Raw genomic sequence first — 71,350 nt, forward strand, 5'->3', positions numbered from 1 at the left:
AAACTCCCCTTTCTTCACACAATGTCGGGTTGGTCCCCAGATTTTAATTATCATGTCATTTTATTTTAATTATTATGTACTTTGTAATTTTTAATTCAATAAAAAATATTATGTTGTGTGTTTTCTGAGCGTTGAAATAAATCCGCGTGAATTACTTAATTCTGAAATAGAAAAGCTGACGTGGCTATAGCCTGAGGCTGTAGCCTGCTGCAGCCTGTGCACTGGAGCAGCAGGGGCGAGAGTGGAGGCGAGAGCTGACGTGGCAGGGGCAAGAGGGAGGCGGTGCACTGGACTCAGCCTTAGCAGTGGCCAGTGAACACTGAGCAGAGCACACTGGCAATGATATGGCATCGATGTCGGCGCCTCGACGGCAATTGTAAAAAAAAAAATATTGATGCCGCGCCAACCCCTGGTCGTTGGTCAAAACCAAGCAACTGCTCACGCGCTTCGGCGCTTCCCGTGGGCAACGGCGGCGGAGGAGAATTCGAAGCAGCGCTCTTGGCAAGGCGATCCGCCGCCACCCATCTTTATCCAGCAAGTTTTAATAATTATTAGATTAGATATATAAAGGGTGTGTAATATTGAGATGCCAAAAAATTATTAATAAAATTAGCTAACTAACAAATAGCTATCTAACTATTAACTAATTTATTAAAAATATTTAATAGTGAACTATTAGCTAGAATGTTTAAATGTGTCAACTAATTTTAGTCCCTAACTATTATCCACTCATTATTAGATATCCAATAATAAAAATCAAATTTACCCGCATGCACGAGTCCGAGTCAGCCACAACTAGGACGGACTCCGGAGGGGACCGAGGCTTATAAATACAGCTCCCAGACAGACCCACCGATCCTCCCAAGGTCGCGTTCCATCGATTCTCCACGAGCGGATAGCGGCGTACAGATCTTTTCGTGCTCGTCTTCGCGTCGGTGTGGCTGGCCCGTGACTGTGAGAAGTCAAAATCTCACAGCATATTGATTGGGCTGATTCCGTGGGAGGGAATCGGGGATCTGGCATTCTCGCGCCCAAAAGGTCGCAGCTTTCTTTCGTGTCGCCAGCCGGTGCGCGGTCGACGCAGAGCGCGTGGAGGGTGTCCCGCTAGTAGCTCCTCGACGACGACGGTGACGGGAGGCCGGGGGTTGACCATGGTGGCGGCGGCGGACCTGGAGGCGGCGGAGCGGGTGGTGGCGGAGCTCCGCGAGGCGTGCGCGGCGCGGCTCGACGAGGTGGCGGCGGCGATGGAGGCGGAGATGCGCGCCGGACTGCGCGAGGAGGGCGGCAGCAAGATCAAGATGATCGTCTCCTTCGTCGACAACCTCCCCACGGGGTAATCTCTTCTAGCTGGTTTCATTTCATCATCCCCCCATATCGATAGAACGCGTGTCCGCCCGCGTGTTGGCGTGAACCTCGCGCGGCGGCACGTGGTGTCCAGCTGCCTGCCCTCCAGTCCTGGGAGCAGTTGGACTCGGAGTGCCAGCGCACAGTGCGCCCGTCCCTTTTGTTTCCGTTTGTTTTATTCCCCCACTTGATAATGGACAAAACATCCAACCTGAAATTTTGGCACGGTTTAGCCGCAAACAGGAAATTTATTTTTGGCAAATAAGCACGCGCAATTCATGATGTGCCATGCAGTGTTCTTTGCTGCTCAGCAGTTGAACAGCCACCAGTTGTGTGGTGCCAGCTGCCATCGAATACTAGCCTCGAGTGATCTGTTGCTCCGGCTGTCACAACTCACAACCGTGTGTGCTCTGCTGTCGTGAATCTCTCTGATCACACGTTTTTACTGTGCAAAAAAATTAAAAAAAAAACAGGAACGAAGAGGGCGTCTTCTACGCCTTGGACCTTGGCGGAACGAACTTCCGCGTGCTGCGCGTGCAGCTCGCCGGGAAAGACAGGCGTGTGGCCAAGCGAGACTCCAAGGAGGTGTCCATCCCTCCTCACCTCATGTCAGGCAACGCGTCGGTGAGTAGCGCGCATTTTCCATCTGTTGTGCTCATCCTCATATCCATGGTGTCGAGTGCTGAATCCTCCTTTCAGGAGCTGTTTGGCTTCATCGCCTCGGCGCTAGCCAAGTACGTCGCCGCGGCGGGCGAAGGGGACGGCAGGCAGAGAGAGCTCGGGTTCACCTTCTCTTTCCCCGTGCGCCAGACGTCGATCGCGTCAGGCACGCTCATCAAGTGGACCAAGGCGTTTTCGGTCGACGACGCTGTATGTAGAGTTGTAGTTGTAGACTATCCGTTGATCGTTCCATTTCGTGGCTGTGTGGACTCTAGACAGACGTATTTATAAATACCGTTTCTGAAACTATTCAGGTTGGTGAGGATGTCGTCGCCGAGCTGCAGACGGCCATGGAGAAGCAAGGCGTCGACATGCGTGTGGCGGCACTGGTTAGTCTATTGATCCGGCTGTAATAAGAATTCTCATACAAACAGCTAGCACGTACGGGTCGTTGACAATTTACCTTGTCATTCATATATATGCCTCAGATCAACGATACGGTCGGGACGCTGGCTGCGGGCCGGTACAACGATGAGGACGTCGTCGTCGGTGTGATACTAGGCACTGGCTCCAACGCCGCGTACGTCGAAGAGGCCAGTGCCATACCCAAGCTCAAGCTGGAGGGCGGCGAATTGCCCAAGTCAGGGAACATGGTGATAAACACAGAATGGGGTAACTTCTACTCGCCCTGCCTCCCCATCACGGAGTATGACCAGGCCTTGGATGAGGAGAGCTTAAACCCAGGGGAGCAGGTAGGGACGATGATTCTCTCTTGTTCATGCATGTTAATAATACTATAAAACCTTCGAGCTTACACGGTTTATATTAACCGCTGTTTTCAGATCTTCGAGAAGCTGGTTTCGGGCATGTATCTCGGCGAGATTGTGAGGCGGGTGCTGCTTAAAATCGCGTCGCAGTCTTCCATCTTGGGCGATGTCAGCCACACGAACCTCAAAACTCGCTTCAGTCTTAGGTATTTTTATGTCTCTCTTTTATTTCGAGAGTTGCCTGTTCCATATGGAAAAAAAAAACGAGAGTTAATGCTGATCAAACAGACGTTGCTGCTGCGTTTGGCATTCAGGACTCCGGACATCTCCGCGATGCACCATGACGGCACGCCTGACCTGAGAGTCGTGGCGGAGAAGCTGGCCGACAACCTCAGGGTCAGGGACACGTCCTTGGACACGAGGAAGATGGTGGTCGAGATCTGCGACATCGTCACCGGGAGGTCTGCCCGGCTGGCCGCGGCGGGGATCGTCGGGATTCTCAGGAAGATCGGTCGAGCGGCGCCAGGCGACGAGCGCCGGTCGGTCGTCGCCATCGACGGCGGCCTGTTCGAGCACTACGCCGAGTTCAGGAAGCGCCTGGAGGCCACGCTGGTGGAGCTGCTCGGGGAGGAGGCGTCTAGGCTGGTGGAGGTCAAGCTCACCAAGGACGGGTCTGGCCTCGGAGCCGCCCTCATTGCAGCTGCCCACTCGCAGTACTGAACGCCCAACGGCCGTGTGTGTCGGTGTGCAACTCGTGCTGAATTCCTGTACGTTTTCAAGAACAAGTTTGCTCGGAATCTGCCAACAAGCAAGTGCTCTAATGGAAAGTTGCTATGCGGAATCCTAGTGAGTTCAGGGTTTCCAATGTTTTTTTTTTTCTAGAGGGATGGGGGATGTGACTTCAGCTTTCCAGGCAGTTGAGACTTAATTGAGATGGAGCAGCTGTGCCTCTGGTTCATTTCCCGAAAGGCTCCAGGAGAGAGGCCCAGCGGTCCAAAACAAAATGATATAAGCTCCACTTTGTTTTAATTCGAGATTAGGCAAACTAAAGATATTCTCAGGGCAATAACAATTCAGACTCAATGAAGTCTCCATGTTAATCATCACTAGATGCGATAGAAAAAATAACTGAAGTTTTCAAAGCAGTCAGCGATGTCCCTACGACGCAATACAGTATGTAGGTCGCGCTGTCCTTCTGGCAATTATGGAAACGGACAAATAGAAATATAGAATTGTCACTAGATCAGATAATATCACTGTTTGGATTAACATCACACCTCACGGCCGATTGAGAAATAAGTACGTCCACCAGTCTGGCTGTCCTGCTGGCAATTATGCTAAACACCGAAGCATTTTACGCTTAATCTGGAGTATGTCCACGAGTGTACCACATGCATATATTTTTTTGTCACAGTGAGAAAGGAAGTCACTTGATTTATGGTGTATGTTACTACCATAAATAAAATCAAATTCCAGATCAATTCAACTAATTAAATTCTCTAATAAACTCTCGCAATCAAATCCTTGATTTATGGTGGATGCATGGACACGGGGGCTGTTGTTGGGAGTGTCAACATTTACACTATATATGATATTATTTACGCTCAAACGTAAGAATTTTTACACTCAAATCTGGGTTGCGTCAACACAGTGTCCCACATGCAAATTTTTTGTATGCACAACAATTTTCAGATCTGTCACAATTTTTGGATCTGAAATGCACCTAACATAAAAATCAAAACCCATATGCACGCATGGTGTGTGATGATTGTCCCTTCCATAAAAACAAGACCCTGCATGTGAGGTAACGGAAACAATATTTTATGTTGTGTCTTACACTATTTTACGCTCAAACGTGATGATTTTTACGCTCAAAACCTAGCATCGTGTGTATAACTGTCGTAAAAATAGATCAAAAACTAGCGTGGACACGTGATTTAGATGTAGGATGTGAAGTGGTGGAGTCGTACGGGCATAGGGGGAGAGAGTTGACTGGGGTTTCATGTAACTATTTGAAACCCTAAGCTCCAAATAACTAGGTCACACAAATATATATATATATATATATATATATATATATATATATATATATATATATATATATATATATATATATATATATATATATATATATATATATATATATATATATATATATGGCAAATCTATTCATCAACTAGAGTGATTGACCCAATGGTCCATCACCTGGACCCGACAGGTACGCTCGCCCCCGAGCTGAGCTGCCTCACCGCACACGATCGATGTCCATGCCCCCGCCCGCCCTCGAGCTGAGATGCCTCACTCGCGCGCGATCGATGCGCCTGCACGCTAGCCCCGAGCCGAGTCGCCTCACCCGCGCATGAAAAATGACTAAAAAACAAAGAATGACTTAATGTTGTCTAGGATCTAAAATTACTAAAAAATCAGAAATGACTGAAAAACACGGAGAGTGACTGAAAAACAAAAAATCACTTAATATTACTGGAATGACTTAATGTTGAATAGAATGTTAACGTTGTCTGAATGCCTGAATGCCTTTGTTTAGACTCTGAAATGACTTAATATTGTCTGGGCGCTAGACTAACTTAATATTGTTTAGAATGACTAAACCAATAACAAGAAATATTTAAAATGCATAAAAGTAAAATAATTTAATGTACACTGGAATGTTTGAAATAGAAGGAAAATAACTTAATGGGGGCGCACCTGAAGCCGAATCGTGGCGCAGAGCGAGCCGCGCGAGGGGGAGGAGCCCCCACGTGGCTAGGAAACGAGCCACATTTGGCAGCATCGGAATGTGATTTTGGAGGAAGAAATCTAATTTACCGCCCTCAATTATCACTGTCATTTGATTTTCCGCCCATTTGATTGTGTTCCATCTGATTAAAAAAGAGTTTTTTAACCCTGTAATTTAAACTATAAATATTTTTAAAAATATCTAAAGTAAATTAAATTTAAAATTATTCAAATGTATTTGTACATAAAAATAATGCAATTAAAAATCTAAAAACCTAGTTTAGCCTTGGAAAATTACAAAAAATATTTTAGCTTGAAAAAAATATGAAACTTCTTTAAGATTTTCTAAAGTCTCTATGCTATGGTGCCTAGTTTAAAAATATTTGAATCTTGATGGACTTATTTTGGTGCTTATTTGCTAGTAGAAACATGTCTATTATAATAGTTGGTATTAATCATCCGAACTACATAGAAGCATGAATGGAATATCATTAGGACTGTAACGGACATTGATCCTATGCCCAGCTGCATGCGTGCACCCTTTGTTTAATATATTTAATAAGTTTTTTACAAATTACTAAATTTAATTAATTTTTAGAGAAATGATTTATGGAGCATAATATGGCAGAAAAATCAAGATACTAGCACATAGATCATGATATTTATAAAAATAGAATCAAGTGACTTGTACAAGATATTTCAAGCTAGGCACCGTAAGATAGAGCATGATTTAGAAAAATCTAAAAGTAGTTTTATAATACTAGGAGCCAAACTCATTTTCAATTAACTTTCCGATATGAAATCATGTTTTGGAATATTTAATTATATTATTTTATCGCATAAAAATATATCTGATATCTTTTTTGAATTTTTAGATATTTTCTGTAAAAATATTTTAGCCTCAGTTACTTTATTAGAACTTTAAATTTAATTTGATTTGCCTATTCTAACATGATACTCCTTTTGTCTCGGAATATAAGGCGTAACCTATTTTTGTTCTTCTCCCATAATATAAAGCGTTCTTTATATATACACGTACATCGATGCAATGGTATGGAAAGAATTAAATGTATTTTTTGGTCTTTGAAATAGATGTAGTTATGTCTTATATAGTGGAACGGGGGAGTATTACATTAGCAAAACCATTATCAAAACCGTTTAACGTACAAAAGTGAATGCTTTTCTAACGTTTGAGGGAGGTTAAAAACTGAGGAAAATTGAACTGACTGTGATAGTTGAAGGAAAATTGAACCTTATCCCATTTTTGAGCGGTTGAGCGGAGCCCATGCCGGGGCAGTCCTGACCGGCCATATGGTCATCCACAGCAGTCGCTAGCACTAGCACTAGGAATTGTGCAAGGCCCAATCACGGGAGCTCGTGCGAGGTTTTTATTTGTTTCACGGGCCATTTGGATTGGTTAGTTACTTAACAGTGAGTAGAGGAGCAGGATAGGAGGTGAAGCAATCCAGAGACGAACACCGAAGCACTGCTGAAAAGAACTTCGGCGGGTAGAGAAACCTGATTAGTTCATAATGTCAACCTGGTTAATCCAATCTCTATTCAGAGTCTTTTTGGTCGCCTAGTCTTCGTTGCCTTTCTTATTTGGATTTTGTTGCTCGGATTCATTTTTTTCTTGTAAAAAATCGAAAAGGGGTTACAACTTTTCCAAAAAAAAAGAAAACTAAGACATCGCCAAAAGACTCTTGATTTTGTAACTCTCTATTTTACTCTTTATTTACTTTTTTCATAAAGATTGCATTCTATGTATAGCATCTCACTCCAACATACTATATATCTAGTTTAAAGTTTAGCTATTAAGGAAGCTAATTTGTAGAGTCGGATAGTTTGGCGAGTGAGATAGCTAGTATATTAAAGAGTTATTTTACCGTTGAATAGTCAAAATTTAGTTTAACGAGTCATTTAACTAGTTTGATAGACATGCTCTAAGACCCTTTTAGCAGAGCTCTGTCTCCTGGACTTATTTAAAAAAAGATAGAGCCGTTTGACAAACAACTTCTCTTATGTTTTTTTCAAATGATGTACGAGAAAAATATAGGAGCCTTCTTTCGAATGATGTATGAGAAAATATAGCAGAAACCTGTAGAAACCAATTTTTTGATGCTCCGGCTCCCACCAACAAGAAAACAGGTCAGCTAAAAGAGGATCGAACACGGTGAGCTAGAGTATCTAGTTATCCACAGAGTGTCCTCTGCTGCTGCTGGAGGCTCTAGATCTGCCGTTCTGATGGGCAGCTGAGTCATCCACCGCGACGGTGTTGGAAGACGTTGTGGATCGTGTGGCAAACACGCCGCGCCGCGCCGCTGCGCCACGCCCTGCGCCCACCAGCCCTTACGATGCCCTGGTGGGAATTACGATCAGCGCTGCGCCAAGGAGGAAATGGAGAGGTATGAATTTTTTTTTCTGAATTCTCAAAACTTGGTGCGCAGAAAGTATGGAACGCTGTGGATTCATATTGGCAAACTCCCACCACCGCCTTACGGGATATTGGTGACCCTGCTAAAGACCTTCGGGTCACAAGCTCCTTATCACGGTTCTGGGCAAATGGAGGAGATGACGATGAATGTGATATAGATCAGGATTCCGGTGTCTATCCCTCTGCACTCACGGACAACCGGCTGGCAAATAAGACGGCTTTTACTGTGGAACAGCTTGTCCAGAAAATCGAGGGACTACCTGATCAGAAGTTTCAGGAGCAGGCCACTGTAATTGACACATATAAAAAAGAGGTCAATAATTTTTTAGCTTTTGACCAGACGGTTCCTCCAAGTAGCAAGTTAAAGCCGTGGCATGGGCCATTACCTCCAAAAAGAATCTCTCCGTCACTAACGCTAGCAGACTGTCCTGTTTTGACAGATCTGAGGCATAAGAAAAAGGGACATCGGAGACTCAGAGATCTTGGAGGCGCCTTATGCCGGAGCTGGGGAAGAAATGGGGAGTTTCAAATTTTAAATCGAGATCCACGTTTTCCGGGTCGTGTGTCCGATGCAGTCCAACGAAAAGGTGTGGTAACAGATAATGGACCTTTGTTGGGCTCAAACGACACAAGCCCAACGACACAAGCCCAAGGATTCATTTCATACCAAAGCAGGCTTTGGGGAGGCTTATGTCCCGTCGAGGCCGGTTAGCCAGGTCTGAACTTGATTGTGCTGAAGCATCGTTGTTCCCTGTGACTTGCATTGCCATAAGAAACCAGAACTTCTCGACCCCCACGCCGCCGCCAACCTCGATCACCCACAACGCCACAACATTTGCTGACATTGTGAGGTTTGGGAGGACTAGGATGGATGGGGAAGGTCAATGCAGAGGAGGTTTTAGGGCACCTGGAGTCATTGGCAGATCTGGAGGTGGCTTTGGTTTCGGCAATCGCGTGGAGGGGTTCACCTCGGGAGGCTTTGGGCAGGCGTACGGTCCAAATGGTGCGGGGCGAATTTCTGGCCAACACCTAGGTCCTCAGTTCGGATTTGGTGTCGTTGGACACAACAACAGGGTGCCGCAAAACTCCAAGCAAACAATAGTTTTTGGACATGGACAGCAGCAACCTGCCTCGTTCTCAGTTGGAGGAGCTCAACATGGTACACAACAGGTTGGTGTTGGGGGACAGAAACATGATTCTCATAATCAGCGCTACAAGGATAATTCTGGGTCTGGTCGACAGGTAGAAAGAGGTTTTTGGCCAAAGCAGCATGCTAACAGGGGCCGGCCCCCATTCTCCAAAGGTCCAAGTTTCAACCATATTGCAGCTAGTGGTTCTGAAGGTCTTCAAAAGGGGTTGGGCAGACATTTACAACATAATAGTGATGGAGTTTCAAGTGGCATTGGGGACAACATGATTTTGATGGATAAAACTGCCTCTAAACGTTCCTTTTAGGAAGTTGAAGAAAACAGGCCACCCTCTAAAAAGGTTGAAGTATTAGTTGAGACCAAGAAAGAGGCGAGTAAACCACAAGGGGAATTGTTTGAAGTGGCAGAAGTGTCAGCAAAAGGGAGGGGTAAGTGGTGTTTTCGATGCAGGACAAAGGGCCATGTGTCAGTAGAATGCACTACAATCTTGTTTTGCCAATTGTGTGAAAGTGATGACCATGTCGCTGCTATATGCCCAATAAAGAAAAAACCTCGTCCGATGGCTTACTCGGTGGGTTATGCGATGGATGGTTTGGGCTTCTACCATATCCCACATGGCCCTATTTCCATGTCAAAAAAGGATAATACTTTGGCTTTGATCACAGTTATGGGAGGCGAGCTTAAGGAAGCTGAACTTGTTGCTCATATGGAGAGGTTAATTCCAGGAAAACACGGTTGGGATGTTCAGTTGCATGCCCCAAATACTTGGGTGGCTAATTTCCCATCTAAAGCTGAATTGAAGCAAACTGTAACATTTGGGTCTGCTGATCTTAAGAATGGATTACTTCTGAAATTCGAAGAGTTTGAGGAGGAAGAGTATTGTGGAGAAGAGCTACCAAGGGTGTGGATGCGTGTATTAAACCTCCCAAAAGGGTTAAGAACATATGAGGTTCTATGGGCGATTGGGACGATGTTTGGTGCCACAACTAAGGTGGATATGATTACTACAAGGAAAAATACCTTTGGAAGATTTGAGGTTGCAGTTCTCAATGCTAGCATTGTGCCCAATCAAATGGAGGTTGTTATTGGAACTCGTTGGTTTGAGTTGGTTTTTGAGATAGAAGGAGAAATTGGTGAAGCTATGGAACCAATTACTCATAGGGAGAATGGTAATGAGGGGGATCATGGGAATGCCGATAGAAGGGACACCACTATGGAGGAGAATAACTCCAAAGCAAAAGACACAAATGGCAATTCTTGGGCTGCACCTTCCTTTGCTAGCAACAGAAGGGACGTAGGAAAGGGTGTCCAGATGGACGATGGTGCTCTGGATGATTTTGATGAGGATGACCTGCTCGAGGATGAGGTGATGGAACAATCTCCTGCTGTTTCACCAAAATATGCAGTCCTTAGTGCTGTTCTTGATGCAGGCTTAGGTGAGCAGGCCAAACAGCCATCTGGACAGCATGACTGTGAGATGCAGGAGGGCTGTAATTCAAAGCCTGGGTTGGTGGAGCATAGCAAAGTGCCTAGGGACGATTGCAGCAAAATGAAAGAAGCTACTGCGACTTTGGGACACCAATTGAAGTGTGATGGTCAGCAGTCTGACGCCAGCTTTAGCTCTGAAGTTGCTCTTCCAGTGATACCCAAGCCGGTAAAAGTCCTCAATAAAATTTCTGCAGCCTTGCCAAAAAGGAGAAGCAAGAGGCGGGAAGTAGAAGTAGATGAGGACATGCTGGAACGTGCGAAAAGAGTGGTGGCGAAGAAAAATCTTGATGGACCGGAAGGTAACAGTTTTAAGAATTTAGTTCTTTCCTTTACTGATGAGCTTGTTATTAATAATTTAAGATCTCTAGGAATTTCTTTGGGTGCTTCTGAAAATTCAGTTCAGGATTCGGTAGATCATCTTAAGATATTAGAAAAGGAGAGAATTAAAGAGTCGACTGTTAAAATCGGTCAGGATAACCATGTAGAGTTAGGAGAATCAGATGTAGAAGATGATGATATATATACTCTTGGTGACCTTTCAGGTGACCTGTCGGAGGAGATCATGGAATATCTTACTGATTCTAACAGGTTGTTAAGCAATTTTAAGAAAGTGAAATCTAAAAAAGGCAAAAAACATTGTGTTAACTCGAAAGTAAAGACAAAAATCTCTAATAAATGAAAGGAATCTTCTGGAATAGCAGAGGTCTTCGGGACTTGGCTAAACCGAGGTTTTTATTTGATGCATCTAATGACCATAATTTAGACTTTATTGCTCTTCTTGAAACTCACAGAAAGGGCTACTCTTAAGCTGAGTTAAGTACCTTTTGTGGGAGCAGAGAGTTTTCTTGGCAATGGTGCCCTTCTAGAGGTCGATCTGGAGGTATTCTACTAGGTGTCAACTTAGAAACATTTGACATGGTTAAATCATGTAAGGGCGAGTTTTTTTTTCTAAAAATACATTTAAAAAATAGGAGTGATGGCTTTCAATGGGTTTTAATGGTTGTATATGGTGCAGCGCAACCTGAACATAAAGTCCGTTTTCTTACAGAGTTAGTCAATGTCATCAGTACAGAGACAATGCCGATTTTGGTAGGAGGAGATTTTAATATTATAAGAAACCCGGCGGAAAAAAGTAGTGACCGTTTTGATAACAGGTGGCCGAACTTGTTTAATGCCTGCATAGAATCTCTTAATCTTCGGGAACTGGAGCTCTCTGGCCGTAAATTTACCTGGGCTAGCTCTGGGCCGAACCCGACATATGAGAAGCTTGACAGGATTTTGGTGAGCACTGAGTGGGAACGAAAATTCCCTTTATCGGTGGTTGAGGCCCTATCGAGAGATATTTCAGATCACACACCTTTATTGTTTCAAAGTGAAAATGCCTCCTATAGAGAAAATAACCAAATGTTCAGATTTGAGTTCTCCTGGTTGTACATGGAAGGTTTTCATGAATTGGTAGCAAAGGTGTGGAACAAGGAAAATAGGGGAAGCTCTTCCCTAGTTAGATGCCAAAATAAACTTAGAGCTCTGCGGCGTTACCTAAGAGGTTGGTCAAAAAATGTGCTTGGGAATACTAGAAAAAGAAAGCGGTTCTTGCTTACTTCCTTAGAATCTTTGGATAAAAAAAGGGAGGAGGGGATTCTCTCCCCACAAGAGCAGGAACATAAGTATTGTCTTTCTGCCGAATTAACAAAGTTGCTTAGAGAGGAAGAGATATACTGGATTCAACGATCGAAAGCAACTACGTTATTAAAAGGCGACAATAATACTAATTTTTTTCACCTTCTAGCAAGTGGTAGAAATCGTAAGACGAAAATAACACAATTGGAACAGGAGGAAGGGATAATCATTGGCCAAAATAATCTTAAAAAATATATAACAGATTATTACAAAAAGTTATTTGGATCGCCAAATTTAAATCATTTCTCGTTAGATGAAGATACGCGTGATGACATCCCGCAAGTATCGAATATCGAGAATGAGTTGTTGATAGAGAGTTTCTCAGAAGCTGAGATAAAAAAAGTGGTTTTCCAATTGGAACACAATAAGGCGCCAGGTCCAGATGGTTTTCCTGCTGAGTTTTACCAAAACTTTTGGGAGGTTATAAAAAAGGACTTACTGGCACTTTTTGAGGATTTCCACAATGGGATTTTACCACTCCATAGTCTCAACTTTGGAGTAGTTACTCTGGTGCCGAAAAAAGAGGCTATAAAAGTGGAAAATTTTAGACCGATTTGTCTTTTAAATGTAAGTTTTAAGATTTTTACTAAAGTTCTTACAAATAGAATATCAATCGTCGCCAAAAAGATAATCCAACCTACTCAAACAGCCTTCATCCCTGGTAGATATCTCTTGGAAGGAGTGGTTATCCTTCATGAGACCATTCATGAGATGCACAAAAGAAAGAAAAATGGTGTAATCCTTAAGCTAGATTTCGAAAAGGCGTACGATAAAATAAAATGGCCATTTATACAACAAGTGTTACGGATGAAAGGTTTTTCTCAAACCTGGTGTAAGTGGATGCAACAGGTGGTGGAAAAAGGAAGTGTTTCAATAAAAGTTAACGATGATTATGGCCATTATTTTCAGACCAAAAAAGGAGTTCGACAGGGAGACCCTTTGTCACCTATTCTTTTTAATATAGTGGTCGACATGCTTGCCATTCTCATAAATCGAGTCAAGGACTTGGGGCAAGTCGTTGGTGTTATACCACACCTGGTAGATGGAGGACTTTCAATACTCAAATACGCAGATGATACGATTATCTTCATGGAAGATGATTTAGAAAAGGCTAACAACATGAAGCTAGTGCTATGTGCATTTGAGCAACTTTCAGGCCTAAAAATCAACTTCCATAAAAGCGAACTGAAAGTAGCCTAGAGGGGGGGGGGTGAATACGCTACACCTGAAAATTTTCACTAAAAACTTCGAAATAGGTTAAATTAAAGTTGCACAGGTGCAAACCGGTTCAGTCGATTTTAATCACAACTGAACAAGTTTGAACCCGCTCAACTTAAATTTGATAATCTATTGAACAAGTGCGAAGTAGTGAATAATATAGCTAAAGATTTGCCCTACACAAAACTACTTAAATGAATAATATGAACCAACCACCGAATATAAAGCACTTGACAAGAACACACAAGAACGCGCGATATAACCCGAGGTTCGGCAACCACCACAAAGGTGTCCTACTCCTCGTTGAGGAACCCACAAAGGGCCGGGTCTTTTCCAACCCTAATCCTCCACAAGCCGACCACAAAGGTCAGGGCAATCTCTTCTCAAATCTGCTCAAGGAGCGGGTGATACAAACTTCTTGGGGTCGTCCACAAATTTGGAGACTCCCAATCAACCTCTAACCGTCAAGGAACACGAGGTTCCAAGAGTAACAAATCCGCACACGGTTAAGTTTGCAACGAGCTCAAGAACAAGAGAATGGGAGAATCGAGATGAAATCGACAGCGAGTTCGATCGAGTTCACCTCACACCAAGGGTCCTTCAAATGATTGAAGGAGATGCGATTGCGGGTGTGAAAGGTGAAGTGAATGCTCTTGTTTGAAGGTTGGTCAGCCAGGAATTCGTGGGAGAGGTAAGAGTTAATGAGAGAGAGAGTGTGAGGGGGTATATAAAGGACCCCCCAAAAGCTGGCAGCCGTTGGGAGGAAATGGGCAAAAACCGGTTGAACCGGTTTTCAAACCGGTTGAACCGGTTTCTACCAGGGGAATCCCGGTCCACTGGGCTACTCAGCCGGACACTCGACCGGTTTCAAAACCGTCTGAGTAGGGACAAAAATCGGCTCAACCGGTTTCTGGAAAATATCTGCTGCGACTTTTTCTGACAGCTCTGACTGTCAGATAGGTCAGAGCAGAGGTGACAGGTGAACAGTACCAAAACCGGTTGAACCGGTTTCAGGACCGGTTGAACCGGTTTTGGGGGCTGAAACCAAACTTTGAGAATTTTGAAGAGAACAAAAGGGGAGTCTTGATGAGAAGTAAAATTTGTTTTTCTCAAGGGCTTTCATGATCTGGAAAAATGATCTCCAAGGAGTTTTCAAAAGATTTTGAACTTGGCTCGTTTCACAACTTACTTAACCGTCGCGGATCCCTCTTAATTGTACGGCGATTCCTATGACTCAAGAATTATAAATTTAGCACCGCCGTTGTTTCTTAGCACTCGGAGCACGCCATTTGATGTGGAATTTTAAATCCGCTGTGCTTTATACTTTTATGCTCGTAAGATCTGTGCTTCACCTGTCTGTAGAAGTACTGTGTACATACTAGGAGCAAACTTGTTAGAATCTTAGTTTGTTTTGTCATTAATCACCAAAACCCTCAATTAGAGTTGATTGCACTTACAATCTCCCCCTTTTTGGTGATTGATGCCAAAACAAACTAGAATGGAAATAAGAATTAAAAGTTACAAGTACTTGCGATATAAAACCTTTTGTGTATGTGTAGCTCCCCCTAAATATGTGCATGAGTTTTGCGATATTAACATTGACTTGATATGTCAATTTGCAACATATTTAGAGAGAGAACAATCAACACCATACACAAAAATGATGAGGTATGAAACATAATTGAATAGAAAGAGTAAAAGCACAATAAGGCTCATTATTGCATAGCATAAGATATGAGAAAAAAAGTTCTACAGCTATTACAATAATGAGAGCTCGTCTCATCACATCATAAAAGTGTTTATGGCATTCAAGCCATGCATGCATCAAATAGTTATTACAGACCAAGTGTTCATTACAAAAATAAAGGGGTACTGCATAATAAACTTTCTCCCCCTTTTTGGCATAAGAACCAAAAAGAGAGAGAGAATCGCCAGTCCAAGGATCACCAGTGAGGAGGAGGATGATGAGGAGCGAAGAAGTGGTGCGCCAGGTCAGAGGCAAAGTGTTCCTCTCCAGACTGGGCCGGAGGAGGAACACTGCCCGAAGGGTCCTGGGGCGGAGGATAAGAGGACGATTGTCCCGGATCCCCGTGATACGAGGGCGGGACAAACTGCTCCGGATCATCAAAGTAAGTCTCTTCTTCTTCGACGTCATCAGCTGTTGAAAAAGGCACCCCATATGCCTGCTGGTACCACTCGTTGACATCTGGAGGAGGAGGGTGGAGAGGTACATCAGGAGAGCGGGGGGCGAAGGGAGTACCCAAAGCAGAAGCTTGACGACGTAGGTTGTCGTCGGTCTCCCGCTGACGTCGAGCCACCTCATGGACGTCTGCAGCAATATTTCGGCACATGGAGAAGAAAGCCGCAAACCCGTGGGCCAAGCGAGCACCCATCCCACGGCCACGACCTCGACCACGACCACGACCACGTGGTGTGGGAGATCCGCGGCCAGGGGAAGGGCGCGAGGCACCAGCAGCAGCAGCAGCACCAGCACCAGCACCAGCAGACGGACCCGCAGATGTATGACCACGAGAACTGGAGGGGGCTTTCCTAAGGCGCCCAGCTGGATTGTTTGGATCAATCCAGAAAGGGGTGTATGACAGATGTCGGGTACCTTTGTCAAATCTGAACTGAGTCACGACCTCAATCATCTTCATAATGAATGGAGCATGAAGACACCCCTTCAAAGGAAAGCAGGCGGCATGAATAATTTCCTGCCATATCATGTCAAAGACATTAATCCTTTCTGAGCTGTTAGGTTTCATAAAAGAGAGCAAAACCTTGCTCTCCCCAAGAATGTTCATCTGATTTCCCCCTTTTGGAATGAGGGTCATCCTGCAGAGGGAGTTGATATAACGATAAAACTTATGAATGTTGGTCAACTCCCAATACTTTCCAGATTCAGACAGATGAAGATCCTTGGCTTCATCTCTTGTGGGCTGCCGGAAATCATGAATCTTGATCTTGTCTCCAGATATATCATCGTCAGAAAAGCCAAGAATGTGAGCAAATCGACGATAGCTCACCTTGTACCAACTACCTTCAATGAAGAAGTTCAGATAGGGGTAGTTGTAGTGACTCTCCTCGTCAGCAAGCTTTATCTAGAGAGTGGAGTAGAATTGAGCAATTACTTCATCATTCCAATCATATTGGAATGTCATGATGTCCTTCATTTGTTTCCTTTCACAGGCCCTCAGTGCCTGTGACATTTCTGGGTCCCCAATGGCTTCGCAACCTTCCCAGTTAATATATCGTTGATGCAGGATAGGTTGATGCTTCTTGGGGAGAATGACGGAGTTATAGAAATCCACGTGGTGAAGAGTCCAAAAGCGATTTCCATCGATCCTGGCATCGCGAATACGCAATACAGGATTTTGGAAACGAAGATCCTGGAGAAGAGCAGAGCCTCCACTAGCAGTGAAGTCAGTGACTGGCTCATTGCCAGCACGCCGAGCCTCTGCCCGGTGGAGGACCAAGCCGCGAATCACAGGAGCGTGGGCCGGGGGAAGATCAACTTCATCGTCCTTCCCGCCATCATCATCACTTGCAGGCTCCCACGCCTGCGGATTCGTCGCAGGTCGAGACCGACCGGAAGGATTCCGGGAAGTCCGACCGCGAGCACTTTGAGACCCGGAGGCCTCAGCACCCGGCATGACATTGCCGCTTCCGCGCCCTCGCTTGGATCGAGAGCGAGGTGGGGTATCTCCGTGGATTTCCTGGTCATCCGAGGAGTCGGATTCGACCACCGACGGGTTCCTTCGACGCACCATTCTAAGAAATAAGAAATAAGAAATAGAACCTATGATGAGCAAGGATCAAACACGTTTGAGAAGAAACGCATAAGATATTGAGCATGCACTTCAACCGTTCATATGAGCGGTTCAACTACAACGAACAATATCAAATCGCTAATCTCAAACAATGTTTGTGACAAAATGAAGATAATCTAAGTGTTGCAATCACTTAAACTAAAATGTACCCAACGAATGATACATATGATAATCAAGAACGCGTAGGATCGAGTACAAGGAAATAACATAGAGCAACACCTCGATCCGAAGATTGGGTCAAGATCTCCCAACAAGATGGAGGAAGATGGTGGAAACACGCCGGGAAGAACGGATCTCCAACCACTCTTCCAAAAGAGTGAGGGCTCGAGAGAGTTTGGAGTGGAGTGAGAAGGAGTGAGAGAGGAATGAGAGCAGCGGCGGCTGGAAAATGAGTCTGAGTAGGGAAGAGGAGAGAGGGAGAGACATAAAAAGGGGAGGAGTCGGCCGCCAGAAAACCGAAAACCGGTTCAACCGGTTCCAAAACCGGTTCAACCGGTTTCGGGTCAAACGGCGCAGTAAAAGCGCGCAGAAAACAGTGTTGACTGCGCGAAAATCCTGGCAGTCTGACAGCACAGACTGCAAAACTGACAGCGCAGACTGCGCAGCTGTCAGCGCAGACTGCGCGCAGACTGACGGCGCGACGGCCAAAACCGGTTCAACCGGTTTTTATACCGGTTCAACCGGTTTCCACCAGGGAGAAACCGGTTGAGTGGTCTACTCAGCCGGTTTACTCAACCAGATTTCAAATATTGCCCGAAAGGGTTGTAATAGCACTTAGCAAATATGACATGAGATATTTTAAAGGTAAAAATGATATTTCTTATTTCATATTGCTCAAACAATCAATTTTCAACCATCAAATTTGATCAAAATTTTAGTTATTAAGTCACGTTTCGAGAATCCAAGATATTTAGCTCACTCCTAAGAAAACAAAACCTAGTCTCATCAAGGGGTTTTGTGAAGATATCGGCTAGTTGATTTTCGGTGCTCACATGAAATAGTTCGATATCTCCTTTGGCTTCATGGTCTCTCAAGAAATGGTGTCTGATGTCAATATGTTTAGTTCTAGAGTGTTGCACCGGATTGTTTGCAAGTTTTATGGCACTCTCATTGTCACACAGAAGTGGAATTTTGTTAAACTCACAACCAAAATCTCTAAGGGTTTGCTTCATCCATAACAACTGTGCACAACATGCCCCAGCTGCTATGTATTCAGCTTCTGCAGTGGAAAGTGCAACACAATTTTGTTTCTTGGAACTCCATGACACTAAGGACCGCCCAAGGAATTGGTAAGTCCCAGTAGTGCTTTTTCGATCTACTTTGCAACCGGCATAATCTGAGTCAGAGTAGCCAAGCAAATCGAAAAGGGAGCCTTTAGGATACCATAATCCTAGGTTTTGGGTGTGAACTAAGTATCTTAGAATTCTCTTAACGGCTACAAGATGACAATCTTTAGGATTTGCTTGAAAACGTGCACACATGCAAACACTCAACATTATATCAGGCCTAGATGCACATAAGTAAAGCAGTGATCCTATCATTGATCTATATAATTTTTGATCTACAGGTTTACCTTCTTCATTTAGATCGAGATGTCCATTTGATGACATTGGAGTCTTGGCGTGCTTTGCTTTTTCCATGCCAAACTTCTTGAGCATATCTTGAGTATATTTAGTTTGGCATAGAAAGGTACCTTCCTTGAGTTGTTTGACTTGAAATCCCAGGAAGTATTTAAGCTCGCCCATCATAGACATCTCAAACCTGTTCGTCATTACTTTGCTAAACTCCTCACAAAATTTTTCATTAGTACTACCAAATATAATGTCATCAACATATATTTGGCACACAAATAATTCATTATCAACTTTTCGAGTAAATAAAGTAGAGTCAGCTTTTCCTATTGTAAACCCATTTTTAATTAAAAAATCTTTAAGACAGTCATACCAAGCTCTAGGGGCTTGTTTAAGCCCGTAGAGTGCCTTGTGAAGAAGATAAACATGATTTGGCTTCTTTGGGTCTTCAAAGCCCGGTGGTTGCTCCACATATACTCTTTCTTGTAGTGGTCCATTTAGAAAAGCGCTCTTGACATCCATTTGATATAGCTTGAAATCATGGTTAGTAGCATAGGCAATTAATATTCTAATTGATTCTAACCTTGCTACCGGCGCATATGTTTCACCAAAATCAAGTCCCTCCACTTGAGTATAGCCTTGGGCAACCAACCGTGCCTTGTTTCTTGTAACCACGCCATTTTCATCTTTCTTGTTCCTAAAGACCCATTTAGTCCCAATCACATTTTGTTTGGGTCTTTGGACTAAGGACCAGACTTCATTCCTAGTGAAGTTGTTCAACTCCTCTTGCATGGCAATTATCCAATCCGGATCACCCAATGCTTCTTCAACCTTAAGTGGCTCAAGAGAGGAAACAAACGAGTAAAATTCACAAAAATTAGCTAAACGAGATCGAGTTGTTACCCCTCTCCTGATGCTACCCAGGATGTTGTCCACTGGATGATCCCTTTGAATTGTTTGATGGACTCTTGGATGAGGCACTGATGGATGTCTTTGTATTTGCTCCTCCTCATCAATTGTTTGATCAAGAGGCACTTCACCATCAATACTTCCTTGTTCATCTTCCGTTACTGTTGGCATCCTTTGATGATTTTCTTGGAGGCTTGGATGACTTGAGGTTGATGGGTTTGCTTGGGTGGAGACTTTGTCACTCACCACCCGTGCACCCACATCAACTACCTCATTGGTCATCCATAAGGTTCCTTCTTCATCATCCCTTTCTTGAGGTCTCACCTCACCTATTGCAAGTTTCTTTATGGCCTCACAAGGTAGTTCTTCATTTCCTGCAGTGTCATTAGAACCATGCCCTTGCAAGCCATTAGACTCTTCAAATGTCACATCTATCGCTATTTCAACAAGACCGGTGGTATTGTTGAAAACACGATATCCATGCGCATTTGATGCATAACCAAGCAAGAAGCCCTCGTCCACTCTAGGAGCAAACTTTGAGCTCTTGACTTTCTTGTTAAGAATAAAACATTTACAACCAAATACTCTAAAATAATCAACTTTAGGTTTGTTACCAGTGAGAAGCTCATAAGCAGCCTTTTTGTAGATCTTATGAAGATAGAGACGGTTGATTGCATGACAGGCGGTGTTGACCGCCTCTGCCCAGAAGTTGTCAGGTGTCTTGTATTCATCCAACATGGTTCTTGCAGCTTCAATTAAAGTTCGGTTCTTTCTTTCCACAACACCATTTTGTTGTGGAGTGTAAGGCACCGAGAACTCATGTTTGATTCCCTCTTCTCCTAAGAATTCTTCGACACCTGTGTTCTTGAATTCCGTCCCATTATCGCTTCTCACTTTCTTGATTTTGAGCTCAAATTCATTTTGAGCTCTCCTTATGAATTTCTTCAAAATTTCTTGAGTTTCACCTTTGTCACTTAAAAAGAAAACCCAGGTGAATCGAGAAAAATCATCAACAATAACTAAACCATACTTACTTCCACCAATGCTAATGTAGGCCACAGGTCCGAAGAGGTCCATGTGAAGAAGCTCCAATGGCCTCTTTGTTGTGACCACATTCTTTGATTGATGTGGGACTCCATGTTGCTTTCCTGCTTGGCATGCGCCACAAACCCTATCTTTCTCAAATACAACATTTGTTAGTCCAATGATGTGATTATCCTTTTGAAGTTTGGCCAAGTTCCTCATACCAACATGGGCTAGCCGGCGATGCCATAGCCAACCCTTGTCGGATTTTGCCACTAAACAAGTCTCAGGCGTCACTTTACTTGTTGTGAAATCAACAAGATAAAGCTTGCCCTTCAAGCGACCGGTAAAGGCAACTGAGGAGTCCCCCCTTCTAAGGATCTTCACATCCACATCCGAAAATAGGCAATTATAACCCATTCCACAAAGTTGTGAAACGGACAACAAATTATAGCTTAAAGAATCTACTAATAAAACATTTGAAAGTGATTGTTGGTCAGAGATAGGAATTTTACCAATACCAATCACCTTACTCTTGCCACTATCTCCAAACACAATTTCTTGTGCTTCTTGAGTTAGTTGCAATGTATGAAACATGTCTTTCTCCCCGGTCATGTGATTTGTACATCCACTGTCAAGCACCCAACTTGACCCACCAGAGGAGTAGACCTTGTCTCCCTTTGCCATGAGGCAAGTTGGAGTGTAGGAGTCATCTTGAAGGTTGGTGAAGAGTTGCGCGCTTGATGTAGATTGGATGGCCACATTTGCCACCACTTCCTCTTCCTCGGAGCTAGAACTCTCTTCATCGGAGTTCCATTCTTCACCAATATGAGCTTGACCATACTTCTTCTTCTTGAAGTATCCCTTGGTCTTGCCTCCCTTTTTAAACTTGTCCTTCTTGTATTCCTTCTTGGCTTCTTGTTCCTTCTTGTTAGGACAATCCGCTATGAAATGACCGGTTTGGCCACATTCATAGCATGCCCTCTTCTTTCCCTTCCGTTGAAACTTGTCATTCTTCCTTACAAATTTCTTGAATGTTTTGATGAACATAACTGTGTCTTCATCACTTGAGCTATCTTCATCACTTGAGGTCTCAACCACTTTCTTTGCTTTGTGGTCTTTGTTCTTCTTGAGGTTGTCTTGTTCATTTGTGATCAAGGCATGAGAGTCTCTTGTCTTGATGGGGGCTTCTTCGGACTCGTGTTGTTGAATTTTTGCAAATAATTGATGAGGAGTCATATCCTCATAGTCATCACGATCCCTTATCATCCTTGCAAGACTTTTATCCTTCTCTTTATAAGCTCTCATGAACAATCTTGTGACCTTGGAGTCACTCCAATCTTCACTCCCAAGAACTCTTATTTTGTTGACCAATACCATCAGCCGATCAAAGAGTGATTGGAGCGACTCACCCTTTGTCCAATCATATCTTGCAAGCTCACTTTCCAAAGCTTCAACTCTATGTCTTTTAGCTTTGGGATCTCCTTCATGTGACATTTTAAGAATATTCCAAATGTCACGGGCATCTTCTCTTCCTTGAACTTTCCGGTATTCTTCCGGACAAAGACTTCCTTTAATTATGCTCACTGCTTGAGCATTTCGATGAACCTCTTGCATCATTTCCGGAGTCATCTCTTCTCCTTGGGCGGGCTTATACATACCTACATTAACAATCTCCCAAAGACTAGGATGCACACCGATTAAATGCGACTTCATCTTGTCGGCCCACTCATCATAGTTCAACTCACTAAGAGTTGGTAACTTTCCGAGTGGGGCGGAAGAGAAGTTGGGAATATAATTTCTAGAGTAATCGAATTGAACTTTGCTAAAGTCATTACCTTTGCTTTTGGTAGATGATCCTTCGGTGTTGAGACTTACCTTGCTCAATACCTTAGACACCAAAAGATCCACTAGATCGTCATTATAATCAAATGTTCCCTTACCTTTATCTTCTTCGGCCTTTCTTCTTGATTCTTCTTCTTCGGCCTTTTTCTTAGCCTCTTCCTCTTTCATTTTGAGGAACATTCTCTCGGCAATCTTCATGGCGAGGTCGAGGACCTTGGGGTCCACTTCCTCTCCGGAAGATGTGATGGGGATTTCCTCGAGGAGAGGATCCACATGGTCCCGTTGTGTAGACATGATCGTTTCCTCACGCGGTTAAGCGTAAAACGAGGCACGAAGCTTTGATACCAATTGAAAGTAGCCTAGAGGGGGGGGGTGAATAGGCTACACCTGAAAATTTTCACTAAAAACTTCGAAATAGGTTAAATTAAAGTTGCACAGGTGCAAACCGGTTCAGTCGATTTTAATCACAACTGAACAAGTTTGAACCCGCTCAACTTAAATTTGATAATCTATTGAACAAGTGCGAAGTAGTGAATAATATAGCTAAAGATTTGCCCTACACAAAACTACTTAAATGAATAATATGAACCAACCACCGAATATAAAGCACTTGACAAGAACACACAAGAACGCGCGATATAACCCGAGGTTCGGCAACCACCACAAAGGTGTCCTACTCCTCGTTGAGGAACCCACAAAGGGCTGGGTCTTTTCCAACCCTAATCCTCCACAAGCCGACCACAAAGGTCAGGGCAATCTCTTCTCAAATCTGCTCAAGGAGCGGGTGATACAAACTTCTTGGGGTCGTCCACAAATTTGGAGACTCCCAAGCAACCTCTAACCGTCAAGGAACACGAGGTTCCAAGAGTAACAAATCCGCACACGGTTAAGTTTGCAACGAGCTCAAGAACAAGAGAATGGGAGAATCGAGATGAAATCGACAGCGAGTTCGATCGAGTTCACCTCACACCAAGGGTCCTTCAAATGATTGAAGGAGATGCGATTGCGGGTGTGAAAGGTGAAGTGAATGCTCTTGTTTGAAGGTTGGTCGGCCAGGAATTCGTGGGAGAGGTAAGAGTTAATGAGAGAGAGTGTGTGAGGGGGTATATAAAGGACCCCCCAAAAGCTGGCAGCCGTTGGGAGGAAATGGGCAAAAACCGGTTGAACCGGTTTTCAAACCGGTTGAACCGGTTTCTACCAGGGGAATCCCGGTCCAGTGGGCTACTCAGCCGGACACTCGACCGGTTTCAAAACCGGCTGAGTAGGGACAAAAATCGGCTCAACCGGTTTCTGGAAAATATCTGCTGCGACTTTTTCTGACAGCTCTGACTGTCAGATAGGTCAGAGCAGAGGTGACAGGTGAACAGTACCAAAACCGGTTGAACCGGTTTCAGGACCGGTTGAACCGGTTTTGGGGGCTGAAACCAAACTTTGAGAATTTTGAAGAGAACAAAAGGGGAGTCTTGATGAGAAGTAAAATTTGTTTTTCTCAAGGGCTTTCATGATCTGGAAAAATGATCTCCAAGGAGTTTTCAAAAGATTTTGAACTTGGCTCGTTTCACAACTTACTTAACCGTCGCGGATCCCTCTTAATTGTACGGCGATTCCTATGACTCAAGAATTATAAATTTAGCACCGCCGTTGTTTCTTAGCACTCGGAGCACGCCATTTGATGTGGAATTTTAAATCCGCTGTGCTTTATACTTTTATGCTCGTAAGATCTGTGCTTCACCTGTCTGTAGAAGTACTGTGTACATACTAGGAGCAAACTTGTTAGAATCTTAGTTTGTTTTGTCATTAATCACCAAAACCCTCAATTAGGGTTGATTGCACTTACACGAACTTTTCTGCTATGGTGCTGCCAAAGGGTTAGAATTAGAATACTCTGACATTTTTGGGTGTGGCGTGGGGAGCTTTCCATTCAAATATCTAGGTATTCCGATGCACCACAGAAAATTGAGTAATACAGAATGGAGGGTAGTCGAAGAAAGGTTTCAGAAAAAACTAAGTGGATGGAAAGGTAAACTTCTCTCAGTCGGCGGTCGCCTGGTGCTTATTAACTCGATACTTAGTAGCTTAGCTATGTTCATGTTCTCTTTTTTCGAAGTTCCACGGGAAGTCCTAAAACGTTTGGACCAGTTTAGGTCTCGTTTCTTCTGGGAAGGTGGGGGACTCAAAAAGAAATATAGGCTAACTAAATGGAGTGTTTTGTGCACACCCAAGGATTTAGGGGGTCTTGGCATCCTAGATCTGAGGTTACAAAATAGATGTCTTCTAAGTAAATGGCTTTTTAGACTCATTAACGAACAAGGCATCTGGCAAAGTCTCCTTCGAAATAAGTACCTAAAAAATAAAACAATAACCCAAGTAGAACACAGGCCCGATGATTCTCACTTTTGGTCCGGACTTATGGCGGTAAAACAGGACTTTATGAGAATGGGTCATTTTGTGTTAGGGGATGGTACACAGATTCAGTTCTGGGAAGATAAATGGTTGGGGTCTGTCCCTTTGAAAGACCAATTTCTAGATCTGTACAACATTGTGAGAAAGAAAAAGGCAACAGTAGCTAATGTTCTTCAACATAATCAACTTAATGTGGCTTTTCGTCGGTCACTTAATGTAAATAATCTAGCTGCTTTGAATAAGGTAGTAGCTAGAGTATTTACTATTAGTCTAGCTGATCGAAGAGACACGTTTGTTTGGGATCTTCTCCAGCAAGGTCAGTTTACGGTCAGCTCTATGTATAGGGCTTTAGTCGCCCCGAACATTGTTTCGAGAAACCACCCCATCTGGGATTTAAAGCTACCTTTGTAGATTAAAATTTTTATGTGGTACTTAGTTAAAGGCATAGTTCTAACAAAGGATAATTTAGCAAAAAAACAGTGGAAAGGAAGTGTTAAATGTTGTGGATGTAACTTAGATGAATCCGTTCAACACCTTTTCTTTGACTGTCATATGGCTAGATGTGTTTGGAGAGGTGTACAAATTTCATTTAACATTACTCCACCTTCGTGCATCCAACATATGTTTGGCACTTGGCTAAAAGGTTTAAATTCTAGACTTAAGAGCCTGATTTGGGTTGGAGCATGTGCCCTCTGTTGGGCTATATGGTTAAGTCGTAATGATGTGGTTTTTGATAATGCACAAGTTTCCACTCCCTTGCAGGTCACTTAGAGGGACACATTGGACAAGGTTCTGGACACTGTTGCAGAAGGAGGAGGACAGACCTCAAGTAAAATGGGCGTCGTGTGCTTGAAACAACAATGATGGAGATCTTTTCAAATAATGGATGGTCTTTTTTTCATAGATTGAGAGCATAGTTTGAGAGCTTAAATTTATGAAACCTTTGTAGAATGTAAGATTTCGTTCCAATGTGGAACCCCATGTTTGTGAGTTTGACAGCCGAATGTATCAACCGATACCGAAGCTGGAATATTAATAATATTCTCTTTTCTAAAAAAAATTTGGGTAGGGCTTTAGCTGAGCCAGAGCGATGCAAGCAGTAGCACAATGCCATGGCCCATGGGCCCTGGCGAGCCCATGTAAGTATGAACTATACACTCCAGCGCCAAGACACCTTGGGGCTGTTTGGTTCAGCTTTTTTCTGACCAGCTTTTCTGAAAATCTAGCTGTGGAGAGAATCTGGCTGTGGGAAGAATCTGAGTATCATTACAATTATATGTGGAGGAAGATCAAATTGTTCATAGGGCTCAGGATCTAGAAAGTGACGGATTCCTACTATTACAACGACTCAACCGATTATGTGTTTATGTTGATTTTAAATGGTTTTTGCCCTAACGAATTTTATAGAAGTTGGCTGAAAAGCTGAGCGTTTGGCAGTCCGCAGCAGCTTTTGGTGGCCAGAAGCTGGCAAAAGCCGAAACAAACAGGCACCTTGTTAGACTTTCAGATAAGTTGAGACACGTGATTCTAACAACACCACTCATCTCCTCTAGATTCCTGCTTCCCTACTTGATCACATACATGATGGTAATGGTAACAAAAATCCACGAAAAACCGCTTCAATTTTACATTGGTGGCCCTCCGAAAAGGCCGCAAAATGTTCAGAGTTGAGACTCCAGGGTACGCCAGCGCAGCACTAAGCTGCAGCTCTCTTCCTGGTCGCTGCCCTTAGCTGCAAAAGCAAGAGAAAAAAAATTACAAAACATCTCCAGGCTACAATATCACAAGAGCAAAAAGATTTCAGCGCAGCGTCCACTGACCGACGAGGGGTTGAGATCGGAGCTCCGCAGCACGCGCAGACGCCTGGCGGTGGCGGCGAACATCCTGAAAAAAAGGAAAAAAAAACGCAAGAAAGCTTGGTCCGTCAGCAGACAGAGCAAGCGCGCGAAAACGAGAAGCGATCTGGTGAGGTGCTGCAGAGGGGGCGAACTCACTGCCACGGCACGTCCCCGACCAGCATCTGGTCTCCCTCGTCGTCCTCGTACACCAGCGTGTACTCGCCGCCACCGTTCAGGATCCCCGCGACCGCCTGCCGCTCGCCGCCTGGTCCCGACGTTTGAGCTGGCGGCAAAGGCAGACAGAGGTCGATCGTCAGACGTCAGTTCATACAAAACTCGCGTGGTTGCGTGGTGATGCGCGCGCGCGCACGCACGCACCGGAGAGGAGGCCGCGGAAGAGGTGGTCGACGGCGGCGGTTAGCGTGTCGTAGCCGGCGTGGCCGCCCAGGTCGAGCTTCCGGCCGATGGGCACGCCGTCCATGTTGACCTTGACGAACAGGCCCTTGTTGCCGCCCTCGACGGCCTTGCCGCCGGCGCCGACGCTCGCGGACTCGTTTCCTCTGTGGCTTGGTGGCGGATCGCGGGACGGCTTGGAGGACGCCGAGGCGAGGTTCCGCCGGAACGCGCGCACTGGCGGCCATCCCACGACCGGAGCAGCTGCCGCCGGCCTGAGGAGTTGAATTTGAGGTAGTTCATAGTTCAGATGATGAGGCGCCGTTACGACAGTAACTCTGTTCTGGGTTTCGTTTCAGAAAAAGAAAGGAGGAGCAACCAAAGGCACAGGCGGCGAGAAAGAATGAAAGGTTCATCGGTTACCTGGCCTTGAAGCCATTGCTTCCCTTTGCTCGCCCAGCAGCAGCAGCAGCAGCAGAGCCGCCGTCTGCTTTGTCCTCGAAACCTGAAACCACCAGGCGAACACAGAACACAACGATGGGTTAATTGAAGCCAAGCCATGGAACTAGCTCGTATGTGATGAGGCACATGAAGGACGCGGCGGCACCTGCTGCAGCTTGGGTTGGCGATCCGGAGAAGTAGCCCGGGAGGCTAAGGCTGAGCTCAAGGCCGCTCCCCTCCTCGTCGTCGCCGAAGCGGCCATTCCAAGCCATCTCCGATTCCGATTCTCACACTGCCGAATGTTCTCTGCCTCCCCCTCTCTCACACACAGCCTCGCCCTCTTGCTGTCTCCTACGCAGTGTACTCCTATCTATCTATATACCCTGTGCACGCAGTCGCAGCACTGCTACCACTCTGAAACGGGGCGCAGTGCGGTGAGCCACTCAGAGAGACACAGGCTGGCCGGCGGCCGCTGTCATAATTGAAGTTATAAGACTATCTCGAACACCCGTTTCACTTTCTATCTCAACTTCTATTTCAAACCCTAATTTATAAACAGTGCAAGACATTCTTATACACGTCTTCATCTACAGTTAAAGCTTCTCAAATTTAATTAGAATTTTAAAAACTTTTTATAATATTTATATTTTTTTGAAAATTATTATAGAAGCAAATGCAAAACTCTATCTTTCGGTACTAATTATTTTTTTTTAAACGAAGAACCTCCATTTCTATTATTTGCATAACAGAAATACAACCGTACGTTTCGGTCGCAAAAGCAATCAAGCACCGACATACAAGGAAAGTAAACATAATCGACCTGATTCAGGTCATCGACAGCTACCAAACATTATCTACCAACATGACATCAAGTAGTAGGACATCACCCAAAGAAAGTAGTCAAATTATTGCAACAAAATGCGACACAGCGCACAGCCAGAAATCAACATAACAAAGACCGTCCAGCCAATGGAGGCTCCTGTCACCAAACGACCAATCAGCAGTCATCGACCGACGATCACTCCATTTCCAGTGTCTGGTCACCAGCTTCATTGCTCCCTTGCAGCTCTCTTCCTGCATTCCTAGCATTCGCAGCCTTCAGAAGAAGTTTTGCCCCCATCATGTAGTACATTCTGCAACTCCTTTTTTGCTCAGGCCCCATTTCAAGGAGACACAGTCTCCTGATTCTTGAAACTCAAAAGCCTGGAATTTCTCCATAATTTTATCCCAATTACTTCTGTTTTCGTCATTCAACCATCTTCTAAAGTCAACTGGCCATCCCTCTCCCTAACAGTCTGAACGAGAAGATATTTACCATTACACACATCATACAGGTCTGGTTCAGACATAGCCAGGGGAATTTCGTCGATCCAAGGGTCCTCCCAAAATTTGGTTTTATTACCCGATCGAATAATAACCTGTCTCCCAATGGTATAGTACGTTCTGATGTTCAACAGGTCACGCCAAACATGAGAATCAAAATACTTGGGGCCAACATTCAAAATACTGTCTCCATGAATATACTTTATGTTCATAATCTCTTGCCAGGTTCCTTTTTCATATTCAAGTTTCCACCACCATTTGCACATTAGACAAATATTCATTACTGTCAAATCTTTAATTGTAAGCCCACCTTTTTTCGTGTTAGCACAAACTCTATCCCACTTAATAAGGTGGTATTTTTTCCTGTCTCCCTCATCTTGCCAAAGAATTTTTTTCTCTTAATGTCCAATTTTTTGACAGTGGTGTTCAGTGGCGGAGGAGCTATTTTGGCTTAGTGTGGCATCGGTTATACCTTACTTTTAAAAGCTCTCATATCTTTTACTATAACAACAAAACAAGACGTGGTGTGGTGGATGTGTTGTCTTTATTCTAGCAGCAGGTCTTGAGTTTGATTCATAATTCTTACAGATTTTATTTTTTGAGCTATACCGTATTTTTTTTCTTTGTCTTTGGTGCTAGGAAGAAGATACATCCACTAAAATTAAGGATTTTAGAGAAATTACGTGGGATGCGCTAGTTGGCCGGACGGGTGACATGAAGCGGCTGCTGCAACTGCAACGAGAAAGCGGAGAGAGAGCACAGAGCACGCAGCAGAGCTCCACTCGAGCACCTGCAGCAGCCGCAGCCGGTCGGCGGTCGCTACGCCCGAGGAGCAGGCGGGGCAGGAGCGCAGAGACCGGTGGAAAGGTCAAGGGAGGGGAAAGCTGCGCGGCTGCGCCGATCTCGCGCGAGATGGGATGGGACAAGGTTTGGAGAGAGAGAGAGGAGCGACAGCGATAAAAAGGCGAGAGATTCGCGGGCGCAGCATTTGCTTGTGCTGTTTGCTGCTGTACAGTCAAGTCTCAATCCACACACTCTCTCTCTCCTGTTTTTTTCCCCGTTCACTGCAGCAAAGTACAGGATTGGGATCCTCTGAATTTGTGGATGGGAATGCAGTGCCGGAACGGGGAGGGACAGTCAGACAGAGGCCGGTAACCGGAAAGCTCCAGCCCCCATCATGCTCGAGCAGTCAAATCTCCCCAAGTGCACCAGTACCTTGCCGTTTTGCACTTACAACCAAAGTATAGCTGTTTCCTCCGTCCAAAGCTATAACAATCCCTTCACTATCATAAAAAAAATATTTCTTCTAATACTATCAGTTTTAATTTTTAGTACCTTAAATGCTATGCCGTCCATTACCAGTTAAAAAGCTATTGGTTGGTGCTAAAGAAGACTAAAATACTCTAGTATCTTGTATATGAACCCCCTCCGTACCCTTTCATAAACTTATTTTTGAGAACTTTAGAATATAAATATAACTGTGTAACAGTTTTTATAAAATGTTGTTGTCATATTACTGTTACGTTTTATATTGATGTTATGGAGTTTTCAAAGCTAAGCTGCTGAAAGGGCATGGAAGGGGTTCATTGACACAAGGGGTATATTAGTCTTCTCCAACGCCAACTAGTAGCTCTTTGACCGGTTATGAATGGTAATCTATTACTACTCTATAAGGCTCTATTGTAGACGTCCACATCCCCGTGTGGTGCACGGTTCTGCCCTCTCTCCCCTCCGCGATCTTCCCCAGTCCCCAAGCGCGCAGATCCCGTATCCGCGCCGCGATTGTCCCTCCTCCCCGACGCCGCGATGCCCGCGCCCCCTCCCCCTCCCCCCAGCGTGATGCCCGCAGCTCCCGGTGCCATGGTGCCCTCGCCTCCGCCCCCGTCCACAACCGCGCCCCACCTGCCCTCGCCCACGCTCTCCAGCGATCTCTTCTGCCGCGTCTTCACCACCCTCGCTCGTGATCTCCGCCGTCGTCCGCACTTGGTTCAGGTCAGATCTGCGTTTGGCGGCCCGTCCTCATCCGCGCGGCCCCGCCCACGATCTCCACCGCCGTCCGCATTTGGGTCAGGTCAGATCTGCGTTTGGTGGCCCGTCCCCGTCCTCATCCTCTTTCGCGCGCCCACGCCCACGCCCTCACGTTCTCCGCGCTAGTCACCCGCTTCAACCCCAGGGTCGCGAGAAGGAGGATGCCCCGGGAGCTGCAACTGCTCCACGCCCGCCCGTCCTCATCTGCGCACGCGACGTTAACCGGCGGGTCCCCTTTGCAACAGCCTTCTCGCGTTGGAAGCAGGACCTCTACGGCGGGCCCAAGGCCTCGCAGGCTTGCCTGACGCATGTGTTGTCGCTTCAACCCAGAGGCCGCCGCCGCCGGAGATGAGGGAGGAGGCGCTGGAGCGGCTGTGCGAGGTGGTGTGGGACAGCCCTGGGAGGCGAGAAACACCTCTACACGTCCGTAGCCAGAGATGATGGAGGAGGCGCTGGAGCTCCTGCGCGTGGTGGTGCGGGACACGTCGAGCTCCTTCGCAATGGAGGTTTAATGTTTTCTGCAGGTTCGTGACTGTCCTTACTAATGGGCAATACATGTTAAATGTGACCACTACATCAGTATATAGCAAGGCTCTTCGAGAAGCTACATGCTTCCTTATTGATAGGAATGTCTGTTATGTACAGTTTCGTCAGAGGTTTGATGATATTGATAGGAATGACTGATATGCAGACAGGAACACTGTATTTTCGATGTAAGATAGCATTACTCTTTAAACATTTTCGATGTAAGCTAGCATTACACTGTATTTTCTGTTTCATGGTTGTTTATTCTTTTGATCAGGAAGGAGAGAGAGGGAGAATCAGTTAGAAGAAAGAAGAGTACGAAAGCTGAGTAATTTACCTCAACTTTACTGTCCATATTATTAAGATCTTTTGATAATCGTCCCACTTACTCCTAGGATGCACAGACTTAATGGATCCTGGACTGACATATTTATCACGGGTTTTGGGTTGTCTTCCTTCCCAGTTATGTTTTACCAGTGGAGACACAGAGATTGGAGGACAGAAGAGCCCCTATTGTTGTTCCGTTGTCCCTCCCTCCTTTGCCCAAACCCTAAGACTGATTTTTTATTCGTACCTACTGGTTTGGATGCAGCATATGCAGGATGAGGATGTCGGGCGGCCGTATAGGAAGTTCCTCTGAGCAGCGTCACAATCTGCAGGAGGATTCCATTCGGGTTTGCACCAGTTTTGTTTGTCTGAATCTGATGGAGCATTTTGGAATGTTGAACTGTTGTGTCAGATCCAAATGAATAAGGTGTAATGACTCGTATTTTCAATTACTAAAATTCAACATGTTTGAATTGATTTGGTTACTTTTTATGATAAAATAGCAGCATTGTCATGCACTACTGTTTATGACTTTATGCATGCGCTGTGGACTCTAGGATATTCATGGAGGGGGAAGTCAATTATTCAGTTTACTCTTGGATTGGGGTGTGCGGGTTGCTTTGTGAGGTTACAGTATGGTGGTATTCTACAGATGTGGGTTGCACGATTTTGCAGGAGAGAGGTTGTTGAAAAGATATAGTTAGGATTCGGTTTGGTGGTTTGGGTTTGGTAGATTTTTTGGGCGAATTTTCTTCAACTATTAGCAAAATATGATCATTCTTTTTTTTACTTGTCCTTGATGTACCAAGGCTATCGATCTTGGTGTACACAGGATTGTGTTGCTTCCGGTTCTCCTCCCAGTTGCTGCAATTGGTGGTGCCCTAGCTACCTCCCTACCAACAAATCTGCCCAATCGGCTCAAAACTTTTCGTCATATTTTTTAGAAGTGTTTAATCATTTATCTAATGGTTTGTCTTAGTTTATGCTCAAACATCAACATTAGTATTCTAGCCTTTCGAGATGGCACTTTCACCAAACCGCATTTGGAAGCATTTTGTTCAATTCAATCCACAACTTGATCTCCATATAATTACTAGGTTAACAATCACATCTCTACAGTAGACCTTTGTAACAGTTAATAGCTCACCATGTTAGTCGACTGCCATTAGAAGCTAATAATTATTACCTTGTCATGGGATACCACATACTTGCTGAGGAAAGCCAATTTATTTAGTGCACTGAACCTCCCAGGCAACCATGAGGACGAACCTGTCTTCTGGTTTGGTCAGTGTTCTGTAATAACCAATAGATCCACCTGAAAGGAATGATTCGTCACTGAATTCATGCATCAGAATTTTGTTATGGATGTCTCTATCCAGCCACTTCAACTAATTGGTATTAGTTTAGATGTATTCATGGATCATAATGTTCAAAGCATTACTATAAAGGTATCCACACAATACCATTGGTATTAGTTCTGGACGTCAAAAACATATCAAGCTGCGACAGATCTGCTATATATCCATCTGAAGTCTCTTCTTGGTCACAAAACATATGTCATCCTTTTCAGGGTGGCGAAAAATATCTTACTTCTTCAATGTCTCGTTCGAAATCAAGGATCGCTCAATTAAGTTTGATGAAACAGGTGCTCACTTAACATAATGTCACTGTGAGTTGTTAATGGAATCTTCATGGTGCTCACATCTGTCATCCTTTTTGGGGTGGAGAAAAATATCTTGCTTCTTCAATGTCTCGTTCAAAATTAAGGATCGCTCCATTGAGTTTGGTGAAAACCACGATGTCAACCATGCTGAATTTCTTGTTCAAGCGTCAATGATGTATGCTTTTTCTATGCAATTGTGAGTCATTTTTCTGTCACTTTCACCTGCTCTTTTACTTCTATTCATGTTTTTTATCAGGCATTATTAACTCCATTTTTAACTTTTTGTATTCAAAGAGGTGGGTGATTCTCAGACGGTTGTGGCTACTGCGATCAACGAGAGAAAAAAAAATCAAAAACATAGCAGAAATGGTGCTATAATTCCATGAACTGCAGAAATGGTGCATAATTCCTAGAAGAATATTTGACATGCAGCAATAGCCAGTGTCATCTTCTTCAAGGAGTTTTCAGTTCTTCTCTAGGTAAACTTTCTAGCAGTGACATTAACTATCAAATTTATGATGTTCATAATTTATTTTACCCATCTCTTTCTACTTTATAGAATGGCTGGTTTCCAAAAAAACTTCATGGCTCTTCTCAGGTTATAGTACACATTTAACCTGTAGAATTCCTTTATTATTTTCATTCTACACCCAAAGAAACATGCAGTGACTTTTGATGTCTGCCTATGCCTGTCGTGCTATGGAGTTAATGTGTTTAAAAAATGTCTGCAAAAGCATGTGATGCAACAAATCGGTTCATGAGTTCATTGTATTATTTATTAAAAAAACTATTGGCTTCATGTAACATTTCACAGATTCCAGAGGTGGGAAAGCTTGTAAGAATAAGAAAAGGAATAAAAGAAGGAAAGATCAAGCTAAGAATCCCACAAAAGCATACTCCGAACCTGTAAATAAGGTGAGAGTTCAGCTTAAACTATTTTTTTGCTTTCTAAGGGTAACTTTATAGAGAATGCTGTGTTTCTTATATATTTTTTCTGGTGAGTTCACGAGGGAGCTTCCTATGTGTAGTGGTTCCGTGCAAAACTGATAGTGGTAACATTTCTAGGCATCCTTGCCAAAGCCCAAATTTGCAAGATGATTTTGATCACCCCTTGGACAATGCTGACCTTGATGATGGAGCTGATCCTGCAGTTCTATATTTGCAAATTATGTCATGGCTATGCCATTGACGTTTCGGAATCGCAAATATTGTTTGCTAACATGTTAACTGAACTTGCAGAACCACATATACTTTTGTTCTTATATCATTGTCGTACTGCTCGTGAGATGTATATACTTTACTAGACAGGTGGGTAACACCAGGAGTGTTACAGGTACTCTGTGAAGTCGGCATATTAGCTGTTGTATAGAAGAAAACACAATCCTAAGCTTAATCTGGTCGCCTGAGCGAGTATGGGACTGGCTTGCTGATGCATGTGTGCTTATAACATGAACTGATTATCTTGTGCGATATATGAGGTCTCTGGATGCCTGGAATAAACAGACTTGGTTTCCATGCTACAAGTATGCGACAAGCAACTTCTTGGGCACGAGATACATCATATGACTTGTGGCAACTCCTACACCCTGTCAAACAACGAAAAGATGATTTAGAGGGCCAAAATGGGTGCCTCCTGACTCAGGATGGACGCAAGTATAAATACTGATGCTGCTTATTATGCCGACAGTAATGGTAGGGCGTCGTTATTTTTTGAAGGGAGTGATGTTGCAAGTGTCAATTCTTATGCTGCTTGTATATACTTTATTCAATCGATGTGATGATTTCAGAGATACCAGAATTGTATGTAATTGTAGACCTTAATTGTGGACACTGAGCTGCCCAGCCATTATACTTAGCCCTGGATCTTTTTTGCGTTTGATTTTTTTAATTATCCTGTCTCCATGTAGAGTTGCTGTGAGCATTGAGGTCAGACGGGCGTGTCCCACGCGCATGCCGCGCTCGGACGCCCGCGAATCACGCGCTATCACGGGAACGCGTCCTCCTCCTTTGGCAAGTCTAGATTATTAGGCATGTATCCAGATTAGATGCAATCAATCTCTCCTGTAATCTCTCTGTTTCACGTGAATTTAACGTATGTAGAAAATTTCAGAAATACCAAATGCAGAAACATAGCAGCACCAACGATCTGTTTCCATGCCCTTTGTACTCGATCTGTTTCCCTGCCAGTAGCTAACATATGTAGGAAACATAGCAGCCGCCAGGTTTGTTTCCTCTCCTGATCTCCTTCCCTTGCACGTGAATTACTCCCATCTTCTCCATATTTGTTTTCCCAATAGACGGACTCGTTTCTTACTGGCAGCAGGGATCTCTTTCCCTGACGCCCTCGCCCCTCTCTGCTCTATAAATTGCAGGTTCACGACCTTCTTCCTCCACCACAACAGAGCCATATATCCTGCTCGCTTCTCCTTTTGCATCGCTTGCTTTGTGTTGTGTCGTCCGCACGTGTGTCGCGCAACCGACGCCGAAAGTCTCACCGAGCTCGCTATTCGTGTGCGCCTTATGTTCACGGTTCCGAAAAGTCGTTGACGCTGTCCGAGTTCGTCGTCAGCGACGCAAAATCAGGAGACACTTCATAAAGAACTTAAATTGACTCAAGAAGTCAGCGACGCCTTATGTTCACGACTCCGAAAAGTCATCCAGTGTTAAATTGACTCTGTTTGTCGTTCAGTATCTATGTTTTATACTAATTTTTAACTTCCGTAGCAACGCACGGGCGTGTACCTAGTTTCATTTAAGAGACTAAAAATTAAAGCCGATGACATTGAAGGGAACATATATTTTTCAATGGTATTGAAAAGATTGTTTTAGTTTTAAATGGTATTGAAGGGATTTTCTCTACGCTTTACGCCCTCCATCTCCCATCCTCTCCAAATCGTTGATTTGTTTATCTTAGTTTTCTTTTTTATCAAAATTTTGTGTTTATAACTTTAAAGAGATTATTATCATGTTTAAAAATCTAAGATCGATACCGTGACAAAATTACATGAGGGCTATAGACTATCGCACAAAGGTATCACATCACTAGTAGCACATATAATGTTATGACCTTGATGAGACAATATCTCGATATTTAGTACCACAGATTTTGGCAGATTTGTTCGGTTGCCCTGCAGCCGTAGCTGCTGTTCGGACTAATGCAACTGCAATCCATAGAGACAAAATACTGTAGAAGTCGCAGTCACAGCCGGATTAAAACCACCACAAGATGTAGCGAACAAGCTTGATACACCCAATTTTCATACCAAGGCGGATACCATTTACTTCTCATCTCTCTCCCTCTACTTAATCCTTTCAATCTTATATAACCTGTGAGTTCCATCTTGGAAGCTTGAATTTGATTTATAGATCTTGGAGAATAAGTTATCCCCCTCGCCTCTTTAATTTATACGTGTTGACTTAGTTTATATCATGTGAATTTTGTAATTCTAGTTTTCCAGGTAAATATTTGATTGAATAAATTTTGATTTTGTTGTATAAGCAAAGTTATTTAGGTAAATGGTTGCATTTTTAAACATGTGCTTAGGTTCCGCCTTGGAATTATTGGGTAAATATTGATGTATTATATGGTCAGATTATAATGTTAATTGTTATCTTCAAATTTAACTTAGGTTAAATTTTGTTGTTACCTTCATTATGTTGTTTGTAACTTTTAGGGTTTAGGTTTAGTTTTAATTAGTTATTTAGTATGGGTTATATGTCTATATTGATTTAAAATATTTAATTTGTTGCATAAGACAAAGAGACTTGTTTTTTAGAATCCTACATTTTAATAGATGTAGGATATGTGGTGAGAGGAGAAATGACCAAAGCAAGGTTTTTGCAAAAATTTACATATGGATGCATCTTGCAAGGATGCACATGTCCTAGCTCAGCTAACAACACAAAGGAGAAGTTGTAACAGGGAGAGAGGAACACTAGTGACTAAATGTATCAATGTTGACAAAAATACTATGTGATCATTTCTTATTGCCAAAGTTCTACCATCTATAAAAGCAAATTGGCCGAAAATTATATGAAACTAATTTTCACTCCTCGCCCAGTGAGCATGATAGTGCAAGCTAAGTTAGGCAGCAAGCTTTTGTTTCATGGCACTAGGTAGGTGTCTAGGCAACTAGCTTATGTATCATGGCTTTTGGTTACAGGAAATGATCATGCAAATGTAAGCTTGGTGACTGTCGGTACCCTGGATCAGAGGTACCCCTTACTATAGCATGAAGACACGGTGCCCATGCGACAGTCTCTAGTCGCGTGGTGAACAACACCCGACTCCACCACGTGGATGGCTCTACGGTCGCCATGTGGCCAGAGAAAACAATACACTCCAAGATGCTAACAGTGGGTCCGGACCCCCATGGGAGAGTACCGGACCCCTGTACATTGTAGACCGGACCTCCGGAACAAGGTCCAGGCCCCCTGTGAGTGCAACCCGGGCCTCCGGGTCGGGTCCCGGGACTCTGGGGCGGAGAATGCCCAGGCCTTGCTCAGGCAGGGGTCCGGTGCCAACATGTGTCCAGGCCCAGCCTGGTGCGGGCCTGTCCACATAACGCTACTGCTCCCTGCCCAGGTGGAGACCCGATGCTGCCACGTGGCCTACCGCGCGTGACGTAAGCCAGCGGGCGGAGCTTGACGTAAGGCCTCTAGGCCACGCTGCCTCTGTATTTATTGCGGAGAAGACGCGCCGCCTGTCTATCCCGCTGACAGGCGATGTGCCCCTTCATCATTTAATGTGTCCTATCCACTCAGCTGGCAGGCGGCGTCCAAGCCATCCTGCAGGCGGCGTGCCTGTCCATTCCACTGCTAAACAGTACGCCCGTGGAGCGAAGTGCACTGTGTGCATCCATCATCACTCGTACGTTGCCAGGGAAGCTTCCCCTGCACGCCAGTACTACGCAGATCGCGGATATCATGGTGCGAGGAAGATTGCACTGGCAACGAGCATTAGTCACTCCAAGTATTATATCCGTTATGTCCCTGGGCCCACATGTCAGGGCCTAGCACCCTTGTATGTGCCCCCCTTGGACTATAAAAGGGAGGACACATTGCGTTACAAGGGAGACTTAGACCCACTTAGACTCCTAGACTCAAGTACATTCAAGCTCTCTAGCTCAATACAACACATAGTGGAGTAGGGTATTACGCTCCGGCATCCCGAACCACTCTAAACCCTTGTGTGTTCTTGTGTGTTCATCCCCCAATCTCGTAACAGGCAAAACGCTTAGGCCCCTCCTCATCTTAGGATTTAGGGCGGGTGCATTCCGCCACCCGGCTGGAGATTTCCTCTCCGACATTTGGCACACCAGGTAGGGGACTTGGCTCTAGGTTTTTGCTTGTTTTCCCGCTCGACACCTGGTGCAGCGGCTGCTGTGCATTCTGCACGGCAGCACACTCCCACGCAAACATCCAGGGCGTCTAGGGCTGCGCCTGGGGCGCTGTCAGCAGCCAGGGAATTGTTGTGCCACCCTCCTAGCTCCACGGCCTCTCTAGGAGCCATGAAGCAGTGGCAGGACAGCGTTGACCGTCTGCTCGGCATGGCGCACTCTAGCTCAACCAGACCCAGCCTCGGTCACCCCGGTGTCAACATGAGGCGTCAGCATCTGTGCGCTCACCCTCAGTGCGGGCAGCACCGACTGAGGACCTGCGGGCGGAGCTCAACCGTCGGCGTGCGGCGGAGGACGCTCCAGTCTCTCGGGAGAGGTCTAATGACCTGCGGGTAGAACTCAACCGCAGGCGTGCGGGCGATGATGCCCGCGTCTCTCTAGAGAGGGCACGAGAGCGCCGACAGAACATCGAGGGTCATAACCTCGATCAAGACTTTGCTGCGGTAACACCGCAAACGTCAGTGGGCGCCCAGATCCGGGCGGGTGTCCCATTGGCCGGCGTGGGCTGCGCCGCTCTCGCGGATCATCTCTACGTGGCGTCCTGGCTATCCAAGTTCCGACCACACCTGCCAGAGAAGTATGACGGTACGTCAAATCCGTCTGAATTTCTGTAGGTGTACGTCACCGCAATCACAGCAGCAGGTGGAAACACTGTTGTGATGGCGACATATTTTCATGTCGCCTTGTCTGGGCCCGCCTGGACTTGGCTCATGAACCTTGCCCAGGATCGATATACTCCTGGGAAGAGCTCTGCGCGTGGTTCACAGCGAACTTCGCCAGCGCTTACCAACAACACGACGTGGAGGCCCACCTCCACGCAGTGAGGCAGGAACCCGGAGAAACTCTCCGGACGTTTATCTCCCGCTTCACCAAGGTGTGAGGTACTATTCCTCGCATCTCTGATGCTTCTATCATCATAGCCTTCCGCTAGGGGGTGCGTGATGAAATGATGTTGGAGAAGTTGGCTACGCATGATGTAGAAACTGTCTCCACTCTCTTTGCTCTGGCCGACAAGTGCGTCAGGGCCGCCGAGGGCCGTGCGTGGCACTCGGCGCCATAGGCCGGGGCTGCCCAGACAGGTGGCTCCGGTACCGTCGCCCAGGACGGTAAGAGGAAGAAGAAGAACCGCGGTCACGAGAAGTCGCATTCTGCCGCTCTGGTCGTTGCAGCTGTGACTGGGGCCAAGGCGACCGTAACAAACGCCCACGGCCGCAGAGGGGTAACAGCGGCTCATGCCCTGTGCACCCCAACGGTCGCCACAGCGCCGCAGAGTGTCGCGAGATCATCGACCTCGCGAAACGCGTCAACACGCGGCGTGAGCAGTCTTCCGGGGATGGCACCCCACCTCGTCGCCGACCTGGCAAGGAAAGGGTCGACGACGACGAGGTGGCCGCGACTGAACCGGACCTCGGGTATCACTCACTCGAGGGGGTCCTGAAGGATGTTTTCCCCGGAGGCTCCAACTCCGGTGACAACAAGTAGGCGGGCCACCAAGGGGCCCCGTACTCCCTGATCTACGGGGCTGAAGCCTATCTTCCCCCGGAAACCCTTCTGGACTCCCCACGGGTCCAGTCTTTTGATGAGCCTATGTAGGGGCGGTTACAGCGCAAGGACGTGGACTCCATCGGCGAATTCAGATGTCAAGCGGCAACCCGAAATGCACTTTGTAACCAGGTGCCCATGCACTACGGCCAACAGTTCGTGCATAGTAGGGAGCCCAGGGTCAGGACCTAGTCCTGCGGCAAGTACCGAACCAAGAAGGGGTCCGTAATCTCTCCCCCAGCTGGGAGGAACCCTTCAAGGTGACGGAAATATGCCAGCCCGGGGAGTGCCCACCTTGCTATAACTAAAGGAGTATCTCTTCCTAGCCCCAGGAGCATCTCTATAAGTTCAATCCATAGGAGCAAGTCTGAGGGGTTAAGTTTTTCTTCTTTTGTAATTAGGTTTCGCATATGTGTACACCAGCCCAGTGAGGTCCGCCCTCATAAACCCGGCCTATTGGTTTACACACATGCATGTCAAGTTATAAAGAGGAGATTTACCCCCTCCAATGTGCTTCTATGATAACTTTATCCTCCTGCTCCACGGATTTATCCTGCAGTTTTCGGATAATACTATTTATCTAACCCACCCGAGTGGTTCCCATCTATCCTGACATGACGACATCCGAATTGAGTAGCCAGGCTTACAGCATAGGACCCCTCTACGAAAGCAGAGGGGGCCGACAGCCTGGGGGCTGGTTCTAAAGAACGGAAGCTCGTTCCATGGGGTGGTCCAGAGCAGTGTAGCCGCTTAGCCTAGTCCCATACCGTAAGCCTACACAGTCCACCACTCTATGACGAGTACCCTAGTATTTGGAGCTATAGTCATGTGGGTCCGACAACCTGGGGTCCGGCTCCAGAGAATGGACATTTGTCTCCTAGGGTGGTCCGGAGCCGTGTAGCCGCTTAGCCTGGTCCCGTACCGTAAGCCTGCACGCTCCACCACTCTACGACGGGTGTCCTAGTGTCTAGAACCGTGGCCCAGGGGGTCTGGACACACAACTTGGCTTCCCAGACTAAATCCTGCAAGTCCCGAGCATGTATCAAAGGATGGCTAATGTCAGACGAGGGATCGTATGAGTGTGCTACTAATGCCCCCTAGCCGAAGCTGTGTGCAGGTCTAGGTCCCGGTCGGGGCTACCCCCTGGGGGTCGTTGCCAACTCTTACAAGTACGCTGGTATCCAACCTCGACACATCGAGCGTGCATCCCAGGGGGGCCAAGTACCAGGGAGGAGTCGGCAACACCACACGCAATAGGGACAAATAGTATGCAGATAAGTGCTAATACTGCTTGATAAATAGTACTCAAAAAGTACCTTATAAAAGAAAAGTTATTACATCCGCCTTCAAGCGGAGCCCTAGCTCCATCTCTACAGGTGTAAACTACTCGACGCCAGCGGGGTCGCGCTGGAAGCTCGCGGCCACCGTCCTCGTGGAATCCTCCCGGGCGGCTTGCCAGCAATGGTGGCCACCTCAACGCGGGCGCCAGGGCGAAGAGGCCCTCGCCCCCGTCTTTCTATGGGGGTGACGATGAGGCCATTAAAGCCAAAGAGTTGAATGCACGACGACAGATGGCGCTTGTGGCCTGGCCGGCGCCACGTAGCCGAAGTTCGCCTCCTTCACAATGATGACGAATGTCCTTTCCTCCGAATGCTGGAGGAAGAGGCGGGTCACCAGCTCATGCGGAAGGCAGAACCGCAGCTCAGCTCGCTCTCCACCCCTGCAAGGCTGATGAACATCCTTGAAGCTGAGGACAGGGGAGGCCGCAGCCCAGCTCGCTTCCCACCACCACGAGGCTGATGATCATCCTTCAAGCTGAGCGTTGGTGGGAGACCGCAACCCGACTCGCTTCCCACCACCGCGAGGCTGATGAACATCCTTGAAACTGAGCACCGGCGGAAGAGCGCCAACCCCCATGAGGTCGCGCTCCTCCAGCAACAGCAAGAAGAAGGCGAGATCGGCAGCGCCATCGCGCAAGAAACGAAGAGCGCGAGCTCCCCGGCGGCGAGATCACCGAGGGGGAAGGCGCTGGCGTGGAACCTTCCACCGAACGCCAGGGCGCTCCATCTAGCGGAGCAAAGCAGAGACCTTGAAGGCGAAGGGGCGCAGAGAGCTCGGAGGCGAAAGGGCACAGCGAGTGGGAGAAAAGCGAAGGCACGGCTGCTACTCGAGGGATGACTCCCTTTTTAAAGATAGACTCCCCCGCTCCCGCCCCGAAGCGCCACCGAAAGTCTCCCCCGATGCACACCGGTGTACCCAACCTATGTCGCGAGGGCCCGGCCCCACAAGTCATACGGCTGGTGCGCTTGTCTCCTGGTGCACAGAAGGCGAACCGCCACGCGAGGAGCGAATCGCCGCGCCTCCTCATCCCCGCCGAAGGTAGTGGTTCAGCCCTTGACACAGCGGCCCGGGCCCACGAGTCATTCTCCTTGGGCATCGGTCTCCGTGTGCTAAGAAGGCGAACCGTCACGCAAGGAGCGAATCACCGCGTCTCTTCATCCCCGTCGAGAGCAGCGGTCCAGTCTCTGGCACGGGGCCCGGGCCCACGAGTCATACTCTTCGAGCGTAGGCCTCCGTGTACGGAGAAAGCAAACCGCCGCGTAAGGAGCACGCTAAAAGGGAATTAGGCTTACACCTAGTCCCTAATTAATTTTGGTGGTTGAATTGCCCAACACAAATAATTGGACTAACTAGTTTGCTCTAGTGTATAAGTTATACAGGTGCGAAAGGTTCACACTTAGCCAATAAAAAGACCAAGTATTGGGTTCAACAAAAGAGCAAAGGGACAACCGAAGGCACCTCTGGTCTGGCGCACCGGACTGTCCGGTGCACCAGAGGACTCCAACTCAAACTCGTCACCTTCGGGAAATTCCAGAGGCGACTCCGCTATAATTCACCGGACTGTCCGGTGTACACCGGACAGTGTCCGGTGCTCCAAGGAAGAGCGGCCTCAGGAACTCACCAGCTTCGGGAATTCGCTTCGGCTGCTCCGCTATAATTCACCGGACATGTCCGGTGTACACCGGACTGTCCGGTGTAACTGCGAGGCAACGACTACTTCTGGCGCCAACGGCTACCTGCTGTGCATTTAATGCGCGCCAGCGCGCGTAGAGGGCAGGCACGCCCATGCTGGCGCACCGGACACCCTACAGTACATGTCCGGTGCGCCACCGGGCATCCAGGCCGGCCCAGAAGACAGAGCTCCAACGGTCGGAACCCAACGGCTTTGGTGACGTGGCTGGCGCACCGGACTGTCCGGTGTGCACCGGACTGTCCGGTGCACCATTCGACAGACAGCCTCCACCAAACGGCTAGTTTGGTGGTTGGGGCTATAAATACCCCCAACCACCCCACATTCAAGTCATCCAAGTTTTCCACTTCTCAACTACTTACAAGAGCTCTAGCATTCAATTCTAGACACACCAAAGTGATCAAATCCTCTCCAAACTCCACACAACGCCCAAGTGATTAGTGAGAGAGATTTGCTTGTGTTCTTTCGAGCTCTTGCGCTTGGATTGCTTTCTTTCTTATTTGATTCTTCATTGCGATCAAACTCACTTGTAATTGAGGCAAGAGACACCAATCTTGTGGTGGTCCTTGTGGGAACTTTGTGTTCCAAGTGATTGAGAAGAAAACCTCACTCGGTCCGAGGGACCGTTTGAGAGAGGGTAAGGGTTGAAAGAGACCCGGCCTTTGTGGCCTCCTCAACGGGGAGTAGGTTTGAGAGAACCGAACCTCAGTAAAACAAATCCGCGTGTCTCACTTCATTATTCACCTGCGATCTGTTTTGCACCCTCTCTCGCGGACTCTATTATATTTCTAACGCTAACCCGACTTGTAGTTGTGATTATTTTTGAGAATTTTAGTTTCGCCCTATTCACCCCCCTCTAGGCGACTTTCAAACGCCACCGTCTGTGGTAGTGCACCTCTTCACCTCCACCGAAACCAACAGCCCAGTCTCTGACGTGGGGGCCCGGGCCCACGAGTCATCCTCCTTGGGCGCTAGTTTCTGGGTGCAGAGAAGTCGAACTGCCGCTCGCGCCAGTACCGTGCCTCCACGGGGCTGCCGCAGAAGACAAAGAAGGTGAATTTTCAAAACCAAATGCAGCGGTATCGAGGCACCCCGCACATGGCCCAGTAAAGCCATCAAGTGCAGAGACCACGGGTCAGTCAAGTCGCGGGAACAGGCACGATAGTTTATGTGACCGATGGCAGGCTGACAGCGCGAGCGCACCGAGTTAATACGGCGCGCGCAGAGGTGGCGCCCCAGGCACCGGTCATGCCAAGTTAACGCAAGGAACAAGCTTTGGCCCCACCTGCAGGCTCGTATCCTCCCCTGAGGCAGGCCCGGGGGCCACTGTCGGTACCCTGGATCAGGGGTACCCCTTACTATAGCATGAAGATATGGTGCCCACGCGACTGTCTCTAGTCGCGTGGTGAACAACACCCAACTCCACCACGTGGATGGCTCCAGGGTCGCCATGTGGCAAGAGAAAACAATACACTCCAAGATGCTAACAATGGGTCCGGACCCCCATGGGAGAGTACCAGACCCCTGTACATGTAGACCAGACCTCCGGAACAAGGTCCAGGCCCCCCATGAGTGCAACCCGGGCCTTCGGGTCGGGTCCCGGACCCCTCTACATGGGGTCCGGACTACCCACAATCGGGTCTCGGGACTCTAGGGTGGAGAATGCCCAGGCCTTGCTCAGGCCGGGGTCCGGTGCCAACATGTGTCTAGGCCCAGCCTAGTGAGGGCCTATCTACATAACGCTACTGCTCCCTGCCCAGGCGGAGACCCGATGCTGCCACATGGCCTACCGCGCGTGACGTAAGCCAGCGGGCGGAGCCTAACGTAAGGCCTCTAGGCCATGCTGCCTCTGCATTTATTGCGGAGAAGACGCGCCGCCTGTCTATCCCGCTGACAGGCGATGTGCCCCTTCAGCATTTAATGTGTCCTGTCCACTCAGCTGGCAGGCGGTGTCTAGGCCATCCTGCAGGCGGCGTGCCTGTCCATTCCACTGCTAAACAGTACGCCCGTGGAGCGAAGTGCACTGTGCGCATCCATCATCACTCGTACGTTGCCACGGAAGCTTCCCCTACATGCTAGTACTACACAGATCGCGAATATCAGGGTGCGAGGAAGATTGCACTAGCAACGAGCTTTAGTCGCTCCAAGTATTATATCCGTTATGTCCCTGGGCCCACATGTCGGGGCCCAACACCCTTGTGCTTGCCCCCCTTGGACTATAAAAGGGAGGACACACTACGTTACAAGGGAGACTTAGACCCACTTAGACTCCTAGACTCACAAGTTCATTCAAGCTCTCTAGCTCAATACAACACACGGTGGAGTAGGGTATTACGCTCCAGCGGCCCAAACCACTCTAAACGCTTGCGTGTTCTTGTGTGTTCATCCCCCAATCTCGTAACAGGCAAAACACTTAGGCCCCTTCTCATCTTAGGATTTAGGGTGGGTGCATTCCGCCACCCGGCCGGAGATTTCCTCTCCGACAGTGACGCAACAAGGTTATGTGTCATGTGTTTTGGGTACTCGACTAAACTTTTGTTTCACTATTCTATCAAACCTATGTATATCATGTTCAAGTATTTGTATATTTCGATTCTGGTAATGTGAATCTATCAAACAATCCTATATAGTACTCTAGATCTTTGCTTGTCTTATCCTCAATCGCAACATCAGATTTTATAGCAGTGGGTGTTACCTTATGCCACAACTCAACAACACTCTCGTCCTCAATCTCAGCATTAGAATCTACAAATGCTTGCAAGAGCACAAATAACTATGCTTAGAATCATATATTATATCCGCACAACACAAAACCAACATGGGAGGGACACTTAGATACCTGCACATTGATGTCATGAGGGGTGATTCCTCTCAAAATCGTGCAGATGGACCTAGGGGCTACGTCATGCGCTCCCACCTCCCACATTGATAGTCTGGCGGGCGATTCCAAGCTCCAAATCACTTAGATGGAGGCGTGGGTTGTGCCAACCGCTCCCTACTCCTATATCGCCGATCTTTGGTCTGATTGTGAGTGTGGACACTTCCTGGCTTCCCACCATTTGTTTGGGTGCTACACCAGCAGCTCTCTGCTCCGATCTTGTCATCCGTAGCGGCGTGATATGGAAGACCCAGACACATGTCGGTTCCAAATATGTTGTCAATAAGAGTTGGAGGAGGGGATGCTGCTAGATCTAGGCATGGTGGGAGATGATCGATGAGGGGAGTTGGAATCTGGGCATGGGTGGAGAGGATAAATGAGGGGAGCTAGATTTGTGGTTGAGAAGGAACCTGTAGTTTCTTTCCCCTTCTCACGGCCATGGTGGAAGGAAGGAGGTTGAGAAGATATTTTTGGGGCCAACACACCAGAACAACGATCTTCATGGGACAAAATCCAAGGCCCAGGACAATCGTCTTTTATGGGACTAAGGGAGTATCAATCTTCTATTACATCGACCTTTATGATTATATTATTGTTTTGTTTACTTGAATACAACGCTTATAAATACTACATCACCACCCTATGAGGGAAACATAGGGATGATGTCAACAAGTTGAGTCAATCATGACTTTTAATGTTCCAAGCAGACACCTAACACACTAGTTTGTGGATATTATGTGTGCGAGGTGCTTCACTATATTGACAGATATATTTCAAATCGTGTCTCATCATTCGAGCAAATACATTAATTGATGTGACTAACATTCAAACTATAGTTATTATATTATCATTGCATCAACACTGCAACGTCAAACAAATGTTGTCAATTTATAGGAAAATGGAAGACACCTGAGTCAAGACAATGGTATTAGATTTCTGTCACTTCATACGAAGTGAAGTGACACACATAAATGGGCTTTTCTTAGACATGCCAGACTATTGAAAAAACATTTAGAACTCACTAACTTTGAGAGACATCACATATGACATTTTTGAAACGTTTGAACCAAATTTGTAAATATTAATGAATGAATGACAATACCGTTGTTGTGTATTTGTATATGGATGGATGACATGTATACGGATGAATGATATATTTGGGTTGTATTATGAAAACATTGTTTTGTGAATATGTGTGATTGACACTTTGTATATTGCATCATAATATATTTTGGTTGTGAATGATTTGCATCAAAACCGAATGAAATTTGTGAATTTTGCTATGTGGTTTGTTTTGGCGGCAAAATTGGAATTTAGATTACATTTGAATCTTGTACAACAAATTGTAGGCGGCCAACATAATAAGGCATGTGGCAATAAAAGAGAATGATATAAGTTAATTGCTTGCAAAAGCTATCTTTGCAGGTGGTTGGCTTAACTCATCCACTTGTAAAAATTAATCTTTTCAAGCAGCTAACTTAAGGCAACCACATTTGAAACAAATTATCTTTACAATTGATCGTCTTAAGACAACCACTTGTAATTACTAATCATTGCAAACAATTCTATGTGCTCCGAATGCAAAGATGGTGATTTTTACAACGCCACTTGGATAGATCTCTTTAGGGCCGCTTGTAAAAGCGATTTCTATAGTACTTAGGGATAGCAACGTGGCGGATCAGGGCTAGGGGAGTGCTCCCCATCCCCACCTTGGCTCCAAAATGCTTAACGAGGAGGTTTTACTCCTCGTCCCTATTCCTGTCGGGGACCCGATCCCCACGGGGAACCCAAGGGGATCAGTTGTTGAATATGAATGGTATGATATAAACAAATAAATCATGCTTGTCACGTGCGCGAGCGACAATCGAGTGAAAGAAATTAGGATTGTGATTAGCGAGTAAGGATTTTGCATCTTTATATGATACGATTTGTTGGATTCGACCTTCATATGTCGCGTGAGGGAGGGTCTGTCTTCTAATTTCGGTCTCTATCAGATTCCCTTGGGGGAAATTTATCCCTACCCCGCCCCATTAAGTTTTGTGTCCCTGTCCCGCCATTCCCATGGGGGGAAATTTTAGCCCCACCCCCACCCCATTCGGGTGCCCATGAGGACCCGCCCCCAGAGGAAAAATTGTCTTCTTAATAATAGCGCGACAAGATATAGCTTTGTATTTTTTTATATACAAAAGTGCATTAAAAACAGAGAGATGTTATAATGTCACGTGCAATCCCATTTGGAAACACACATATGGGAGCTTATACCTAATTAGTAGATGTAATTATGTATGTGATTGGTTGTTACTCATCACATTAAAGCTAAGTGATCTCCAGTTACAAGATATGTTGCCTAATATTTGGTATACTTTCTGAAATTAAAAAGAAGAAGACCCGCTATCTAGTTGTACGTGTTAACATTGCTACATTATGGTTGATGAACCGCTGGTAGAAGCTGTAGAACACTTGATTTCAATCCCCTAAGATATTAAATATCAAGGTAACACTGTTATATCGAGCTTTTTCTTCACCCTATCATTCATTCATTCTCAAAGAGAAGCTAGATTTATAGGGTGAAGTCGAAGGTAAAAACAGATAAATGAAGTTTTTAAGTTTAGAGTGGAAATGATGCAAGATGAAGACTCAATGGAAGTTGCACGATTTAAATACAGTAAACATAGTTATGTAAGACTCTCCCCTTTCTTTTATTAACTTAAGAATTTGTACAAGTACCTTGAGTTTCGTAAGATTACAATAGTGGAAGAGAAGGAAATACAGCTTCGTATGAAGATCGATGCACCCTGCTCTGATCGAGAGAGAGAGAAATTTCCTTACCCTAATGTATGTCATTGTTCATCTATTTATAGGTGTGGAGTACAACTTTAGTGAATTTACAATCATACCCTAGAATCTATACATTTAAACCAACATACTTGCCGAGGACAAAGTTGTCTTTCCTTCTTATATCCTATTGACTCAGCTTCCAAGGCTTTTTATGGTTTTATTCAGCTTCATCAAGTTTCTTCATCATGTATGCGCACATGGTGACTACTCTAAGCTTCCTTCTTCCGTTCATGTACATCGGTAGTTTAGGTCGAAACTACCTTCGACATTAATCCTAGGTAGAAAAGAGTAATTGAATTAGTGTTTTTAAAACCTTCGGCAGAAGAAGCCTCCCAACAGGAGCAATAAGCCACTAGTAACATTTTCTTGAAGCAATGATAATGGATGGAGTCACTTCAGCACACGATCGAGGTCGAGGCAAAAGAATAACGTGACATGTGGGAGGGAGGCATGTGGGGTTGAGAGCAGGGCGAAAGCATTGATGAGATAAGAAGATAAGCGCGCCACTAACACATGCTTTTGGGCTTTACCACTTGTTTAATCTCTCTGCAACCTAAGTGAAAACATGTCTGTTTGCTAGCTGCAAACTGGAATAAATAATAATGCTGCAAATTGAAAATGGGACTGAAGATATCGTCATGCTAGTGCTAGGCTGCTAGGACTTTTGTTCATGGGCGGCTAGACTAGAGTTCGAGAGTGGTGACTGCTGAGTGTCAACAAGAGCACTGAGCCGAGAAAGGGCATCATGAAGGGGCCATTTGTGGAATTGTCACGTGTGACGAATTGTGTGTGGGTCGTAGAAATACTCAAAACTAAAAGTACTCCTCGTTTGGTAGATGGTAGCTGAGTCAGGGGATGGAGGAAGCACATAAAAAAAAACTACTAAAATTTCCAAGGGCTCTCGTGAATCAGATCCAAATTCCCAGCATGCCTGTATTTCCGAATTGTCTACAAATTTCATAGCCAAAATAAATGAGCAGGAAGAAAAAAAGGATGATCTAGCAAGGAGAATAGCGAGCGCTGAGATTCAAACGGTTGTTAGCAGAAACATTTGAAAACCATCATCCCTTCCCATCCTAAAAATAATACTATCTCCGTTCCTTTTTATTTGTTGAGTTTTTAGTATAAAAATAAACTAACGAAAACGACAAATATTTAAGAACCGGAAAGTTCAATTCTTGCTCAATTAGTAGCCAAATAATATTGAATTTAATTAAACATATACATAAAAATACTAACAATTACTGTATCAAATACTAAGTTTATTATATTGATTATAATTTTTTTATCAATATCTATTAGGAGTCACAAACATTAATCATATTTTTTAAAAGAAAGAAGTTTTTCTTTACTAGTTACAGTAGAGATGAAGATACTGAGGCGGGACACGTAACTTACTATTGAAATAATAATATCTATCTCCATATCTCTAATATATAAAACACTAATTTTCATGGTTCCACAATCATCGTGCATCATCTTTTCGAATCTTGGTTGTTGGCTCCACATTCACACCTGTTTAACCAACAAATCACACACAATATAAGTATGTATGTATGTATGTATGTATGTATGTATGTATGTATGTATGTATGTATGTATGTATGTATGTATGTATGTATGTATGTATGTATGTATTTTTATTAAAACAAAGTCTATTGATATATAGAAATTATGTAATGCACGATCATTTGACTATCCAAAACGTATGAGTACCTAGGTTAAATCGATGGTTTAGGGGGTGTTTGGTATTTATGACTAAAGTTTAGTTCGTGTCAACTAAGAGTATTAAATATGGGCTTGATTTAAATATTCGATGTGATATAGACTAAACTTTAGTTGAGTGAAACCAAAGATCCCTTAAGTCTGAGAAGATATATATTGTTAACGCTAGGGAAAACCGATGTTGAAACCAGAGCTGAATCATCGGGTCATGTACGTTAGGCTGTCTCCAACATATTAGCAATCTTATCACATATTTTATTTACTATTTCAAACTTCACTCTATAAATAATACAACCTACAATACAAAATATTGTTTTGCATAACCATATATACGATCTTATAGAGAACCTTACAAAGAATGATGCTCAGTTGTAATAAAATTTATCCTGTGTCAAATCATATGTTTAAATGTCTATTACGGGTCTTAAGTATAGTCTAATATAAAACTAACTAGGTATGTGTCCGTGCGTTACCACGAGACGGGGGAGCGGCACCTAAGCTACAAATATATTTTTTGTTTATTTTTAAACAGTAAGCTATGTGTGGTCTGGTGGTTAGCTCCAAATTTTTAGAACAGAGGGGTGTGTGTTTGAGTGCTCGTTCTATACTATTTTTTGCAGGCGCTGGGCGTGGGGAGGGTGGAGCCGTGGTAGTACTGGTGGCCACATAAGGTTCTTAATATAGTAATATAGATTACACAGCAAGATAAATTTTTTAAAGACAAATTAACCTACGATTATCAAATATTTACTGTAGCATCATATGAGCGAATTATAAGCTAATTAGGCTTAGGTGGTGTTTGAATGCAATAGAGCTAATAGTTAGTAGCTAAAATTATTTGAAACATCCAAACACCCTAGCTAATAATTCAATTATTATCTATTTTTAATAAATTAGTTAAGAGTTAGGTAGTTATTTATTAGCTAGCTAATTCCACTAACATTTTTTAGCCAACTAACTATTAGTTCTAGTGTATTGAAACACGCCCTTAGTAAACCTGTCTTGTCATTTAGTTTTCATCTATGCGACTAATTCTATAATTAAATTATTCGATCTAGGACTAAAGTTTAGCGCAGGAACCAAACGCCCCCGGCGTGCTAATCCGAGCGTTTCTGGCATTGACGACAAGAAGCAGGTAAAAAAGAGGGTCCCATATATATAAGCTAGTTCTTCGGTGCTGAACATTGTGCCGATAAAACATTCTCGAATCTCGGCATGAGTCACGGTGTTGTGGCTAGTCTTTACACCGGATGTATACAAAATTATAGACATGTTTGGTTCAGCTTTTTTCTGACCAGCTTTTCCGAGAATCTAGCTGTGTAGAGAATCTGTCTGTGTAGAGAATTTGGATATCATTAGGATTACGTGCGGATAAAGATAAAGTTGTCCATGGAGCTCAGAATCTATAAAGTGACGGATTACTACTATTGTGATAACTCAACCGATTATATGTTTATGTTGATTTTCAATGGTTTTTAGTCAAACGAATTTTATAGAAACTGGCTGAAAAGCTGAGTGTTTGGCAGTCCGCAGCAGCTTTTGGTGGTCAGAAGCTGCGAAAAGCCGAAACAAACAGAGGCAATATCTACCGGTGCATTACTCCCCTTGTGCTAGACAGGATGGAAATCTCGTTTCTTAAAGTCAGCTAAAATGTAGCAGTATCAGTATTTTTTATTATATTTAAATAGATTTAATATAAAAAATATTCAGTTGTTAATTAAGTGATAATTATTATACATCAGATGTGAGATTTTTTTCTTAAAAAAGGACGGTCATCCCGCTGCCACTCCATATCTCTGCAGAATGATCTGCTTGTGACCCAAAAGTATTTTGAGAACACAAACATCTTCTGCCCGCCTTTTCAGCCTGCCAGCCTTGCAGGAACAGTTGTGAAATGTCGGGCAGGAAATGATAGCGCTACCGTTTTTCATTTTCTTGTGCATCTCGTTTGTCCTACTCTTCTGTCTTCTCCACCCAATCTTTGCTTGCTGCAGACAGACAAATAGCCAGCGAATAAGCTTTCTCCTTTTGCCTGCACCTGTTGACCATGTCTGTTCTCCTCGCCTCCCGGTCGTGCTCGTGCAACAACCGACGAGGCAGGCAGCAGTCCATGGTTTTTGCGTTTTTTTTAGAAACGGGTTTTGCAAACTTTTTTTTTAATTTGGAAGGGGGGTTTTGCGGTTTTGTGACGACTACATTTGGATACTGGCAGCAGAATCGTTTTTCATCCACCCTAGTTAATCAAACCCAACAAAAACAAACTATAGTCACATCTAACTCATATATATGGACCGCGTTCGGGAACCAACAGTATTTTAGAATTGCACAATACAATTCAGCTTAAGATTTATAATTGACATTCTTTCTTGCAGCACATTATCAAAGATAGAGAATCTAAAATGTTTGGATCTATGGTAGATAAAATTTATGTAGTTATGAGAATCACTAAATGTTGGATCTTTTATGGGCTTGACTCATTTATTGAATAAACTCTATGATCTGTAATGGTGGAGAATACCAATAGTACAATATTGGAAGTCCAAGAGTCTTTTGGCTTGACTTATATGGTGGGAATTATTCCACTTAATTTGAGAAGTTAAGAAACGGTCAAAGACGTGCCACGCGCGCGCGCCGCCGGTCGGGCTGGGCTCGGGCCGGGCGTGGCAGGCAGGCAGGCGGCGAGCGGGCGTGGTGTGGTTGTTTAACCACGGGAGTTTCAACTCCGGGTTAAACCTTTCAGCTGCCTGTCTCTTCGTTAGTTGCATCGTCCTTCAGCTGCCTGTCTCTTCGTCAGCTGCATCCGTGCCACATACGACCCTTCTCTTTCAGCTTCCCTCTATGAGAGGATAAGTAGGGGAGAACCCCTGTCACTTGGTACGCGTGAGCAGAACCTTTAGAGTCACAGTCCAGCTGCAAGTGAGGGTATTCCCATCTCGTGACTCTGCGCGCACAGAGCAGCGAGAGGACAGGTACCTCCGAAGCCCTTGCCATCCGAGACCTTGCACGGGGGATCGGCAATTAGGTTTTTGGGGAGCGTCTACGCGACTGCCCAAAACATCTTCTTCCTGACAACATGACAAGAGAAGCTGGACAAGGATCTGGATCATCAGAGCTCATGGGAGGGTATGATCAATTTATGTCCTTAATATTTTGCGTTCTGCATATTATATATGTTTCATATATTCATCTGTGTTGTTTCATATGTAGCAATGATTTTATCTCATCTGCTCTGTCATATTATAATATGTTATATCTGTTTGTTTTAATCTTACAGTTATCCTGTTTATATTACTATCTGTTTATTTTAAGTTGTTCCGTAATAATACTTGAACCATGTTTATATACTTATTATATTTATATGATTCATATACTTTGTGTTCTCATGATCCATATTGTTATGAATATATTTGAGATCACTATTTCTATGATTAATTATTTGATATATGTCATCATCATAATGTTAATTTATGGAATTAAAATGATATGAAAAATGCCTATAATTCTAACAATCCAAAAACCTAATGTTAGGCTTTTTTCTGTCAGAGGTTTTGCTGCTGTGCTAAAGCCTGATCCTTTTGATGGTAAAAACTTCTTGATATGGAAAGCTAAGATGGAATTGTGGCTTACTGCAATGTCTTGTTTTTATGCCGCTGAGGGCAAGCCTGTCAACTTACCTCCTGAGGATGGGGCTAAGTTTAAGGCTGAAGACAACCTCTTTCGAGGAGCAGTAATTAGCGCACTGGATACAAAATTCCAGAAAAGCTATATCATCCTTCCTACAAGGAAAGAGCTGTGGGATGCACTTATTGGAAAGTTTGGAGTTACCGACACTGGTAGCGAGCTGTATCTCATGGAGCAGCTGTATGACTACAAGATGGTTGAGAACCGATCTGTAGTGGAACAAGCTCATGAGTTTCAGACACTAGCTAAGGAACTCGAACTTTTTCCTTGTCCTTTGCCTGACAAGTTTGTGACTGGCGGTATAATCGCCAAGTTGCCACCTTCTTGGAAGGACTTTGCTACCTCTCTCAAACATAAGAGACAAGAGTTCAATGTGGAAGAGCTCATTGGTACTCTTGATGTTGAGGAAATGGCTAGAACAAAGGACAGTGGAAAAGGTGTTGAGACCTCTACTGCTAATGTGGTGAAGAAGAGAAACTTCCGCAAGTTCAACAAGAAGAAAAAACCAGAACACACAAGAGAACAAAAATAAACCTGTTCAAACAGCACAATTTAAAAAGAAGAACAACAACAACAAGGGAAAGGGAGGATGCTTTGTCTGTGGCAGTGATCAACATTGGGCTAGAGAGTGCCCTGATCGCAAGTTCACACAGGACAAGAAATCAGCTAATGTTGTAACCACTGAAACTGAAGATGGAACATCTGGGTATGGTAATTCTTTACCGTTTGTTCTTTTAGTTTGTAATTCGCCTGAGTGGTGGAAACATTCATGTGTGTGCTGATGCCTCTATGTTCACTTCGTACCAGGTCAGGAGGTCTGGTGCCTTGTTAATGGGAAATGGGTCGCGTGCTCATGTTCTTGGTGTTGGTATGGTCATTCTGAAGTTTACTTCGGGAAAGACGGTGCCATTGAAGAGCGTGCAACATGTGCCCTCTATCAAGAAGAATCTCGTTAGCGCTTCTATACTATGTCGAGATGGATACAAAGTTGTTCTTGAGTCTAATAAATGTGTTGTGTCGAAACATGGTACTTTTGTTGGTAAAGGATATGACTGCGGAGGCTTGTTCCGCTTATCACTGCATGATGTGTGTAATAAAATGGTGAATTCTGTTCATTTTTCTGATGAGTCAGATTTATGGCATTCACGTTTTTGTCATGCAAGCTTTGGCTATCTTATGCGGTTAGCAAATCTATATCTAATTCCTAAATTTAACTTGGTCAAGAAGTCTAAGTGCCATATGTGTGTTGAATCAAAACAATCCCACAAGCCTCACAAGGCTGTTGAGGCGAGGATTTTGGCACCTCTAGAACTTGTTCATTCTGATCTATGCGAGATGAATGGAATTTTGACCAAATGTGGTAAAAGATACTTTCTCACTTTTATAGATGACTCCACTAGATTTTGCTATGTGTATCTCTTAAAAACAAAAGATGAAGCATTCAATTATTTTAAGACCTATAAAGCGGAAGTTGAGAACCAACTTGAGAGAAAATAAAACGGTTAAGGTCCGATCGAGGTGGAGAATATTTCTCTAATGTGTTCGATGAGTTCTGCGTGGAACATGGTATTATTCATGAGAGGACACCGCCATTCTCACCACAATCCAATGGGATTGCTGAAAGGAAAAAACCGCACTCTAACAGATTTGGTGAATGCCATGTTGAGTAAAGCGGGATTATCCAAGGCATGGTGGGGTGAGGCGATTTTGACAACGTGTCATGTCCTGAATAGAGTTCCAACAAAGAACAAAGAGATCACACCATTTGAGGAATGGGAAAAGAGAAGATTAGATCTCTCATATTTGCGCACTTGGGGTTTCTTGGCTAAAGTGAATGTGCCAATCAACAAAAAGCGCAAACTTGGGCCTAAAACTGTTGATTGTATATTCCTTGGGTACTCTTTTCACAGCACTGGGTATAGGTTCTTAATTATAAAATCTGATGTGCCTGATATGTATGTTGATACTATCATGGAATCAAGAGACGCAACATTTTTTGAGAATGAGTTTCCCATGAAGAATACACCTAGTGATACAAGTCATGATACTATAATTCCCCATGAGCACGAACTGTCGATTCCTATAGATCATGCTGAGGATTCTCACGTGCACATCCCTGAGGAGGATGACACTATAGTCACTCGAAAGAGCAAGAGACAGAGGGTTGCAAAATCCTTTGGTAATGACTTTATAGTGTACCTTGTGGAAGACACACCAACTACCATTAGTGAGGCATATTACTCTCCTGATGCCGACTTATGGAAGGAAGCAGTAAGGAGTGAGATGGAATCTATTATGTCTAATGGAACTTGGGAGGTCGTTGGCCGTTCTTATGGTTGTCAACCTATAGGTTGCAAATGGATCTTCAAGAAAAAGCTTAGGCCTGATGGTACAATCGAGAGGTACAAGGCAAGGCTTGTGGCCAAAGGATATACCCAAAAGGAGGGTGAAGATTTCTTTGATACCTACTCACTAGTGGCTCGATTGACTACAATTCGCACATTAATAGTCGTGGCAGCCTCTTATGGTCTTATCATTCATCAGATGGATGTTAAGACAGCTTTCCTAAATGGAGAGTTGGATGAGGAGATCTACATGGATCAGCCCGAAGGGTTCATTGCGGATGGTCAAGAGAATAAGGTGTGCAGGTTGATAAAATCATTGTATGGCCTAAAACAAGCACCTAAGCAATGGCATGAAAAGTTTGATAATACTCTTACAGCTGCTGGCTTTGCTGTAAATGAATTTGACACGTGTGTGTATTATCGGTATGGTGGGGGTGAGTCTGTTATGCTGTGCCTTTATGTTGATGACATCTTGATCTTTAGATCAAATCTCAATGTGATTGAGGAAGTTAAAAATCTTCTATCGAGCAATTTCGAAATGAAAGATTTGGGAGAAGCTGATGTCATTCTTAACATCAAGCTTGTTAGAGAAGCTGATGGTGGGGTAACTCTGTTACAATCTCACTATGTGGAAAATGTATTGAGTCGCTTTGGTTTTAGTGACTATGATCCTGCTCCAACACCTTATGACCCTAGCATGCTATTGAGAAAGAATCGGAGAATAGCAAGGGATCAATTGACATACTCCCAGATCATTGGCTCGCTCATGTACCTTGCAAGTGCAACAAGGCCAGACATCTCTTATGCTGTGAGTAAGCTAAGTCGGTTTGTTTCGAAACCAGGAGATGATCACTGGCGTGCTCTTGAGAGAGTCTTGCGGTATTTGAAAGGTACTATGACATACGGTATTCATTATACTGGAAACCCAAAAGTGCTGGAAGGCTACTGTGATGCCAACTGGATTTCTGATGCTGACGAGCTTTATGCCACAAGCAGATATGTGTTTCTGTTTGGAGGTGGCGCTGTTTCCTGGAAGTCTTGCAAGCAGACTATCTTAACGAAGTCTACAATGGAAGCAGAACTCGCAACATTAGACACTGTGGGATTGAGGCCGAGTGGCTACGTGATTTCCTATTGGATTTACCGGTAGTTGAAAAACCGATACCGGCTATTTCCATGAACTGTGACAATCAAACGGTGATTACAAAGGTTAACATTTCTAGGAATAACATGAAGTCCACAAGGCATGTTAAGAGGAGATTGAAATCTGTCAGAAAGCTGAAAAACTCTAGAGTTATAACGGTGGATTATGTCCACACATCGAATAACCTGGCAGATCAATTCACTAAGGGTCTGTCACGCAATGTGATAGAAAGTGCATCGAGAGAAATGGGTATGAGACCGATGTGAAATCTACTCTAGTGGTGTCGGCGTTTCGAGACCGGGGGGTCCCTGGGCCGACGAGTGAATGTCGCCGCGTGCCCCAGCCCAGATGGGTCGGTGCGAGGCCGAGCGCGAAAGGGGGAAGTGAGGTGGCCGGAGATGGGCGTGAGAGAGGTGGAAATCCCGCGGCCTTCGTGTTCGTCCCGCGCCCAGGTCGGGTGCGCTTGCAGTAGGGGGTTACAAGCGTCCACGCGGGTGAGGGAGCGAGCGCCTGTCTCGTCCTCGTCCCCGCGCGGCCAACCCTCTCTAAGAGGGCCCTAGTCCTTCCTTTTATAGGCGTAAGGAGAGGATCCAGGTGTACAATGGGGGTGTAGCAGAGTGCTACGTGTCTAGCGGAGGAGAGCTAGCGCCCTAAGTACACGCCATCGTGACGGCCGGAGAGGTTTTGGCGCCCGGTTCGTGTGATGTCGTGGCCGTCGGAGGAGCGCTGGAGCCTGGCGGAGGGACAGCTGTTGGGGCTGTCGAGTCCTTGCTGATGTCCTTTTGCTTCCGTAAGGGGGCGGAGAGCTGCCGTCGTCAAGGAGCGTGCGGGGCGCCATCATTGCCTATCTGGCGGAGCGAGCCAGATGGGACGCCGGTCTTATTCCCCGTAGCCTGAGTCAGCTTGGGGCAGGGTAATGATGGCGCCTCCCGTTGATGTGGCCGGCCCGCGCCCTAGGTTGGGCGATGTGGTGGCTCCTCCGAGGTCGAGGTCGAGTCTGTCTTCCGTGGCCATGGTCGAGTCCGAGCCCCTGGGTCGAGCGAGGTGGAGACCGTCGGCTGAGGCCAGGGCTGAGCGGAGCGGAGTTCGCCGTCTTCAGGGGCTGAGCCCAAGTCCGAGCCCTGGGTCGGGCGGAGCGGAGTTCGCCGTCTTCCGGGGCTGAGCCCGAGTCCGAGCCCTGGGTCGGGCGGAGCGGAGTTTGCCGTCTTCAGGGGCTGAGCCCAAGTCCGAGCCCTGGGTCGGGCGGAGCGGAGCTTCCAATGGCGCCTGAGGTCGGGCCTGACTGCTTGTCAGCCTCACTCTGTCAGATGGCACTGCAGTCGGTGCGGCGCAGGCGGCGCTGTCCTTCTGTCAGGTCGGTCAGTGGAGCGTCGAAGTGACTGCGGTCACTTCGGCTCTGTCGACTGAAGGGCGCGCGTCAGGATAATGGTGTCAGGCCACCTTTGCATTAAATGCTCCTGCGATTTGGTCAGTCGGCGCGGCGATTCGGTCAGGGTTGCTTCGTAGCGAAGACAGGGCCTCGGGCGAGCCGAAAATGTGTTCGTCGCTGGAGGGGGGCCTCGGGCGAGACGGAGATCCTCCGGGGTCGGCTGCCCTTGTCTGAGGCTTGGCTCGGGTGAGGCGTGATCGAGTCCCTCGAATGGACCGATCCCTGACTTAATCACACCCATCAGGCCTTTGCAGCTTTATGCTGATGGGGGTTACCAGCTGAGAATTAGGAGCCTTGAGGGTACCCCTAATTATGGTCCCCGACAGTAGCCCCCGAGCCTCGAAGGGAGTGTTAACACTCGCTTGGAGGCTTTTGTCGCACTTTTTTGCAAGGGGACCAACCTTTCTCGGTTGCGTTTTGTTCCGGTGGGTGCGCGCGAGCGCACCCGTCGGGTGTAGCCCCCGAGGCATCGGAGGAGTGGTTTGACTCCTCCGAGGTCTTAATGCCTCGCGTAATGCTTTGGCTGGTCTGGTCGTTCCCTCATGCGAGCTGGCCGTAGCCCGGGTGCACGGTCGGGTCCCAAGTTCTCGGGCTGGTATGTTGACGCTGTCAACGGTTTGGCCGGAGCCGGGTTTGCGAGAGCAGCCCCCGAGCCTCTGCACAGGGCGAGAGGACGATCAGGGACAGGCTCGACTTTTTTACATACGCCCCTGCGTCACCTTTCCGCAAGGAGGAGGGGGGAAAGCGCCATGTTGCCCTCGATGGGCGCCGAACATGGTGTCTCCGGTGAGCTGCTGGCGGGTAATCCGACCGGACGTCCGTGCCCCATTTGCTAGGGGTCGGCTAGAGGCCCAGAGGCGCGCCCAAAAGTACCTGCGGGTGATCTGTCGGACCCGGTTCCCTGTCGACGGGGTCCGAGGGCTTGATGCCTCCCTCTGATGGGATTCCGTTACAAGATTGTTCCCGCTGGTCTCGGAAATGTCCTAGGGTACCTCGGGAGCGCAGCCCGAGCCTTGGTTATGTATCGAACGTACCCATGGTCATCCCTCACTCTGTGTCTGAGGCGGCTGTGAACCCTTCGAGGGCCAGCCTTCGAACCCCTGATCAGTAGTGGGCGTGGAGCTCGAGTAGCCTGAGGCGGTCGTTAAACCCTTCCGAGGGGCCGGCCTTCGAACCTCTGACCAGTAGTGGGTGTGGAGCCCACGCGCTCTGAGGCGGCTGTTGAACCCCTCCGAGGGGCCAGCCTTCGAACCTCTGATCAGTAGGGAGGCTCGGAGCCTGGTTCCTTCCCGGAGAAGGATACTTTTCGGGGTATCCCCCTTTCCTGGTCCCTGTTGTAAGAGAGAGAAAGAGGAAAAGGAAAAGGATGCGGAATTTGAACAACGTGGTGTACCTTTTTTGACGCGGTCATTATGGCGAAGGCGAAGCGTCGCTCGCTTCCCCTGCCAGAGGCGCCGCCTGTCCCGCCGCGGAGTTAATGCGACGGGGCGAGAGGTTCGTGGGGCGGCCGTTGCGCGTGCGCGGGCCGTTCGAGGAACGGAACACGGGCGCGTCGTCTTCACGCCGTGAGAGAGGGTTCTCTCGCTGCCCCCGGATGGGAGGTAAGCTTGGCTGACGACGTGACCGCTGCTCCTGCCCGCCTGCCAGCGCCATTACTGCCGGCCCATTTTTGGCCGCATTGACCGTCACGCCAGGCTGGCGCTGCTGGGTCGTGCGCTGGGTCGCCTTGAGTCGCGGTATTGGTTCCACAGTCGAGGAGGCGCGGTAGTGGCGCGGGCGGTGGTGCAGTTGCTCGCACGCAGCATCCGGCGCGCCGGTTGCATGACGCGTGGGCCTGGGCCTCCATGCTGGGCGTGTTGGAAGTCGGAGAAGTGCGCCCACTTGGCGCGGTTGCATGCCGCCTGCATGGTTACCCGCCCTTTCGCCCGCTGGTCTGGGCAAAAGTGGAGGGCCGCTTGTAACCGCTGGGTGGTTGCTTGCACCGCGCGCGACGGTTTGGCTTCTTCTGCTCTGGGCCGGCTTGCATGACGTGTCGGACCCAGCCCCCGCGCCGTAGGGGGAGGACCTTGGAGCGTGTTGGAGAAGACTCGGCCCGCGACAGCTGGGGACGCAAGTAGGGAGAGTCGCCTTTAAAAGGAGGGTGACCCCCTTGAAAGGCGACCATGTCTTCGCGCTCCCTTATGCATCGTGTCTTTCCACCTTCCGAGCCCCCGGATGGGGGATGCCCGCAGTCCTTCCGCCTTGTCGTTGGGGGAACGCAACTCCGTGGGAGTTGGTATCTTTCAGCCATCGTTCGGCTTCAAGGATTTTCATCACGCAGCCCGGCTGGACCCCTCCGCCGGCGGTCACCCAAGACGGTGACCTCCAGCCCCTGGATGGGGAGAGGCAAGCCGGACTGTGATCTTGGTCCCGCCCTCAGCTTCAAGGATGTTCACCATCCTTGCTGGGGCGGAGAGCGAGGCGAGCCGGGGCTCTACCTCCCGCGTGGGCCGGCTGGCCACCTCTTCTTCCAGCTTCTGGTGGTGGCAACCATCCTCCAGCTCTGCGGAGGAGGCATCCTCCAGCCATGTCGGGGAAGGCGAACTGTTGCTGCCCAGCTAGGATGCAACATTCCGCCCTCTTCCTCGCTTTCGTGGTGAGGACGGGAACGAGGACCTGCCGGTGCGCTTCGGAGCGGCCCGCTCTTTGGCTTTGATGGCTGGTTCGCGTCCCTTGAGCGGGAACGCGAACGAGAGCCTTACGGCAGTCGCGTCCGTCCTGGGACCATGGCTGCTGCTGCAGAGGTCGCTGGCGAGTCACCCGGAACTCGTCGCCCCGCAGGCTCCCCGGTGAGGAGGTTGTTCATACCCGCGGGGACGGAACCGGAGTTCCGTTTGTAATGGCACTTTGAATGCCAGTGTTTTTGTTCATTGTGGTTGTCGAGGCCTGAACATGTATGTATTTTTGGCACGGAGCCGTGTTTTTCCTCATTTTCGAGCACTAAGACTCGCCTGTTGGTTGTCTGAACCGCTTCACCAAGCGTGAGTTGCCCCGTGTAAAGGTGACGAGTGAGGTATCCGTATCCCGGAGGCGTAGGAGTCCCTCGGCTCGGTCAGCCTTGTCGTCTGAGGCTTCTCTTGCTTAGTTAAAGGAACCCCTCGGTCGCTCTTCGATGAGCCGAGGCCAGGGGTAGCGATGTCAGCGCGAACAGAGGCAGAGTTGGCTCGAAAAGAAGACCTGGTCGGCCGAAGCCTGGCCAGGTCGTTCGTTAGCGGGACCGACGCCGGAGTTGATCTTCCGAGGCCTCGGGCTGGGCTGATGTCTTCGGGGGACAGCTGGCCGAGGCCTCGGGGTGACTAGCTGAGCCGCCTGCTCGGGCCGGATTCTCGGAGAAGATCTTGGCGGCGATGGCCCGGGCGTGGTGATGATGTCGTCCTTCAGAGTGGAGATCCTCGGACCGCGTCGCCGTCCGAGGCCAGGTCGGACCTCGCCGAAGGTGTAGTTGACGCCGAGGGTGCTGCTGCTTCCTTCAACCGTCAAGATCCGAGCCTGCGGGATCGGATCATCTTGTAGCTTGTGTTTTCTACGGCCGCCGAGGCCCAAACACACCCTCGCCGTGTTGTAAAGCTGCGTCTCTTTTCCTCTTGTTTCGAGTATCTGGACTTTTTCGTCGGTAACAGAATTGTCTGTGTGAGCGAGAGTTGCTTCTCGCGGAAGGTGATGAGTGAGGTATCCGTATCCCGGAGGCGTAGGAATCCCTCGGCTCGGTCGGCCTTGCCACTTACGCGCACTCTTATCCGTCCATAGGGTTCTGCCACCGACGCAGTCGAGAAGGCTCGAAGAATCGCTTCGACAGAGGAGCTTTCGAACGTGGAGACTTGTTCGGTCCGCGGAGTCACTTATCCGAACGTGAGTTACTTATCGCAGAAGGTGATGAGTGAGGTATCCGTATCCCGGAGGCGTAGGAGTCCCTCGGCTCGGTCAGCCTTGGCTGCTTACGTGTACTCCGTCGTTTTCAGGATCCACTTTCGAAGTAGTCGAAAAGCACGAAAGACATTCTGGCAGAAAGGATCTTTTTTCGAGGAAAAAATTCGACGCAGAGGGGGTTCCCCCCTTTTAGCCCCCGAGGGAGGGTCGGGCTTTGCCGAGGCAAGGCTGACCCTTCCTTGATGACTAAACTTTGCGTGGGAGCGAGGTATATGAACAACTTGAAAACATCTTAAGGGTAGAAGCGACGTAGCTGTTGGATGTTCCAAGCGTTGCTGTAGACCTCGCCTTGACTGTTGGCCAGCTTGTACGTTCCGAGCTTCAGAACTTTGGCGATGACGAATGGCCCCTCCCAGGGGGGCGTGAACTTGTGCCGCCCTCGGGCGTCTTGTCGCAGCCGAAGCACCAGGTCGCCCACCTGGAGGTTTCGGGACCGGACCCCTCGGGCGTGGTAGCGTCGCAAGGACTGCTGGTACCGCGCCGAGTGCAGCAAGGCCTTGTCCCGAGCCTCTTCCAGATGGTCCAGCGAGTCTTCTCGATTAACTTGGTTGCTTTGGTCAGCATAGGCCCTTGTCCTCGGGGAACCATATTCCAAGTCTGTGGGCAAGATGGCCTCGGCCCCATAGACTAGAAAGAACGGCGTGAAGCCCGTGGCTCGGCTCGGCGTTGTCCTCAGGCTCTAGGCCACCGAGGGGGTTCCTTCATCCTTCGCTTGCCGAACTTGTTGAGGTTGTTGTAGATCCGAGGCTTGAGTCCTTGTAGAATCATGTCGTTGGCACACTCTACTTGCCCATTTGACATGGGGTGAGCCACGGCGGCCCAGTCCACCCGGATGTGATGATCCTCGCAGAAGTCCAGGAACTTTCTGCCGGTGAACTAGGTGCCGTTGTCGGTGATGATGGAGTTCGAGACCCCGAAGCGATGGATGATGTTGGTGAAGAACGCCACCGCCTGCTCGGACCTGATGCTGTTTAGGGGTCGGACCTCGATCCACTTGGAGAATTTGTCGATGGCGACCAACAGGTGCGTGTAGCCCCCGGGTGCCTTCTGCAAGGGGCCGACGAGGTCCAGACCCCACACAGCAAAAGGCCAGGTGATGGGTATCGTCTGCAGAGCCTGGTAGGCAGGTGGGTCTGCCTCGCGTAGAACTGACACCCTTCGCAGGTGCGGACAATTCTAGTGGTGTCGGCCACCGCCGTCGGCCAGTAGAATCCTTGCCGGAAAGCGTTTCCGACAAGGGCTCGAGGCGTTGCGTGATGGCCGCAAGCCTCCGAGTGTATCTCTCGTAGGAGTTCCTGACCTTCGGTGATGGAGATGCATCGCTGGAGGATGCCCGAGGGGCTACGGTGGTAGAGCTCCTTCCCATCTCCCAGCAAGACGAACGACTTGGCGCGTCGCGCCAACCGCCAAGCCTCGGCTCGATCGAGGGGTAGCTCTCCTCGGTGGAGATATTGCAGGTACGGGGTCTGCCAGTTTTGGTTAGGCGTGACCCCGCTTCGCTCCCCCTCGACGCGCAGTGCCTCACCCTCGGGGGCCGTGGGTGCCTCGGGCTGAACCGAGGGCGCCTCGGGCTGAGCTGAGGGTGCCTCGGGCCGTGCCGAGGATGCCTCGGACTGAGCCGAGGGTACCTCGGGCTGGGCCGAGGGTGCCTCGGGCTCGGGCGTGTTGTCGATCTTGATGGAGGGTTGATGCAGGTCTCGGGAGAAGACGTCTGGGGGAACCGTTGTTCGCCCCGAGGCTATTTTAGCCAGCTCATCCACAGTCTCGTTGTAGCGCCGGGCGATGTGGTTGAGCTCGAGCCCGTAGAACTTGTCTTCCAGGCGCCGAACCTCATCGCAGTAGGCCTCCATCTTCGGGTCGTGGCAGTGGGAGTTCTTCATGACTTGGTCGATGACGAGCTGCGAGTCACCGCGAGCGTCGAGGCGTCGGACCCCTAGCTCGATGGCGATCCGCAACCCGTTAACCAGAGTCTCGTACTCAGCCACATTGTTGGACGTCGGGAAATGGAGGCGTAGCACGTAGCGTAGGTGCTTCCCGAGGGGCGAGATGAAGAGTAGGCCTGCGCCGGCTCCTGTCTTCATCAGCGACCCGTCGAAGAACATGGTCTAGAGCTCCGGTTGGATCGGAGCTGTTGGGAGCTGGGTGTCGACCCATTCAACCACGAAGTCCACCAAGACCTGGGACTTGATGGCCTTTCAAGGGGCGAACGAGATTGTTTCACCCATGATTTCCACCGCCCACTTTGCAATCCTACCCGAGGCCTCTCGGCACTGGATGATCTCCCCCACGGGGAAGGATGACACCACAGTTACCGGATGGGACTCGAAGTAGTGTCGCAGCTTCCGCCGCGTCAGGATCACCGCATACAGCAGCTTCTGAACTTGTGGGTAGCGGATCTTGGTTTCGGACAGTACCTCGCTGATGAAGTAGACTGGCCTCTGAACGGGCAATGCATGCCCCTCTTCTTGCCTCTCGACCACAATCGCGGCGCTAACCACCTGAGTGGTCGCGGCGACGTAGATCAAGAGGGCTTCTCCGGCAGCTGGGGGCACCAAGATAGGCGCATTGATGAGGAGCGCCTTCAGGTTCCCGAGGGCTTCCTCGGCCTCAGGGGTCCAAGTGAAGCACTCGACCTTCCTTAAGAGGCGGTACAGAGGCAGACCTCTTTCGCCGAGGCGTGAGATGAAACGGCTTAGAGCCGCGAGACATCCCATGACCATTTGTACGCCTTTTAAGTCTTTGATGGGCCCCATGCTGGTGATGGCTGCGATCTTCTCCGGGTTGGCTTCGATGCCCCGCTCGGAGACGATGAACCCCAAGAGCATGCCTCGGGGCACCCCGAAGATACACTTTTCGGGATTGTGCTTCACGCCTTTCGCCTTGAGACATCGGAATGTCACTTCAAGGTCGGAAAGGAGGTCGGAGGCTTTCCTCGTCTTGACTACGATGTCATCGACGTAGGCCTCGATCGTCCGGCCAATGTGTTCGCCGAACACATGGTTCATGCACCGCTGGTACGTCGCGCCCGCATTCCTCAAGCCAAACGGCATGGTGACATAGCAGTACATGCCGAAGGGCGTGATGAAAGAAGTCGCGAGCTGGTCGGACTCCTTCATCCTGATTTGGTGATACCCGGAGTAGGCATCGAGGAAAGACAGGGTTTTGCACCCAGCAGTGGAATCCACGATTTGATCGATGCGAGGCAGAGGGTAGGGAACCTTCGGACATGCTTTATTTAGACCAGTGTAGTCTACACATATCCGCCATTTCCCTCCTTTCTTTCTCACAAGCACAGGGTTGGCAAGCCATTCGGGATGGAATACCTCTTTGATGAACCCTGCCGCCATTAGCTTGTGGATCTCCTCGCCTATGGCCCTGCGCTTTTCTTCGTCGAATCGGCGCAGAGGCTGCTTGACGGGTCGGGCTCCGGCTCGGATGTCCAGCGAGTGCTCGGCGACATCCCTCGGTATGCCGGGCATGTCCGAGGGACTCCACGTGAAGACGTCGGCATTCACGCGGAGAAAGTCGACGAGCACTGCTTCCTATTTGGGATCGAGCTCAGAGCCGATCCGGATCTGCTTGGAGGTGTCACTGCCGGGGTCGAGGGGGACGGACTTAACCGTCTCCGCTGGCTCGAAGTTGCCAGCATGACGCTTAACGTCTGGCACCTCCTTAGAGAGGCTCTCCAGGTCGGCGATGAGGGCCTCGGACTCGGCGAGGGCCTTGGCGTACTCCACGCACTCCACGTCGCATTCGAACGCGTGTTTGTATGTGGGGCCGACGGTGATGACCCCGTTGGGGCCCGACATCTTGAGCTTGAGGTAGGTGTAGTTGGGGACGGCCATGAACTTCGCGTAGCATGGCCTTCCCAGTACCGCGTGGTAGGTTCCTCGGAACCCGACCACCTCGAACGTCAGGGTCTCCCTTCGGAAGTTGGAGGGTGTTCCGAAGCAGACGGGAAGGTCGAGTTGTCCGAGGGGCTGGACGCGCTTCCCGGGGATGATCCAATGGAAAGGCGCAGCGCCTGACCGGACCGAGGACAGATTGACACGCAGGAGCCCGAGGGTCTCGTCGTAGATGATGTTGAGGCTGCTGCCTCCGTCCATGAGGACCTTGGTGAGCCTGACGTCGCCGATGACGGGGTCGACAACGAGCGGGTATTTTCCCGGGCTCGGCATGTGGTTGGGGTGGTCGGCTTGGTCGAAGGTGATGGGCTTGTCGGACCAGTCTAGGTAGACTGGCGCCGCCACCTTCACCGAACAGACCTCCCGACGCTCTTGCTTGCGGTGCCGAGCTGAGCCGTTCGCCGCTTGCCCACCGTAGATCATGAAGCAGTCGCGGACCTCGAGGAACTCTCCTGCCTGGTGATCTTCCTTCTTGTCGTCGTCGCGAGGCCTGCCACCCTCCGCGGGTGGCCCGGCCCTGTGGAAGTGGCGCCGAAGCATGGCGCACTCCTCAAGGGTGTGCTTGACGGGCCCCTGGTGATAGGGGCACGGCTCCTTGAGCATCTTGTCGAAGAGGTTGGCACCTCCGAGGGGTTTCCGAGGGTTCTTGTACTCAGCGGCGGCGACAAGGTCCGCGTCGGCGGCGTCGCGCTTCGCTTGCGACTTCTTCTTGCCCTTCTTCTTGGCGCCGCGCTGAGTTGACGCCTCGGGGGCATCTTCCGATGGGTGGCCCTAGGGCTGCTTGTCCTTCCGGAAGATAGCCTCGACTGCCTCCTGGCCAGAGGCGAACTTGGTGGCGATGTCCATCAGCTCGCTCGCCCTGGTGGGGGTCTTGTGACCCAGCTTGCTCACTAGGTCGCGGCAGGTGGTGCCGGCGAGGAACGCGCCGATGACATCCGAGTCGGTGATGTTGGGCAGCTCGGTGCGCTGCTTCGAGAATCGCCGGATGTAGTCCCGGAGAGACTCTCCCGGCTGCTGTCGGCAGCTTCGGAGGTTGCTGGAATTCCCAGGGCGCACGTACGTGCCCTGGAAATTGCCGGTGAAGGCTTGGACCAGGTCGTCCCAGTTGGAGATCTGCCCCGGAGGCAGGTGCTCCAACCAGGCGCGAGCGGTGTCGGAGAGGAACAGGGGGAGGTTGCGGATGATGAGGTTGTCATCGTCTGTTCCACCCAGTTGGCAGGCCAGCCGGTAGTCCGCGAGCCACAGCTCCGGTCTTATCTCCCCCGAGTACTTTGTGATAGTAGTCGGGGGTCGGAACCGGGTCGGGAACGGCGCCCATCGTATGGCCCGGCTGAAGGCCTGCAGACCGGGTGGTTCGGGCGAGGGACTCCGATCCTCCCCGCTGTCGTAGCGTCCTCCACGCCTGGGGTGGTAGCCTCGGCGCACCCTCTCGTCGAGGTGGGCCCGACGGTCGCGGTGATGGTGCTCGTTGCCGAGGCGTCCCGGGGCCGCAGGCGCTGTGTTGCGCGTGCGCCCGGAGTAGACCGAGGCTTCCCGCATGAACCGGGAAGTCGCGGCGCGATGTTCCGAGGGGTGCCCCTGCCTTCGAGAGGCAGAGCTTTCGGCCCGCCGGACCGTGGCGCCCTCCAGGAGATTCTTGAGTTCTCCCTGGATTCGCCGCCCCTCGGTGGTCGTTGGCTCTGGCATCGCACGGAGAAGCATTGCTGCTGCAGCCAGGTTCTGGCCGACCCCACTGGAAGCGGGTGGCGGCCTCATCCTGACATCGTCGGCGATGCGGTGCTGGAAGCCTTGGGGTAGATGACGCATTTCTCCGGCCGGAGGTTGGCCCGCCCATTCCTGCCCGACGTCCCGGTGGATCGGCTCAAGCGCTCCTGCTCCCTCGTCGAGCCTGGCCTGCACCCCGCGGACTTGCTCAAGCTGTGGGTCATGGCCCCCTGCCTGAACGGGGACCACAGCTAGCTCTCGTAGGATGTCAACGCGAGGCACCGACCTAGGGAGATCACCGTCCCCCGGCATACCGAGATGGTTGCCTTCGGAGGGACCCCCTAGATCGACGTGGAAACATTCGCGGCTTGGGCCGCAGTCCTCGTCGCCGAGGCTGCGGCTTCCATCGGAACAGTCGGAAAGGCAGTAATCGCATGCGGTCATGAAGTCCCACATGGCACTGGGGTCGCCAAGTCCAGAGAAATCCCAACAGGAGTCGGGCTCGTCATCTTCCTCGGACCCCGAGGGCCCGTAGGTCGAGACGTCCGTCAGCCGGTCCTAGGGTGACCGCATACGATACCCCAGAGGGTTTGGACTCGCCTCTACGAGAGCGTCCGCCGAAGCGAAGCCGCTTGGAGGGTCGAGGCTGAATCCAAGGGGCATGAGATGGGAATCGGTCGGTACCTCTTGGTCGACGGGCGGCGATGAAGTCGCGTCGGGGACTGACTGCTCTGTCGTCTCAGGTACGAGGGTGACATCCAGCAAGCCTTTCGCGAGCGTGCTGGCATCGTCTGTTTGCTCGGAATTGGCGTGTTGCGGGGAGACGGCGCTCGTCTTCGTCTCAAACACGAGGTCGATGCCCGACACGCCCCTCGTTGGGGCGCTGGCGCCGTCGACTCGCTCGACAGCCGACGAGGTGCTGCCTCCTGCTTGGCCTTGGTTGCCCCACCTCCTCCTCCGTCGGCGGGGGAGAGGACGGGGTGAGCTCGAATGTTGTTCTTCCACCACGCGGGGAAGACGTCGTCGATTCCGCTGCCGGCGGGCGGGCTGTCGGCCGCCATTGTCGCCGTCGCACGGCGGGGGAAGGAGTATCATGTCGTAGCTGCCGTCGAGGGACATGAACTCAAGACTCCCGAAACGGAGCACCGTCCCGGGCCAGAGAGGTTGCTGGAGACTGCCCATCTGGAGCTTGACGGGAAGCTGTTCGTCAACACGCAGCAGGCCCCTACCTAGCGCGCCAACTGTCGGCGTTTCGAGACCGGGGGGTCCCTGGGCCGACGAGTGAATGTCGCCGCGTGCCCCAGCCCAGATGGGTCGGCGCGAGGCCGAGCGCGAAGGGGGGAAGTGAGGTGGCCGGAGATGGGCGTGAGAGAGGTGGAAATCCCGCGGCCTTTGTGTTCGTCCCGCGCCCAGGTCGGGTGCGCTTGCAGTAGGGGGTTACAAGCGTCCACGCGGGTGAGGGAGCGAGCGGCCTCACGCGAGCGCATGTCTCGTCCTCGTCCCTGCGCGGCCAACCCTCTCTAAGAGGGCCCTGGTCCTTCCTTTTATAGGCGTAAGGAGAGGATCCAGGTGTATAATGGGGGTGTAGCAGAGTGCTACGTGTCTAGCGGAGGAGAGCTAGCGCCCTAAGTACACGCCATCGTGGCGGCCGGAGAGGTTTTGGCGCCCGGTTTGTGTGATGTTGTGGCCGTTGGAGGAGCGTTGGAGCCTGGCGGAGGGACAGGTGTCGGGGCTGTCGAGTCCTTGCTGACATCCTTTTGCTTCCGTAAGGGGGCGGAGAGCTGCCGTCGTCAGGGAGCGTGCGGGGCGCCATCATTGCCTATCTGGCGGAGCGAGCCAGATGGGACGCCGGTCTTGTTCCCCGTAGCCTGAGTCAGCTTGGGGCAGGGTAATGATGGCGCCTCCCGTTGACGTGGTCGCCCCGCGCCCTAGGTTGGGCGATGTGGTGGCTCCTCTGAGGTCGAGGTCGAGTCTGTCTTCTGTGGCCGTGGTCGAGTCCGAGCCCCTGGGTCGGGCGAGGCGGAGACCGTTGGCTGAGGCCAGGGCTGAGTCCGAGCCCTAGGGTCGAGCGAAGCGGAGTTCATCGTCTTCTAGGGCTGAGCCCAAGTCCGAGCCCTGGGTCGGGCGGAGCGGAGTTCGCCGTCTTCAGGGGCTGAGCCCAAGTCTGAG

The 71,350-nt window shown here is 48.0% G+C and overlaps 2 protein-coding genes across 2 annotated transcripts; one reads left to right on the forward strand and one right to left on the reverse strand.

Annotated features, from left to right (window-relative positions):
* The first annotated feature begins 880 nt into the window (after nt 1-880).
* On the forward strand, nt 881-3,612 carry LOC100283735 (hexokinase-1). The gene is made up of 7 exons (NM_001369883.1): nt 881-1,333; nt 1,818-1,968; nt 2,044-2,214; nt 2,319-2,393; nt 2,493-2,756; nt 2,847-2,977; nt 3,086-3,612. Exons 1-7 carry the CDS (start codon nt 1,152-1,154, stop codon nt 3,489-3,491), a joined length of 1,380 nt encoding a protein of 459 aa, NP_001356812.1. The 5' UTR covers nt 881-1,151; the 3' UTR covers nt 3,492-3,612.
* A 22,978-nt stretch (nt 3,613-26,590) lies between these two features.
* On the reverse strand, nt 26,591-28,108 carry LOC100284398 (IAA16 - auxin-responsive Aux/IAA family member). Its single transcript, NM_001365325.1, has 6 exons — nt 27,895-28,108; nt 27,711-27,792; nt 27,273-27,562; nt 27,051-27,177; nt 26,877-26,940; nt 26,591-26,788 (listed from the first exon to the last, which is right to left on the reverse strand). Exons 1-6 carry the CDS (start codon nt 27,998-28,000, stop codon nt 26,753-26,755), a joined length of 705 nt encoding a protein of 234 aa, NP_001352254.1. The 5' UTR covers nt 28,001-28,108; the 3' UTR covers nt 26,591-26,752.
* Between the last annotated feature and the right edge of the window lie 43,242 nt (nt 28,109-71,350).

Source organism: Zea mays, chromosome 6, assembly GCF_902167145.1.
Source record: "Zea mays cultivar B73 chromosome 6, Zm-B73-REFERENCE-NAM-5.0, whole genome shotgun sequence".
Taxonomy (NCBI): domain Eukaryota; kingdom Viridiplantae; phylum Streptophyta; class Magnoliopsida; order Poales; family Poaceae; genus Zea; species Zea mays.

Excerpts from the sequence above, each read along its gene's own strand:
- LOC100283735 (NM_001369883.1), top strand. The coding sequence starts at position 1,152 with ATGGTGGCGGCGGCGGACCTGGAGGCGGCGGAGCGGGTGGTGGCGGAG. Across the intron at positions 1,334-1,817 it reads GTCGACAACCTCCCCACGGG|GAACGAAGAGGGCGTCTTCT; the intron begins GTAATCTCTTCT and ends AAAAAAAAACAG. Across the intron at positions 2,394-2,492 it reads ACATGCGTGTGGCGGCACTG|ATCAACGATACGGTCGGGAC; the intron begins GTTAGTCTATTG and ends TATATGCCTCAG.
- LOC100284398 (NM_001365325.1), bottom strand. The coding sequence starts at position 28,000 with ATGGCTTGGAATGGCCGCTTCGGCGACGACGAGGAGGGGAGCGGCCTT. Across the intron at positions 27,793-27,894 it reads GCCAACCCAAGCTGCAGCAG|GTTTCGAGGACAAAGCAGAC; the intron begins GTGCCGCCGCGT and ends TGGTGGTTTCAG. Across the intron at positions 26,941-27,050 it reads GTCGGGGACGTGCCGTGGCA|GATGTTCGCCGCCACCGCCA; the intron begins GTGAGTTCGCCC and ends CCTTTTTTTCAG.